General features: G+C 46.3%; 2 protein-coding genes across 2 annotated transcripts; one reads left to right on the forward strand and one right to left on the reverse strand.

Moving 5' to 3' along the window:
* Nucleotides 1-10,027: 10,027 nt before the first annotated feature.
* LOC144479291 (uncharacterized) lies at nt 10,028-12,295 on the forward strand. Its single transcript, XM_078197974.1, has 3 exons — nt 10,028-10,147; nt 10,243-10,356; nt 11,397-12,295. The coding sequence occupies exons 2-3, from the start codon at nt 10,253-10,255 to the stop codon at nt 11,803-11,805; spliced, it is 513 nt and encodes a 170-aa protein (XP_078054100.1). The 5' UTR covers nt 10,028-10,147; nt 10,243-10,252; the 3' UTR covers nt 11,806-12,295.
* Nucleotides 12,296-27,876: 15,581 nt separating this feature from the next.
* On the reverse strand, nt 27,877-38,228 carry LOC144479292 (cytolysin tenebrosin-B-like). Its single transcript, XM_078197975.1, has 3 exons — nt 38,111-38,228; nt 34,427-34,513; nt 27,877-29,067 (listed from the first exon to the last, which is right to left on the reverse strand). Exons 2-3 carry the CDS (start codon nt 34,510-34,512, stop codon nt 28,656-28,658), a joined length of 498 nt encoding a protein of 165 aa, XP_078054101.1. The 5' UTR covers nt 34,513; nt 38,111-38,228; the 3' UTR covers nt 27,877-28,655.
* Nucleotides 38,229-72,089: the final 33,861 nt, after the last annotated feature.

Genomic DNA, 72,089 nt, shown 5'->3' on the forward strand with positions numbered 1-72,089 from the left:
CCCGCCTCTACTATTACCTCTGGCAGCTTGTTCTAGACACTCACTACCCTCTGTGTGAAAAAATTGCCCCTCTGGACCCTTTTATATCTCTCCCCTCTCACCTTAAACCTATGTCCTCTAGTTTTAGACTCCCCTACCTTTGGGAAAAGATCTTGACTATGTAGCTCATCTATGCCCCTTATTATTTTATAGACGTCATAAGATCACCCCTAAGCATCCTTCGCTCCGGGGAAAAAAGTCCTAGTCTATCTAACCTCTCCTTATAACTCAAACCATCAAGTCCCAGTAGCACCCTAGTAAATCTTTTCTGCACTCTTTCTAGTTTAATAATATCCTTTCTATAATAGGGCAACCAGAACTGCATACAGTATTCCATGTGTGGCCTTACCCAATATCTTGTACTTCACCAAGACGTCCCAACTCCTGTATTCAATGTTCTGACCAATGAAACAAAGCATGCCAAATGCCTTCTTCACCACTTTTTCCAACTGTGACTCCACTTTCAAGGAGCTATCAACCTGTACCCCTCGATCTCTTTGTTCTGTAACTCTCCCCAATGCCCTACCATTAACTGAGTAAGTCCTGCCCTGGTTCGATCTACCAAACTCCATCACCTCGCATTTATCTAAATTAAACTCCATCTGCCATTCGTCAGCCCACTGGTCCAATTGATCAAGATCCCTTTGAAATCCTAGATAACTTTCTTCATTGTCCACTACGTCATCAATTGTAGACAACGTCAACTGCACTGCCCTCATCTACCTTCTTGGTTACCCCTTCAAAAAACTCAATCAAATTTGTGAGACATGATTTTCCTGGTCATGTTGCTGCTATCCCTTAAGGGCATACTACAACATTAGACTGGCCAGCAGCTCTCTGAGGCAGGATTACCACCTGAGTGAGGGATGGAAATCCTTTCACCAATTAGTTAAGGCTTCACAGAGCATTAGTGGCTGTGGGGGGAACCAACATTGGTGCCAATGCATCACCTAGTGACTTTTTGGTGGCAGGGTGAGACATCTGCTCGATGCTGCCCCCAGAATCTAAAGATTAAATTACAACGAGGGATCACACAAGTCAGGGTTGTACTCCCAGGCTTGAAATTGGGATGATCAAGAGATGAAGTTGCCAAGATATTTTGGGGAGTTGATAGGATAGATGGAGAACAATGATTTCCACTGAATACAACTTTAAAATTAGGGTACACAGTCAACAAATTAGAGCTAAGCCTTTAAGAAGCGAAATTTGGAAACATTTCTAAATGAAAATGGAATGGAAGCTTTGAACTCTCTACCACAAATGGCAATTAATTTTATGATGTGGAGATGCCGGCGTTGGACTGGGGTAAGCACAGTAAGAAGTCTCACAACACCAGGTTAAAGTCCAACAGGTTTATTTGGTAGCACTAGCTTTTGGAGTCTCAAGCTCCTTCATCAGGTGAGTGAGGACTTGTGTTCACAAACAGGGCATATAAAGACACAAACTCAATTTACAAGATAATGGTTGGATATAATGGTCCTGGCTGGAGACAATACACATCTCTTTAACCTGTGCTTGGCCCTCTCTCCACTCACATTGTCTGTACCTTTAAGACTTGATTACCTGTCAAGACTTGTATTCCAACCATTATCTTGTAAATTGAGTTTGTGTCTTTATATGCCCTGTTTGTGAACACAAGTCCTCACTCACCTGATGAAGGAGCTTGAGACTCTGAAAGTTAGTGCTGCCAAATAAACCTGTGGACTTTAACCTGGTGTTGTGAGACTTCTTACTGAAATTAATTCTACGTCAGTTGTTACATTTAAATCTGTGATTGATAGATTTTTGGTAACCAAACATATTGCAGGATCTGGGTGAAAGGTGGTTAATGGAGGTAGATCACAGCTCAGCAGTGATTCCATTGGATGGTGAAATAGAGACTGTGATAACCCCCAGCACTCACATGGGGAATCTCTAATTGATCTCCCTTTGGGACTCATGGAATACGAGTTCCCGTGGTAATAGGCACAGATGGAACTCCTATCCCGAGCCTTCGATAAGGCTGAGCGGGTCCAGTGATCTATTGTCCCGGCTGGGATTCATGTACAGGTACCACAGGCTTGTGGTTTAACTTTTGCTTTGATGAATAAACAGCGTTTCTTTACAGTTGACTTCTGAGTTATTGCAGAGACAAAATGGCCAACTACTGTTACTGTGTGACAATAATAAGTCAAATCAAATCAGATGTGTTTGTCTGGGAGCTGCTGTCTCCTCCCCACCCCCAAAGGCTCTGACAAATAATCAATTGAAAGTTTTAAATTGATTTAAGTTGGAATAATGCAGGAGGAGTGGAGAAGATTCTTTTATTTTCCCTGTCACAAGTTGTAGCTGGAAGACCTTTCATTTTCAACCTCTGCCTCTTAAATATAAACATCTGTGTGAATGTGTCAGAGCCCACAACCTTCAGGAAGCTTTGCCCTTTCCCCTTTTCATGTGAGAGTGTTAAGATTTCCGCTTCTCTGTGAAAATGCTATTTTTTTAAGATTGTACTCAATGTTTTTGCAATTGTTGTCACTACCTTGGTAAGGGAGGGGGAAATTGCAATGTTTTGTGTTGCCAATAACTAACAAAATGATGTCGGCAGTGCAAACACTTTTGTTAGAGTGGGGTGGGGAGGGTGGGAATGGCACAGAGGAGTGGGTCCAGATTCCAGCTTTGTCCGATGCAGCCAATTGCTTGATGATTCATTGTTTCTATCAAACCAATTTCTTTTTAAAGGCTACAGCAAATGCAAAACACATGGGCATTCATTAAACCCAGTCTGCCTCAGTACATGGGATGCCACATGATGGTCTTCCCCTTCATTTGTAAGTAATGATGGCATCAACAATCCATATATTCCCAATGCCACTTCCAGCAGAAAATCCTGGAAGGAGTGCCAAGTGGCGGAAAACAGCAGAATGACTCCTCACCCTTCCCAGGATGCGCTATTGTACCTTTCAAAGAAATTCAGCCTCAAAGTGTTTTAGAATCATAGAATCATACAGAACAGAAGAGGACCTTCAGCCCATCAGTCCTAGTTCCCCCATGCCGACACTATAGTTAAGAAAGCCCACCAATGCCTCTTCTTTCTCAGAAGACTAAGAAAATTTGGCATGCGACTCTCACCAACTTTTACAGATGCACCATAGAAAATATTCTTTCTGGTTATATCACAGCTTGGTATGGCTCCTGCTCTGCCCAAGACCGCAAGGAACTACAAAAGGTTGTGAATGTAGCCCAATCCATCACACAAACCAGCCTCCCATCCATCTGTCTACACTTCCCGCAGCCTCGGCAAAGCAGCCAGCACAATTAAGGACACCATGCACTCCGGACATTCTCTCTTCCACCTTCTTCCTTTGGGAAAAAGATACAAAAGTCTGAGGTCACGTACCAACCAACTCAAGAACAGCTTCTTGCCTGCTGCTGTCAGATTTTTGAATGGACTTACCTCGCATTAAGTTGATTTTTCTCTACACCCTAGCTATGACTGTAACGCTACATTCTGCACTCTCTCATTTCCTTCTCTATGAACAGTATGCTTTGTCTGTATAGCGTGCAAGAAATAATACTTTTCACTGTATGTTAATACATGTGACAATAATAAATCAAATCAAATTAAGTCTGCACCGATACACAAGAAACACCTGGGGCGGGATTTTCTGGTCGCATTCGCCCCAAAACCGGAAATTCCTGCTACAAGCCAAAGGACCTTTGCATAATCCACCCTTCCCCCGCCCGCTACGAGAACCATAGTGGGTGGAACGGGAAAATTCTGGTGCTGAACTCCCACCTAATCCCATTTACCAGCACTTGGCCCATAACGTTGACATTTATGATGTGCCAAGTGCTCACATTGCAAATTTAACAATGCAAAGATTACAAAGGTTACTTTTCCTTTACTCTCTTAGACACTTCTTGTTGAAAGTAGTGAGTACATGCAAGTTTCGGTTATCTTTTAAAAAGTATGGTACAATGAAATCTGAAATATATGCTTTTCCTTTCAAATCTGGCCCCCCAACCACAGGGGAGAAAGTCCGCCCTGAGTTAGTTGATTTGTACAATGATGTATGATTGGTAGATGAGTAATCAGGAAGTGGAGGGTAGTTTATTCCTGTTATTGTACAGCACATGTAGCTGGCAACAGGAAACAGGCCCTGAATGTATCACTGTAAATGCGCTGAGATTGTGGATTCTGCCTGGTAAGAATATATAGTGGGATGTTTTATAAGCAGGTGAAATCTTCTACTCTGTTTTCTGAGCTGAATCAAGAAATGATAATATTAGAAAACCCTACTCAAAGGGGTTTAAAGAAACAGGAGCTCAACTCCTGTTAGATTATGTCTGTTTCTGAGTATCAGATTGGCAGTTCAGATTTGGGTCTAAACCATCAGTGAATAATAATGAAGAAGTGGCAGGTTGGGCCGGGTACCTGTGGGTAAACAGTTCAGACCAGTACTCTTCAGACAGTTCAGACAGTTACCCACAGATCTGACCAAAGAACACACCTGCCAACTCAACAGACTGACCAAGACCTTTGATCCAAACCTTCAGAGCATCCTATGTGCTTTCATCCCACATAATCCCTGTGTTGGAGATCTCTACTGCCCTCCAAAGATATCCAAGGCCAACACACCCGGCAGTCCCACTGCATCAGGCAATGGGACCCTGTGTGAGAACCTCTCTGGCTATGTCGAGGGCATCCTGAAACCCATCATACCCCCACCTCCTGTCGTGACATTCCAGACTTCTTACAGAAACTTAGCACCCATGGACCAGTTGAACCAGGAACGCTCCTCGTCACAATGGACGTCTCAGCACGCTACACTGATGATGGCATTGCTGCAACAACCTCAGTACTCAACACCGACAATTGCCAATCTCCAGACACAATTCTATAACTCATCTGCTTCATCCTGAACCACAACATCTTCACCTTTGACAATCAGTTCTTCATCCAGACACATGGAACGGCCGTGAGACGAAATGCGCACCTCAATATGCCAACAGCTTCATGCACAAGTTCGAACAAGACCTCTTCACCACACAGGACCTTCAATTGACGCTATACACCAGATACATCAATGGCATTTTCTTTCTTTGGTCAAAGGCCTCCACTCATCTGATGAAGGAGCAGCGTTCCGAAAACTCGTGATTCCAAATAAAGGTGTTGGACTTTAACCTGGTGTTGTGAGACTTCTCACTGTTCCATTTTTAAATATACAAGACCAGTATTCTTATTTTCCCATTTCACTGGTGTGCCATTTTAAAGTATACAAAACTAGTTCAGACCAGTATTATCTCACGCAAAAACAGGAATTGCTGGAAAATCTCAGCAGGTCTGACAGCAGCTGTAGAGAGAGAATAGAGACAACGTTTCGAGTCTGGATGACCCTTCGTTAGAGCCCTTTTTTATGAGGGTGGGGGAGGGGGGCGCTGTAATTGGACAAAGGAAATGTAAATGGTGCTGATAAAGGTGCTAAAAGCATCCATTAAGTGATCGGAATGTGTGAATGGCAGAACAAAGGTTCAGATTGTTCGGGGACTACCCGAGGAACGTGACAGTTGGTTGGATGGGGGGATTGGAGGAGGGGGGTGGGATGGGGTGTGGAGACAAGATGGAGTGCGAGATTTCAGAAATGGAAAAGTAAAAATAAGAATAAAAAGTGATGAAATGGATAAACGAAATTAAAAGAAGAAATGAAATAAAATAAATGGAAATGGGGTGAAGGTGGAGGGGGGAGTGCATGTTCTGAACTTGTTGAGCTCAACGTTCAGTCCAGAAGTTTGTAAAGTGCCCAATCGGAAGATGAGGTGCTGTCCCTGCAGTCTGCGTTGGGGTTCACTGGAAAATTGCAAAAGGCCAAGGACGGACATGTGGATAGGAGAGCAAGGTGGTGTGTTGAAATGGCAAACGAATGCAAGGCCTGAGTCCTGCTTGCGGACGGACCAAAGGTGTTCTGCAAAGGAGCATTCTTAATCCCTGTTTTACTGGCGTTCCATTTTGAAGTATGCAAGACCAGTTCAGACCTGTTTTCTTATCTCCCCGTTTTACTATTTTTCCTTCTGTGCAGCATCTGGATTGCTGCAGAGTCTGTACCTTCCGGAAAGGGTGGGGTGGAGGGTGGGGATGTAGGGAAGAGAGAGTGATAGGAAAAGAAAAAAGGAATCACATTTTGAGTGAAATGTGGTTGCTCCATAATAACACATTGAGATCATTCTGTGACTAGGATATTTAATGATGAGGTGTATTTACTATGTTGTTAGTAACAGTTCTTCAAACTAAACAGTGCAATATGTTTCTTATTCCACCAACAGTCACATACCAATCGGTTAACCAGAATCAAAAATATCTATATTTAATTTGAAAGGACTTTCGCAGAGGAGGTTTGTAGGATTTATGTGATCCAAAAGAAGTACCGAGTCATGACGCATTTCTACCCAGCATCAACAATGCTTGTGGGGGGGGAGGGGGGGGGGGGGGGGGGAGGAGGGGGGGGGGGGGGGGTTGCCCCGATGTTTTTGGGGAGGGGTTCAACCCGATGCTTTGGAGGGGTTGCCCCAATGCTTGTGTGGAGCCAGGGGAAGGGGTGGGGGGGGGGGAGGTCCCCATGTCCATGGAGGGGTAGGGAGGGTTTATTTTTCTTGCAGATTGTGGTGTCCTTTTCAGATGGCACCTCGGTTTCTGTGAAGCTGGCCTTGCTGGCTCTATCAGGCCCCGCCCCATTCAAATGCTAAAGTGATGGCAGAAACCACGCCTCCAGTTTTGTTTCGCAGATTGTGCTTTAAAATTGGAGAGAAACCCCGGCTGAGCAGATAGAGAGCTGCACACTCGCCTCAGTCAGTACCCTGTGCACTGAGGGGTATATTCAGCCCAATATTCAAGATGTGAGGCAGAATCTTCTGAGAATTTGGCAGAATCAAACTGGTGTGAAACTCTCCACTTCCACTGGCCAGTTTTCTCTCCGGATCTTGTCACTTTAACTGCCAAAAAAAAAGTAGGCGCTGTTTGCACCATCGCTCGGGGACTCCTAAAACTAGGAACCAGGTGGCCCAATCACACAAAAATTAATACCACCCCCCCCCCCCCCCCCCACTCCACCATGGAGGAATCTGCGGCCTTCTATCCCCGCAACCCCTCCACTCTCTAGATTATCCCTGGCACCGCCTACATTCCCACCCACCCCCCCCATCATCCCCAGCATCCCCATCACTCTCTGTGTCTGCTCCCTCCCCACCAGAAATAGATTAGTCCCCGCATGCGAGGCTCCCCCTAGGGCCCGCCTCTGGTACAGGTTGGCACTGCCAGGTTGGCAATTCCTTTTCTGGCAGGGCCAACCTGTGCCAGGGACAGTGCCAGGGGGTCATTGCCAGGTGGTGGGGGAGGAGAGAAGAATATATCACATATCACCCCCACCTGCCTGCCGCAGATGTACCTGTCCATGACAGTATTGGAAGGAGAGCCCATTGCATGTTCATTATGAAAATGAAACTATTTCTTCACATGCTCCCCAGAATCACATCCCCATTCCCCCATTCACATGCTCCCCAGAATCACATCCCCATTCCCCCACTCACATGCTCCCCAGAATCACAGACCCCCAATCCCCCACTCACATGCTCCCCAGAATAACAGACTCCAATTCCCCCTCCCACATGCCCCCAGAATCACAGACCCCCATTCCCCCACCCACATGCTCCTGAGAATCACAGACCCCCATTACCCCACTCACACACTCCCCAGAATCACAGACACCCAAACCCTCACTCACATGCTCCACAGAATCACAGACCCCCATTGCCCCAGGCACATGCTCCCCAGAATCACAGATCTCCATTCCCCCACTCACATGTTCCATAGAATCACATACCCCCATTCCCCCACCCACATGCTTCCCAGAATCACAGACCCCCATTCCCCCACTCACATGCTCCACAGAATCACAGACCCTCATTCCCCCACTCACATGCTCCACAGAATCACAGACCCCCATTGCTCCAGCCACATGCTCCCCAGAATCACAGACCTCCCATTCCCCCACCCACATGCTCCCGAGAATCACAACTCCTTGAAAAGTTCTGAGGCTGCAGCAATGCAATTTGCAAGGGCTTTGTGCACATCCTTCAGCTGGAAGAGTGCTGAGTGCACTAGGACCCAGCAGCATCCTCAAGACCCAAGGTCAGCGCTGAGACCCAGGTCCATGCTTCAAATTGGACATCAGAGACCCTGATGAGCAACAGCCTCCCACCCCCATACACTCGCAGAGCCGCCACCGATCCGAGAAAGAAAATGGTCACAACGGAAAGGACACCCATAAGGAGCAGAGAGCCGTCATACGCTACGCACTTACCTCCCCACGAACATTCACTGATGGAGCGCCCGAATCGGACATTTTCGTGCCGATTCCGGATTGACGAATGTGATGGTAAAGGGGGAGGTGCCGGTAAAGCTGGCTGGGCAGCCCATTAAGTCTATTGAAATGCATGCAAATGTACTTAAATGCCGTCGTGCCCGTTCTGGGCGCCGTCCCGATCGTGGTCATTTCCGGGCCTTGGTAAAGGGGGAACCAAAGTGGAGGTGAGCAGGGATCGCGCTACTCACCACACGCCCGACTTTACCAAGTTTTCATGCACGAAAATGGGCGCAACGTGTGCAAATCACATATTTTTCTTTTTGTTTAAAACCCACAACCGCTCACATAGTTAGGACATTATAAATTTGTTTTTATAAGGCTGTTAGGCTATGTTTTTGCAAACCCTATCACAACAGACTTCCTTACTCATCTTTATCACTAATCTCCCTCCCCTCCTGAATGTTTGAAATCAAGCTAAGATGTGGTTAAAAAATCTCTCAACTTTGTAGTTCACATTCTTATTTTTACATTCCTTCCTGAAAATGTCCCCCCCACTCCACCCTCCCCCAGCTCTGTAGCCTCTTTGCAACCCTGGAACCCTTTTAAGTCTCTGCATGCCTCCAATTCTGATCCTATTTTAATTGCTGCACTATTGGAACTGTCTTCAGCTTCCAAGGCCCTAACCTCTGGAATTGCCTCCCTAAATCTCTCTGTCTCTAAAACCTACCTTTCCTCTGTTAACTTTTCCTTAAAACCTATCTCTTTGAGCAAGCTTTTAGTAACCTGTCCTCATATATCCGTCTGTGACTCAGGGCCCAGATTTCACGCTGTCTAAGTGAATGGGTTCTGAGTTAAAATTGGGCCCCAGTAATGCCCTTGTGAAGTACCCTGACACATTTTACTGCATGTTATATATTTAAAAGTGTTGCAGATTGCTTTATGAGCTGATCACATGATTTGATGGTGATGTCATTAGGGTATTTGCAGTGGCTGCTGTTTTTCTTTCCGTTTTGTACTTTTGCAGAGCAGAGAGCATCTCTTTCAATAAAACCTGTTGTATGTTACTTTGAATCTATGTGTGCAGACCACATCTTTTCTTTTTCTATTAAAACTCACAATCCTTAACATGATTAGGACATTACAATGCATTAAAGGCACTGTATAATTTCAACTTCTTATTGTTGTTCTATTGGCGATAGCCAATCTTCAACTTTTCACAGAAACATCTCACCGTGTTCTGTGCACAGATGTATAAATCAGGTAAAAAAGGAAATAGAAACTAAATATGAAGGTATTCGGAAAGACAGTGAAAACCCTGATCAAAGCAGTTGGTTTGAAGGAGTGCCTGAAGAATACAAGGAGGTGGAAAGATGGACAGACGTAGGGAGGGGATTCCAGATCTACAATAACTGGTAACCCAGAGACATTTAGGTACAAATTCAAGTTTTCAAGCCTCTTTGTATTCCCTAATTCACTTCATACATTTCTTAAAACTCTTTGCATGAGTTTAGAGAGGTTGGTGTTTGCAAACTGTTTCCTGATGTGGTTTGGAGGGGATTTCAAGCTGGAATTTGACATGCCAACTTTGGATACAGTTATAGCAAGCTGAAATTCTTTCTCCAGACTTGGAACTGATTCATCACAAGGGCGTTTCCTTGTTTTCAAGACGCCCAACTCCCTCCCTCCCCAACCCAGTCTCAAAGAGCAGGCAGATTCTGTGAAACGGTATAGAGAACAGAACTCTTTTCACAGGAATATTGGTGCAACACACGGTGAGTAAAGGAGCCTTGCCATTATTCCGGTTATTCGGTGAAACATAAACTTCCAGATTAAGAAGCTCTTTTGATGAGGGTTACTTTTTTTCAAGGTTAGACACAATGTCTGCATCAATTGAAAATATAATGGAATCCGTCGATTCCTCCAGATGTGTGGGGATTGAAATCTCCAACAAAAGCTCAAGCTATATTTTAACAGAAGCTGCGTAAGTACACCAACGTGTGTGTGTAATTGTTTATTTGAGAGTTGTGGATTACTTCAAAGTCATTTGCAGAGTTTAATGTAAATACTTGTTGCACATTATTGAGATTAGACCCAGTGTTGGCTTACTATTTCCTAGCACTATCAAAGCAGGAGATTTTGTGGAAAATGAAAAATACATTTGGTTACATTTTGACTCGATTGAAGCCAATTTGATACTAGTTACAGCACAATGCAAAAACAATTGCACAGTTAAAATGTTAAATGGTTCAATCAAGTTCAGATCAGAGACACCGAATCTTAAAGGGAAAGATAAGTATTCATTTTGAGGTGTAGACTAGTGCCAGGTTCTGACAAAGCTCTGGTTCTGATTTGACTGCCCTTTAGTTTTCCAATTCCATAAAGCTGATCTCATCCAAAACTCAAACCCTAACCCACGCCAAATCCAATTATCCTTGTACTTGCTGGCTCCAGATCTAACTTTGAAATGATTTTTATCAATCTGGTTAAGTTATGTTTGTACAATAATTATCAGGGCAAATTTCTTTTGTTTTTAATCACCTTTATTTCTTCTGCTTGTGAATATTGGAATAATACCATATCGTGTGTGATACTATAATCCTAAATTATGCTGGAGTGCGGTTAAGCAATGCCTTGATTTTAAAATGTTCAAACTTTGTGTCCTCAGACACCCCATTTCTGTAACCTCCTCCAACCCTGTCGACCCTCTGCACTCCTCCAATTCTCACATCTTGGGCAATCCCGGTTTTAATCATTCCTCAATTGGCAGCTATTTCATCAGCTGCCAACCCCTAAGTTCTGTCACTACCTTCCCAAATCTCTCTGTCTCTCCATCACTTTTACCCCCCTTGAGACACTCCTTAAAACCTACTTCTTTGACCAATCTTTTAGTCTTTATCCCTGGTATCTGTTAATGTTGTTTGATATTGATCCTATGTAAACATAAGTTGTTTTCATCTAAAGAAGGCTTGTGAGTATCACACCTTTTAAGACAATAATATGCCTACATTGTGTATCTTACAGGACCTACAGTGACAGTGGGCGTGTGAAAAACCCACCGCCACCCACCATTGACAGGGGGGAGAGCGGAGTCTGTGTGTTCATCAAGACCCCATTCACAGCATGTGGCTCTGTTGGAGTGTTGAGTTACAACTTTGGCAATACCCAGATCTCGCTGCTGGTTTCCAACCCTTATGACTATAGCAAGTACAGCATTGAATATGCTCTGTATATCCCTGACAGGCCCATTAAGACCGACAGTGCTTTGTACAATAAGATGTACTATGAGCTAACGGAATCGTCTTGCTTCACTAAGTCATCGCTGGGTAAAGGCAACCCATCTCTGAGCCTCAGAAGAGGAAATATGTCCGTTTCAGCTACCATGTCCAATGAGAAGAAAGCTATACTTAAAATAGATATTAGAGATATTTAACATTCTGGTAAATCTCTTAGAGAAACGGATACAAACCTCAGCACCAAGTGAGGCTATTATAGCTATTATAACTAATGCCATTTCCCTGTTCTTCCTATCATTAAATGTTATCTTTGAGTGTTTATCAAACTCGTTATGAATTAACTCCACTTCAATCACTAAAGGCCATTTTTTAAAACTAACTATTTGCTTGAAAAATGAATCTTTTAATCTCCTCTGCACAGGGGAAGCACTGGGAGTTCTCCAGTAACCTATTTGGCAGTTTTGTTTTACCATTTACAATTAAGCTTCCATCAATAATAAATCTATAATCTACTATCAGTACTACACAATTGTATGATTGTAAAGACCTTTGTGAAGTGATATTACAAAGAAATCAGTGTTGAAACCTTTTGATGTTAACAGCACCAGTATGAAAACATCTCTCTAATACACCGCTTCATCATTGGAATGTACTGAGACATGTTATAGAAATAAACAATTGACTAATTCATTGGGTTTTTTTTGCTTTTTGCATCATCTCTAAAGCAGCTACAACATTATACTTAAATATATGCATCTTGGAAAAACAAAAGCACTCTTTTTCTTTCCATTGTTAATTTCCCAAAATGTTGTCACATTCAAGTAACATCCTGAGACTGCTGAGATTGCGATGTGAGCCACAGGTTGTGCTACACATGCATTGGATGCAGTGATTTGTACAAATTGGAGATCGTGTCTCTTTACTCATTGTAAATGGTTTCTATTACAGTGATTAGAAGTGATAATGATGATTGGGGATTACGTGTATTTTGGCGACTGGAGATGGCACATCCTGTGGCAACTGGGGATCTGTTACATTAATTGGGAATGGTGCACCTGGAGAAAACACATGTTAGCAATGTCATATATTGTGATGATTAGCGACAGCCAAATTTTTTTCTATTCATTCATGGGACATGAGGTTTGTGCCTGACCAGCATTTATTGCCCATCCGTAGTTGCCCTTGAGAAGGTGGTGGTGAGCTGCCTTCTTGAAACGCTGCAGTCCATGTGCTGTGGGTTGACCCACAATGTCGTCAGGGAAGGAATGCCAGGATTTTGACCCAGTCACTGCGAAGGAATGGGGATATATTTCCAAGTCAGGATGGGAGTGACTTGGAGGGGAGCTTGCAGGTGGTGGTGTTCCCATGTATCTGCTGCCCTTGTCCTTCTAGATGAAAGTGGTTCTGGGTTTGGAAGTTGCTGTCTAAGGATCTTTGGTGAATTGCTTCAGTGCATCTTGTAGATAGTACACACTGCTGCTACTGAGCGTCGGTGGTGGAGGGAGTGGATGTTTATGGATGTGGTGCCAATCAAGCGGGCTGCTTTGTCCTGGATGGTGTCAAGTTCCTTGAGTGCTGTTGGAGATGCACCCATCCAGGCAAGTGGAGAGTATTCCATCACACTCCTGACTTGTACCTTGTAGATAGAAAGTTAGAAACATAGAAACCCTACAGTGCAGAAGGAGGCCATTCGGCCCATCGAGTCTGCACCGACCACAATCCCACCCAGGCCCTACCCCCACATATTTTACCCGCTAATCCCTCTAACCTACGCATCTCAGGATTCTAAGGGGCAATTTTTAACCTAGCCAATCAACCTAACCCGCACATCTTTGGACTGTGGGAGGAAACCGGAGCACCCGGAGGAAACCCACGCAGACACGAGGAGAATGTGCAAACTCCACACAGACGGTGACCCGAGCCGGGAATCGAACCTGGGACCCTGGAGCTGTGAAGCAGCAGTGCTAACCACTGTGCTACCGTGCCGCCCATGGTGGACAGGCTTTGGGGAGTCAGGAGGTAAGTTACTCGCCGCAATATTCCTAGCCTCTGACCTGCTCTTGTAGCCACTGTGTTTATGTGGTGAGTCCAGTTGAGTTTCTGGTCAATGATAACCCCCATGATGTTGACAGTGGGGGATTCAGTGATGGTTACACCATTGAATGTCAAGGGGTGGTGGTTAGAGTGTCTCTTATTGGTGATGGTCTTTGCCTGGCATTTGTGTGGCGTGAATATCCTGGAGTATGTAAGGATACTGTGTATTAAAAGGATCTGAGGATGTTTGGAGTTGTTAATCCTCCAATGTATGGAGTAAATGTGAGAACAGTTTGGGGAATGTGTCATTGTGGTTGAGCATTATATTATAGGGGATGACATAGTGGGTGGACCATTCCCATTCTGTTGCAAAGTGTGGTTTCAGGCGGGAAAAGCAGTGATTTGCCCATCAGCGGCAGGTTTCTCACTGTATTTGCAGCCAATTTGGCAAATATTTTGTAAAAGAGTCACGCTGCCTCCATGGCAGACAGCCTCTGATTCGCCCATCCCACCATTAGCTGAGAGCATTAATCCATGGGAACCTCCCCAGTTTCCCAGACATTGCTTCATGGACCAGTGATGAGAATGGCTGCTAACGTCTGCCCCAAGATTCAAGGAGTCATCTCTTGACAGACTGCTGAATGTCTGGAGAGGCCTGTACCCACGCACAGACAGGAGACTCTCGAGCAAGGTCACCAAACCCGCATGGGAGGTGGTGGCAGTGCTGGTCAGTGCCAGCTCCCTGTAGAGGAGGATGACCATCCAGGCAGGAAGAAGATGAATGATCTCCTCCATTCTGCCAGGGAAGTCACTCTTCTCATCACTCTCAACTCACACACCATCATCATCCACAGGGAGCTCACTCAAGTGACAACACCACTCCCTCTCCCACATCTTTCCTCATCTCCTCATTGCCTCCCTGCTCCCATTCATCAACCACACAGCCTGGCATCCTTAGCATCTGCCCTGGCACGCATCCTGCATACACTCTCTCCATCGGATTTTATGCAGGACAAGCTGGCACATAATAAACAGGCAAGGCCCCAGGCGGGCGGAGGAATGCTCGAGTTTCAAGCCCTCTCCCAGCTTGAGGAATGAACTCTCCAGCTGGCCGGGGAGGAAGATATCCACTCCTGGACTGAGGGTGTGGTGGGCACCAAAATATCAAGTGAGGACCCAGAACACCATCATTCAGCATGTCAATGTGAGTCCTGTCTCTTCTATCTGAATGCCCCTGCAATGCACTAATACAATCTCCCTTCTCTAACCCAGGGCCTCCACCAGCCAGGCACTAGAATCCATCCCAGTGACCAGTGAGGATGAATTCTCAGACTTTGAGATTGAAGAGATGTCACAGTTTTTACCCAAACCCCCAACCAGCGCAGAGACATTCATCTCAGTGGGACTTGGTATTAGAGAGGCCTCTGGTGAGCAGCTCATGCTTTCTGATCCACTGCAAGCAGAGACAGGGATGGCCCAGGGAGCCAGCACTCAGAGAACTGCTGGAGGCCTTGACTCTACTGAGACCCAGCCAGTTGCCTTGCCCCTGGGCCTAATCATGCCTCAGTTTCTGGAGCTCCAAAGGCAAAGTCAGGAACTTCAGGAAGGGATGTCAGATATTCTCCTTGGATTGAAAGGCCAAATGGAGGAGTCCTAATGCCTTTGTCCAAGGAGATCATGCCTGCACTCTGAGGCAGCCAGATCAACACTGTGAGGGTGGCGGCCTCAGTGGAGACATTGGCGCAAGAGTTCCGTCCTGTACAGGTGTAGGACATCAACTCCATGGTTAATGATGTGCACTCCATGTGCAGGGCATGAACTCCATGATTCAGGCACTTCTACTTGCCTTCACGGAGAATGGTGCAGGGAAACCATGACACTCACAGAATGGGGAGATCAGCGTGCAAAGGGTTAACTGCTGAGCGGTAATCAGTGGAACTCACACACAACAGTGGTGAGTGAGTAGGAACAATTGACTTAGCTGTCAGACTGAAGGAACATTATTAGACTATTTGTTATTGTTGTCATGCCTCTCTAATAGATTTGACATGCTGAGCCAGGAAATCACAGGCTATCCCTCTCCCTCTTGGTGAATCCTTCAGGTTGTGTCAACTGGACACCCACCCAACCCTTCCCAATGTCAAGGCCCATCAAGAAGGCAGAGGCCCAGCAGCTGGAGATTGCAGCCTCAGGATGGATCAGGTTTAAAACTGGTTTTCTTCCCCTTTTGATGATAAGTCCTTCCCTTCCTTCAGGGGCCAACAATTTCTCCCTTCTTTCAATGAAATCATTGTCCTTTTTCCCGCCACTGCCTATGGCCCCTCCCCCCCACTCCACCCCCTTCCCACCCGCCTGCTCTTCCCCCTCCCCAAGTGAACAGCCCTGCCAGTTCAACTTCTCACAGTGCATCACCAACAACCTGTCCTGGTTCCCCCATGCCGACACAATAGTTAAGAAAGCCCACCAATGCCTCTACTTTCTCAGAAGACTAAGGAAATTTGGCATGTCAGCTATGACTCTCACCAACCTTGACAGATGCACCATAGAAAGCATTCTTTCTGGTTGTATCACAGCTTGGTATGGCTCCTGCTCTGCCCAAGACCGTAACGAACTACAAAATGTCATGAATGTGCCCAACTCCATCCCTCCATTTGCCCAACTCCATCCCTTGACCTTGCGTGAATAACTGGTTAACCGCCACCCCAATGCTCCAGCCCTTGCAAGCATAGTTGGTTGCTCCCCTTGAATCTGAGGCCCAATACCCCTTCCTCCTGACTCCCCCAAATTCCGCACCCTAAATTCTGATCTACCCCAATCCCCACACTGAAACCCGAGCCCCATAGCTGGCTCCTTCCAGACCTTTCAAGTGCCCTCTCTCCCCGTAGACTCAGCAGTGGCCCGTGATGAAAAGTGCGCTCACATAAGAACATGAGAAATAGGAGGAGTAGGCCATCTAGCCCCTCGGGCCTACCCCGCCATTCAACAAGATCATGGCTGATCTGAGGCGAATCAGTTCCACTTACCTGCCTGATCCCCATATCCCTTAATTCCCTTATCGATCAGAAATCTATCTACCTGTGATTTAAACATATTCAACGAGGTAGCCTCCACCACTTCAATGGGCAGAGAATTCCAGAGATTCACTACCCTCTGAGAGAAGAAGCTCCCCCTCACCTCAGAACTCTCCTCAGCAGTACGGTTGCCAGGATCCCATTTTTAAAAACTTGCTGTAAATGGTGCCAATGTGATGTCATGCCACCATGGGCAGCCTCGCCAGCATGGACGGGGGGGTAGCAGGATTGCTGAGGGGAGGCCTGATAATGAAATAACAGTGAATGCAAATGGGGTTCCCGATACTACATGGCAGGAATCCCATTATGTCATTGGCGGGTGGAGGGATGTGGTTCAGAGACAATCTCTCTGGGAAATCTGCACATCTTTGGACTCCCATCGCCATTTACGCCCACTATGAACAGGGGCATGACATCCTGACCAGTGATTGGGAATGAGTCATATTGTTGTGGCTAGGGTGGGACATGTTACGACTGGGATGATGAAAGGCGATACTGCCTTTCAGTGACTGAGGTTTACACTAATCTGTTGTTTGCTACCTCAAAAGGAGTGAGCCCCAAGCAGGGCACTGCTCTTTTTACTAAGCCCCTCACACGCACATGTGGATTAAGCAGCTGGAAATAAGTAAGTCTTGTAGGTAGACAATGGACATATAAAACATCAAGGTAGCAGACAGATTGCAACTTATTCTGCGTTGGTCCTTGCAGGACACTGAGGACAGACACTTGATCCGGAATTTTATCTGTAAGTGAGTAGTCCAGTCTCGGGACGGGAAATGCTGTTCGAATATTGTGTCTCACTGATATGGATGTGTCTCAGTGAAGAGACCATGAGACTTGTTTATTTAAACATGAACCCTTCAATGGGAGTTTTAAAATATTTACAATGTGGGTGGTCATGAATGGAGCATGGGGAGGTGATGGCCAAGTGGTATTATCGCTGGACTATTAATCCAGAAACTCAGCTAACGTTCTGGGGACCCAGGTTCAACAGCAGATCGTGGAATTTGAATTCAATAAAGGATATCTGGAATTAAGAATCTACTGGTGGCCATGAAACCATTGTCAGAAAAACCCACCTGGTTCACTAATAAAGTTTCTTTATTAGTCACAAGTAGGCTTACATTCACATTGTAATAATCCCCTAGCGCCACACTCCGGCGCCTGTTCGGGTACACTGAGGGAGAATTTAACATGGCCGAAGCATCTAACCTGCACATCTTTGGACTGTGGGGGGAAACCGGAGCACCTGGAGGAATCCCACGCAGACACAGGGAGAATGTGTAAACTCCATACAGACAGTGACCCAAGCTGGGAATCGAACCCAGGTCCCTGGCGCTGAGGCAGCAGTGCTAAAGGAAATCTGCAGTCCTCACCTGATCCGGCTTACATGTGACTCCAGAGCCACAGCAATGTGGTTGACTCTTAACTGCCTTCAGCTAACTAGGGATGGCCAATAAACGCTGGCCAGCCAGCGACGCCCATGTCCCATGAATGGATTAAAAAAACATGTTTTGTGCATTTTACTTAAGGCTGCCTACTTGGGACAGACAGGATCAAGGGCCCCGTGAACCACTGTAGAGGGGAATTTTGGCTGGGGAAAACAGAAGTCATCAGAATCATTAAAAGGTGGAATAGATGATGTGGATAGATGAGACAGGGATGGAGAAATGAGAACATGGAATGGAGTCCTTCGAGGAAGTGGAGTGTCAGGAAGTGTTATCAAGGGATTTGTTGGAGTCAGTGCAACTTTGTCGAATTTTATTTTTTCATTTTCATTCAGTGAATATTAAACACCAGGCTCTTCCCAGAAATAAAGGGCAGAATTTAACATTTTTTCAGATGAAGTACGATGGTGGGCGGGATGGTCGTTGCGTTTTGCGCGGGTCACACCCAATCTTCTTCTTAAAGACTCATTGGTTATGCATCAGCAAGCTGCTCACCGAAGCACGTGGCTGATTGGGCACTGATTCGCCTGTCCACTGTTACCTCATGGGGTCAAAGTTCCAGACGCCATATTTAAGTAGCGCTCAAACACACATGCACTTGCTGCAGCCCAGCTGCGTGGTGTAGCCAAACAAAATATCCACCAGGAGAAGCAAGCCCTGTGCACCACGATTTAGCCATTGCTCCCCGGTGACTCTTCTCCAGACCACCAGCAAATTCCAACATGTCCTTCTCCCGGCGATGGCAGCAGGAGAGTGACCATCCTGAGTCGTCAGCCTAGGAGGAGGCCACCAGTGCTCATTGCACATAAAAAAAGAAACCCTCTGTTGTGCAGAAAAAAAAGAATGATCTCATCTGCTCAGCCAGGGTAAGTCAACCTTCTACTCACTCTGGACTCACACCTTGAAAAGGGCATCTGGCGCTCAGAGAGTTCCAACCTGCAAAGGTCTAACGCAATTTTAGCAATAGGAACATCTGCCCTGAATGTCTCACACACTTTAACATCATCAGTATTTCATGTACCATCCTGCACAAACAACATCTTCTGCCCTTACTGGGGAGGGACAGCACACACAACAGCCATCCTTGCTTTCTATTTTCTGTTCTATCTGTTCCCATCACATTCCACTCCCTCTGTCTTCATGCAGGTAAAGCCAGCCCAAAACAAGGCGAGATCCCAAACCCGTGAAAGAGCCTCCAAGGTCCAGGAGCTAACTCCCTTCAAGGAGAAGGCAGCTGAATTGGTGGGGGGAGGACAGGGATGGCTCCTATGAGGTGGAGATGCCGGCGTTGGACTGGGGTGGGCACAGTAAGAAGTCTCTCAACACCAGGTTAAAGTCCAACAGGTTTATTTGGAATCATTAGCTTTCGGAGTGCTGCTCCTTTATCAGGTGAGTGATGCAGTGCTCCAAAGCTCGTGATACCAAATAAACCTGTTGGACTTTAACCTGGTGTTGTGAGACTTCGTACTATAGTAGAGGCGAAATTGACCTGCTCCACTAAACCAGCACAGATTAACCCTCTATTAGTTGGACACATTATGATCTTCACAGTCAGCTAAATGTAATGTTGGATTCTGCCTACTCAGGGATCGATTCAATCTTCTCTCTCTTCTGGGCACCAGCAGGAGCAGGCAGAGACACACCTCCGGCCAGCACCCTCAGCCCCAGTCCCTAGTCCACCTTGGACGATGACACTGAAGACCCACTAGATGTTGAGCCTGCATCCTGCCCCTGGATAGAGGCACATGTCTTGGTGGATCCTAGATCTAGAATAGGCTGGGGTTCGCCATCTGGAGTTTACCTCACCGACAGCAGTCGGAGGCAGTGACAGCCCAGGTCTCTGGCACTCACGGGACTGCTGGAGAACAGCTGCCAGTTGAGTCCGAGTCAGGTGATAAGCCCCCGCACTCAGCCATTTCACACATGATGGAGATGCAAAGACAGGCAGGGGAATATCAGGCAGGATTTTCAGAGGAAGTCACCGGACTGGAATGAAGAATGGAGGAGTCTGTCCACTTTCTCTCTGTTGTCATGGCTCTGGCATGCAAGTGTCTCGATGTCTCTATGGGACGAGTGATGGTTGTCAGCAGTTTACAGCTGACTTGCTCAAGTCCCGCACTCCATTGCTGTCAGCATATGTGGGATCCATCAGTGCCTGGGCAAGAGGGTGTAGAGCATCTTGACCTCCCTCCATGTGCCCCTTCTCCTCAAGGAGTCAGGGAGGGACCCTCAGGCACCCAAAGGAAGAAGGAGCATCAAGCGGACATCCTGGGGCCATCCACCCAGGAGTCTTCAAGGGTATTCAGATGTTCCCAATCCCCTCTGCCTGTGACCCCATCAGCTTCGGCTGCTTAGGCCGAAGAGGATGCCCCTGCCCCACAGCGGGATACCCAAAGGAGGCTGAGGCCTAGGGCTTTCAGAGGACACCTGCCAGAGTCATCTCAGACAATAGGGCATGGCAATCAGCAGGCTGCCTCCACCTGTGCTGTGGATCTGAGGGTTGCAGCCAGGCGTAACGATTGAGTGTGTTAAGATAAGAAATTATGAATGTGCATTGATGCTCATTCTTTGTAGATATAACTCACCTTTGTAAATGAAACTATATTTTATGATTCAACATATCATGTTGTAAATAGTTCGTGCATCAGATGATATGTGATATCTTATTTCAAGGGAGACCTAAACTCCCACTCCTCCATTGTGACCTTCAAATTCATGCTCTGTTTAGCAAAGTCATGTTAGTCACTTATCCCTTGTGTTATGTAAGGGAGATGTGCCAAATCAGTGCCTGACAGAGCATGTAGATACAGAAGTATTCTTTTAAATCTTGTAACACATGATTGAATTATGTGTGCTCCTGTCTGTTAGAGGGTGACAGTTAACATTGCAGCGTTAGCTCTGAGCTGTGTTCCTTGTGAGTGTGAAAGCACATGAACCGGGTGCACTATGTTTTCTGTAACAAGGTCTAATTCTCAATGGCCAAGTGTTGTGTGCTGGTGGCAAGGACTGCACAATGTGCAGTAAACTCAGGCTGAGCATTGCTGCGCTGCCTTTCACATTGCACAGACGCTACATACCAGCATTGGGAACTGACCTTCCCAACACTGATCCCTTCATTATCCTTGAGTGTTAATGGTCCCAAGCTGAATGATGGGTTTGCTTGATATGTTAATGATTGGAAAAGTCTTCCGAATCATTTCCATGCTTCTAAGGGACAGAAACAATGCACACTTGTCACCTTGTGTGGACTTTGCTCCTGCCGGAAGCTTAACGGCAGTCATTGTGTCACGGGCATGTCCTCCGCTCCATGTCACTGCAATGGCATCCTTCCATGGAACACTGCCATCAAGTTCCGGCCCTTTTAAGTCAAGGAGATTTCTGCCTCTTTCGTGACTCCCTTGGGCAAGTGATAGAATCATAGAATCCCTAGAGTGCAGAGGGAGGCCATTCGCCCCTTCGAGTCTGCACCGACAACAATCCCACTCAGGCCCTATCCCTGTAACCTCACATATTCACCAGGTTCACCAGGCTGATACCAGAGATGAGGGGTGTTGATTATGAGGAGAGACTGAGCAGATTGGGTTTGTACTCGTTGGAATTTGGAAGGCTGAGGGGGGATCTTATAGAGACCTATAAGATAATGAAGGGGCTGGATAGGGTAGAGGTGGAGAGATTCTTTCCACTTAGAAAGGAAGCTAGAACTAGAGGGCACAGCCTCAAAATAAAGGGGGGTCAGTTTAGGACAGAGTTGAGGAGGAACTTCTTCTCTCAGAGGGTGGTGAATCTCTGGAATTCTCTGCCCACTGAAGTGGTGGAGGCTACCTCGTTGAATATGTTTAAATCACGGATAGATGGATTCCTGATCGGTAAGGGAATTAGGGGTTATAGGGATCAGGCGGGTAAGTGGAACTGATCCACTTCAGATCAGCCATGATCTTATTGAATGGCGGGGCAGGCTCGAGGGGCTAGATGGCCTACTCCTGCTCCTATTTCTTATGTTCTTATTTTCTTATATTTACCTTGCTAATCCCCCTGCCACTAAGGGGCAATTTAGCATGGCCAATCCACCTAAACTGCACATCTTTGGAGTGTAGGAGGAAACCGGAGCACTCAAAGGAAACCCACGCACACAGGGAGAATGTGCAAACTCCACACAGTCACCTGAGGCTGGAATTAAACCCGGGTCCCTGGCACTGTGAGGCAGAAGTGCTAACTACTGTGCCACCGTGCTGCCCATGATCTCCCCTTTGAAGAATCAGATTGTGCAGTGCACAGCTGGCCACTCTCTATGGAGACAACTATAGAGCCCCATCTTAATGGTCCAAGCATTGGAAGCACATCTTCAGGATGTCAATGGTTTGCTGTCTGATGGGCCTTGTCACAGGTTGCACTGTGTTGTACCTCTCCTCCAAGACACTTTGAGGACATCACACGGGTGTCATAAGACAAGTCTTCTGTGGGTAAACTCTATCTCCTAACAGTAAACACTGCAAGTGCCGTGGGCCCCTAAAGATTTGTGGTACCTGGGAATGTGTCAGGATGGAAGAACCATCAGAATGCCCAAGGAACCTGGCACAAACGTGCATGATCTGCTTCTGATGGTCACAGATCAGCTGCATGTTGAGTGAGTGGAACCGTTTGCTGTTGATGAAGATGGGTGCTCTGCCAGGAAGCTCCTAAAGCTCTATGACAACCATCATGGGCAGTCAGATCTAGAATCATAGAATCCCTACAGGGAAGAAAGAGGCCACTCAGCCTATTGAACCTGCACTGACAACAATCCAATCCAGCCCCTATCCCCGTAGCCCAAGGAATTTATCCTGCCAACCTCCCAGACACTAAGGGGCAATTTAACATGGTCAATCCACCAAACCTGCACATCTTTGGGGTGTGGGAGGAAACCGGAGCACCCAGAGGAAACCCACGTAGGCACGGGGAAAATGTGCAAACTCCACACAGACAGTGACCCAAGGTCGGAATCAAATCCAGGTCCCTGGCGCTGAGAGGCAGCAGTGCTAACCACTGTGCCACCATGCCACCCTGGGATCACAGCAATTCCCAGAAATCTAGCAGCCCGGCTTCCTTTATCAAGTGTGAATTGGATGTAGTGATGTGCCTTACTGTGAAGGGCATCTGTTTCTTCCCTTATACATTTTAGATTTCTGGGACTTACTGCAATCTCTGGCTTCCCACAGGTGTGGGCTGCCATAGATTGAACAAAAATATAGTTCCCCAAAGAACTGCTGGAATGAGCCGCTTAGAAATAAATAGAGTTCGGTAGTCACTTCTACAGCTACTGGCAAGGAATGCTGTCAATGGACTATTAATCACAGTGTATGGAAATTATTTTGTTGAGGGAATTGTTAGTTAAACATGTGATATCCATTGTCCTATAAATAAAGCCAGCTTGGAACACTTTGTGGGGAGAGTTTATTGTAGGAAGTCTCTTACAATAAACTGGCTTGAGCATATAACTCCAGTCTGGAGTGATTCTTCCACTGCAGCCACTTGTTGGGAGTAACAATGGCCTCCCAGTCTATGTGCTGTCAGATCCTCAGATAAGAATGCGGCAGATTGAGCAACTGCATCCCTTGACAACTGAAGGTATCTGTGGCACTCTCTCGCTCATCTCTAGATATGAGAGCCATCTCCATTAGACCCTTAGGGTCCGATTTTACCATTGCGTTGCGCCCGATTTTGGGTTTGAAAGCTTGGTAAAGTCGGGCGTGAGGTGAGTAGTGTGATCCGCGCCCGCCTCCGCGCCAGTTCCCCCTTTACCAAGGCCCGAAAATGACCAAGATTGGGCCCACGCCCGAAACAGGCTCGATGGCCATTTAAATGCATTTGCATGCACTTAAATTGACTCAATGGGCTGCACGCCCAACCTTACCGGCACCTCCCTCTTTACCACCATGTTCGCCCATCCAGAATCAGCGCGAAACAGACATGGTGTACAAAAGTCCGATTCGGGCACTCCAGTTAGTGAGGAGGTAAGTGCCAAGCATCCGATGGCTCTCTGCTTGAGACTGATGGTGGTTTGGGGGGTCGGGGGGGCGGTGGGGAAGGAGAGATCCGCTGCCACTCTGTCTCTGATCAGTGGGGGGAAGGGGGGGGTTCGCTGCCACTCTGCCTGTGATCAGTGGGGGGGAGGGACCCGTGGCCGGTCTGGGTGGCATGGGGGATGGCGGGATAAGTGGATCAGTAATGTTGTGGGGGTGAGACAATGTCTGTGGGGGCCAGGGGGAGGCATTATCCGGCCCAAGGGCGATGTGGCAGGCGAGCCGCATTCTATCATTTTTTTTCTGCGCATGCGCAGTTGGAGGCGCCAATCGGAGCTGCAGGGTTTCGGGCGCGTTAAGCCCCGCCCACAGGCTTGTGCAGCGTGATTTGGACTCGCTGATATTTTTTCAGGCAGAGTGCGTAATGGGGAGCCTGAGAACGGGTCTAAAAGTCGGATCTGAAATACTCCCAGTTTCAAGTCCGCCCAGCACTTAGAATCAAAATGGTAAAATAGGGCCCTTAGTTGGGCAAAATCCAAGTGAATATGACTGACAGGGGAGCTTAGCAAAATGGATAACATTGCTGTCACATGATCCCAGATTAAGGAGGCAGTATTTAATTTGATTGGCAGATTGAAATCCCAGACACACAGAGCTGAGAAGAGACAAAGGAATAGTCTTTGTTTGTCTCATGGTGGAAGCAATCTAGATAGAGAGGAAACGTACTCTGCATTGACAAAGGGGTGGGGGGGGGGGGGGTGGTTTGAGAGATTCTTGACAAAGTTATGGATATATGTGGATTAAAATAGAAAAGCTGGGCTCCAATTAATTAATTAAGGGATAAATTGCATGAGTTTAGCTCCTTTAACATGGGCAGAGTTGTATGTTTTGTGTCTCAGGGCAGGCACTAGGAGTGGTCAGAAATGAGACACCTCTCATTAGAAACCTGGATTCATAGAATTATGGAATCACACAGCACAGGTGGCGATTTGGCCCATCACACCTGTGCTAGCTTTTTGGGTGAGTTATCTAATTAGTCCTACTCCCCTGCTCTTTGTCCACAGTCCTTTGGAGACATGGGTTCAAATCCCCCCACAGCAACTGGTGGCATTTGAATTCAATCAATGAATCTGGAATATAAAGCTGGTCTCAATGATGGTTATCATGAAACTATCATAGATTGTTGTAAAAAGCTAATGTCTTTTGAGGAAGGAAATCTGCCATCCTTACCTGATCTGATCTACATGTGACTCCAGAACACAGCAATGTGGTTAACTCTTAACTTTCTCTGTAATAGTCAAGTCAATCATTCAAGGGTAATCAGCAAAGGGCAACAAATGCTGGCCTTTACAGCAATGCACACACCACATCGAAGAATTTTTAAAAATCCAATTACTGGAATGGCCGGTGTTATTGTGCACCTGATGTAATGGTGTAATAGATAGTTAAGGCGGCACGGTGGCACAGTGGTCAGCACTGCTGCCTCACAGCTCCAGGGACCTGGGTTCGATTCCCGGCTTGGGTCACTGTCTGTGTGGAGTTTGCACATTCTCCCCATGTTGGCGTGGGTTTCCTCCCGGTATTCCGCTTTCCTCCCGCAGTCCAAAGATGTGCGGAATAGGTTGATTGGCCATGCTAAATTGCCCCTTAGTGTCCAGGGATGCGCAGGTTAGAGGGATTAGCAGGATCAATATGTGGGGTTACGGGGATAGGGCCAGGGTGGGATTGTGGTTGGTGCAGAATCGATGGGCCAAATGGCTTCCTTCTGCACTGTACGGAAATCTATGAATTGAAAATTTGGACTGAGGGTTATGCCCACTCCGAGTGGCCTCAATGACTGGCAGCAGAGCTGGAGACAGCACCACCTCAGCCATCGATAATCCATTCGTACCATCGGGGCTGCTGCTGTCCCCAGGAGCTCCCGGCCAATTGGAGGGAAACGGTGAGCACTGCACCTGGAAGAAGAAAACATCTCTGCAAGCTCTTCCAACCAGGCAAACGGAGTCAGGGGAATCAGGGCAGTCAGACCGGCCACAGCAAGGGGAGGGGAGGGGAGGGAGGGGAGGGGAGGGTTGGTGGAGACAGATGGCACCATTGTCAAAGGATACCTTCACAAAGTCAGGCGTTTCATCTCATGGCAGATTAAATGATGGAGGACCCACCCATTGCTCGTAAAGGCCAGTGACAGTGACAAGAAAACCTTAAATGGCTCAGTCGTCCTGGGGATAGGAGAGCCTTCTCCACCTTCCTCTCTGCTAACAAGATAGCATGATGGTGGGAAGATAAACCGCCCACCGTCTCTCAGTCTGTCCCCAAAGCTCTGGTAAAATCAAACTGATCTGTTGCTATTGGAGACAGCCTAGAGACTCGTGCTAATGGTGACACACAAGTTCCTAAAGATAATGCAGTATTTGGCAGGCAGCCTTTAGATACTTGGCCACAATGCAGGTCCTTTGTTGTGATGTAGGACCAGTCATCTTGCAGAAATTTGAGTATGTTTAAAAGCAAAGACTTTACAATGGATTCATGAAATGGATAGAACATTACCAGTTCCAACTGCTTGTGTGTTCTTGTGGCCATTCTTTCTCGGGAGTGAGTGAGGAGGCGGGGGGGTTACTATCTAGAATGGAGAGCAGCTGGTTCAGAAATACGAACACCAGAAGTAATTTGTGTAGTAGGATTTTTCTACACCGTGTTCATGGTAAGAAAAACGTTGAGAGATTCACTAGGATATGTTCAAAAATTTATTTGTCCTCTTTTCTCTAGCAGCCAGCTGCTGCTGGGGTAAATGATCATACAGCAGCGTCAGTGTGAAACCCAACAACACATGGAAATACTGAGAGCTTTAAAACACACGAGCTAGCAGAGTCAGATCGACATTCCAGCAAAATGAATACAGCGTTCACACAATCAGTGAAACTGTTTCAATGATCCAAAGACCTCCTTCCCTACCTTCTAATCTGAATAACTTTCATCTCCACAAACTCCATGGGGGTGATTCTCCCATTCCGACCTGCTAATTGTTTGGCGGGTTCGGTTGGGAGATGCGTGCGTGCGCTGATTCGCGGGATTCGCCCATGCATTGCTGACGCATGCACGTCTCCCACCTCCGGAAATCAGGAGCAGTTGGGACCACGCAGGAAAATGGCGGGAAGACCGGGTAAGTACTTTAAATCTAATTTAAATGTTACTTGCATGTGATTATCGGGCCCGGGACTGAAGTCTCCGGACGCGATAGCATCTCTCCCCCCGCCAGTGCAGTTTCAGTCTGGCAGGGTTTAGAGTAGTACCCCACTTTCGGAGCACTAGTGGGAGCCCCCACTGGAGTGAAGGGGAGGGCAATCGGGCCTCCCCGGGGACAGACGGTGGGGGTGGTGGTGCCCCTTTTGCATGGGCACCCTGGCAGTGCCAGTCTCTGCCCTGTGATACTGCCCAAGGGGCAAAGTGCCCATGCCTGGGGGGCATCTTGGCACAGCCCGCAGGGCATGGGACAGGGCATATGGGCAGGGCCTAGGGGCGGGGCCTAGGGGCATTCAATGGGGGTGGGGGGCTCCCGCTGCCAATCTGTCATTTAGATCCGGTCAGGACAGGAGGGAGGCCAGTGATCGGGATGGGCTGGTGGTCGTCTGCCGAGGGGAAGTTTGCCTCTCGTGGGGGTGGGGAGGGGGGGGGGGGGTGGGGTTTGCCAGGGTGGGGGGAGGCCTGCCTCCCGGGGAGGGGGTGGATGGGGTCTGCCAGGGTGCAGAGATGGGGGGGATTGTCACTGGGGTGTGGGGTGTTGGAGATCTGGGCGCTCCGGGGTGGGAGGGGAATGGTCGTGGGGGCCGCGATCGGGCCCTGTTGGGGGTGGATGGGCAGCACTGATGGGGTCCCGGGCTGGCCAGCGATCGGGCTGGCCAGCAGGCTGACAGTTCGGGGCCACTGCGCATGTGCAGTGTTCCGGGACTGTCAGACTCCGGTGTGAATAGGCCCCCCCCCACCCCCGAGGTTTTAATAATATTCACGATTGTGACCTCTGCATTGCACAGAATGTGGGAGATTCGAGCCTGAACTCCCACTGAAAAAACAATCGTGATTTACATCATCTTTCCCACGAATTCAGCACTTCGAATTTTTTTGTAAGAATCGCCCCCATCGGGTTCACACAAATGTTTCAATCAGAAGATAAATGAAAATTGACTGGCTTTATGCTGAAGTTTCTTAGTGATGCTTTTCCAGGAGCTAAATATATTCTAATGCCAGACAATTGGTGAGGTTTTCCAGCTGTGCTCGCGCAAGACTGGAAAATCCTGCCCGAGGCCAACGGACCTTTGCATAGTCTGTCTTCACCCACTACGATTCCTGTGGCAGGCAGGATGGGAAAATTCTGCCCAATATTTGTCAGATCTATTAAAAAGGTATGAATTGTAAATAGGTATGTGGAACTCCATCACTGCTAGAGGAGATAGATTGCGACAAACAAATTGCTGAAGGATCCAGTTCAGTCTTGATCAACTCAATAAGCATCTCTGATAGCCAGGCTGATGGAGCTGTTGCCCGATGCTTTTGCTGTGGCCGCAATAACTACATTCCCTCCACTGACAAAAATTTCTCCCGATCCCGAGGCCAATGATATTTTAGAAAAGAATTCTGATGGTGCAAGTTCATAATACATCTTGTAGTAGAGATTTTCATCTGTCAGCTCAGGTACAATAGGGATGTATAAGGCCCAAAACGTGGAGTACAAGTTGTAATCGTAGGGATTGGAGAACAGCAGCGAGAATTGGTGACGGTCGAACGTGTAGGTCAGCACCCCAACACTGCCCCGAGCGGTTCCCGAGGTCCTAACAAACAGAGCATCTCCTTTCCGCCCAGGGTTGATCAGGGGTGTTGGTAAACTGTATGTATAACCGCTGTAAATGTAAGTCCTGTATAAAAAATACATGTCGAGTATTAAGGAAGGATTTATCCAACGTCCTGAAATCACACCCTTAGAATTCTAGCTCGAGGAGGATTCATTTCTAAAGAACACCTGACTAGGAAGTCAATGGTACATCAAAAATAACCAAAACTATCGATAAAAACCAGCCAGCAAATGATGTTGTACAATATTAACCTCAGTGCACTCAGATCAAATAGTCAGTCTTGTTTATCTGAAACAATAATTTTGTTAATTTAATTTACAGAGTCAAGTATTTCATTTTTGAGAATGTTTTTATTCTTTCACGGAAAGTGGGCGTTGCTGGTTCAGCCAGCATTTATTGTCCGTCCCTAGTTGCCCTTGAGAAGGTGGTGGTGAGCTGCATTCTTGAATCGCTGCAGTCCATGTGCTGTGGGTTGACAGACAATGCTGTTAGGAAGGGAGTTCCAGGATTTTGACCCAGAGACAGTAAAGGAACGGTGATATATTTCCAAGTCCGACTGGTGAGTGGTTTGGAGGGGTGGTGTTCCCATGTATCTGCTGTCCTTGTCTTCTATGTGGTAGAGGTCACAGGTTTGGAAGGTGCTATCAGAAAAGCTTTGGTGATTTGTTGCAGTACATCTTGTAGATGATACACACTGCTGCCACTGTGCGTTGACAGCGGAGGGAGTGGATGTTGAAAGGGGTAGATGAGGTGCTAATGAAACGGGTTGCTTTGTCCTGGATAGTGTCAAGTATCTTGAGTGTTGTTGGAGCTACACACATCCGAACAAGTGGAGAATATTCCATCACACTCCTGATGTATGTCTTGTACATGATGGACAGGTTTTGGGGTGACATGAGGTGAGTTACTCTCAATAGAATTTCCAACTTCTGACCCGCTCTTGTAGCCATTGCAGTAATATGGCTCATCCAGTTCTGTTTCTAGTGAATAGTAACCCTAGGATGTTGATAGTGGGGAGTTCAGGTCATGCTGCATATGGGCATGGACTGCTTCAATATCTGAGGAGTCGCGAATGGTGCTGAACATTGTGCAGTCATCAGCAAACATCCCCACTTCTGATCTTATGATGGAAGGAAGCTCACTGATGAAGCAGTTGAAGATGGTTGGGCCTAGGATATTATCCCAAGGAACTCCTGCAGTGATATCCCAATACTGAGATGACTAACCTCCAACCACCACACCCATCCTTCGTTCTGCCAAATATGATTCTAACCAGTGGAGAGATTTTCACCCTGATTCCCATTGACTCCAGTTTTGCTCCTTGATGCCACTCTTGGTCAAATAAGGCCTTGATGCCAAGGGCAGTCACTCTCACCTCACATCTTGAGTTCAGCTCATTTGTTCATATGTGATCCAAGGCTGTAATGAGGTCAGGAGCTGAGTGGCCATGGCAGAACCCAAACTGAGTGTCACAGTTATTTATGCTGCTTGATAGCACTGTTGATGACCCCTTCTACCACTTTATTGATTGTCAAGACTAAAAGCTTGGAGAGAGCGGTGGAAAATTCTAGAGCTCAGGCCCAGATGGCTGAAGGCTCGGTCACCAATGCCAGGTCGAAGGGAATGAATAGACTGATGGGGCAGTAATTGGCTGGGTTGGATTTGTCCTGCTTTTGTATACAGGACGTATCTGGGCAATTTTCCGCATTGCCAGGTAGACGTCAGTGTTGTCACTGTACTGGGACAGCTCGGCTAGGATGTGGCTAGTTCTGGAGCACAAGTCTTCAATACTATGTTGGAACGTTGTCATTGTCCATAGCCTTTGCAACGTTAATGATTTGTTAATGATTCTTGATGCAGTGCTGTGCTGCAAACTCACCATTCTCAACATGAAGAGGCTGGACAGACTGTCGTTGTGAGTCTCACTCAACCACACACTAAGCTGATAGCCCCAGACTTCCAGAGAGAAGCTACAGGGATATAATGATGACTCATTCCCTTCAACCTGGCATTGGTGACCGAGCCTTCAGCCATCTGGGCCTGAGCTCTAGAATTTTCCACCGCTCTCTCCAAGCTTTTAGTCATCTCCTCCTGGTATTTCCACTCTGTGCCAATTTGCGCCTGATTCCACACCTGTGAAGTTGCTCGGTATGATTTCCAATGTTCAAAGCAACTCACAGAAAATTTATAGGATAGACTACGTTTGCAAAGCACTCACCAGGATGAAGATCTAAAATGATGTTGTAACATATATGTGTGGATTGTGAAAGCCTGGATGCACTTAAGAGGAATATAGTTAAACACATTAGGAAGAAACGAGTAGAAAGTTGCGCTGCTGTGTTAGGGTATAATGTGGATAAATATGAGGTTATCTACTTTGGTAGCAAAAAACAGGAAAACAGATTATTATCTGAATGGCTATAGATTGAACGAGGGGAGTGTGCAATGAGAATCAGGTGTACTTGTACACCAGTCACTCAAAGTAAGCAAGCAGGTTCAGCAGGCAATAAAGAAGACAATAGTATGTTGGCCTTCAAAGCGAGAGGATTTGAGTACAGGAACAGGAATGTGTTGCTGCAATTCCTCCCTGGAGCATCGAAAGCAGAGATCAGCAGTGGAAGGGTACTTTTCTAACTGGAGGTCTATGACAAGTGGTGTTCCACAAGGATCAGTACTGGGGCCTCTGTTGTTTGTAATATATATAAATGATCTGGAGGGAAATGTAGGTGGTCTGATCAGTAAACTTGCAGATGATACGAAAATTGGGGGAGTAGTGGATAGTGAGGAGGATTGTCAGAGGATACAGCAAGGTATAAATCGGCTGGAGACCTGGGCTGAAAGATGGCAGATGGAATTTAACACGGACAAATGTGAGGTGATGCGAATTGGAAGTTCGAGTGCAGAAGGAAAGTATACAGTAAATGGTAGAGCCCATAGAAATATTAACATACAGAGGGATCTAGGCGTGCAGATCCGCAGTTTCCTGAAGGTGGCAACTCAGGTGGACAAGGTAGTCAAGAAGGTGTCTGGCATGCTGGCCTTCACCTGTGGACCTTCATCAGTGAGTATAGGAATTGGAAAATCATGTTGCAGCTGTATAAAACTTTGGTTAGGCTACATTTGGAGTATTGTGTACAATTCTGGTCATCACACCACTGGGAGGATTTTGATGCATTGGAAAGGTTGCAGAAGAGATTTACCAGGATGTTGCCTGGACTATGAAGAAAGGTTGAACAAACTTGGATTGTTTTCATTGGAGCATCGGAGGATGAGGGGGGACCTAATAGAGGTTTACAAGATTATGACAGGCTTGGGTAGAGTGGATAGTCAGAGTCCTTTTCCCAGGGTTGAAGTGTCAAATACTTGGAGGCATAGGTTGAAAGTAAGAGGGGGAAGGTTTAAAAGAGATCTAAGCAGCAAGTTTTTGCATAGAGGGTCATGAATGCCTGGAATGCGTTGCCAGAGGAAGCAGATTCTATAACAATGTTCAAGAGGCATCTGGATAGATATATGAATAGACAGGGAATAGAGGGATATGGACCACGTAGAGACAAGAAAATATTAGATTAGAGAGGCATCTGTGTCGGCACAGACTCGGTGGGCCGAAGGGCCAGTTCCTGTGCTGTACTGTTCTTTGTAATTATGCAAGGTCCTTGTGAGGCCACACCAGGAATATTGTGTACAGTTTTGGTCTCCTTATCTGTGGAAGGATGTCCTTGTTATAGAGGGAGTGCAGCAAAGGTTTATCAGGCTGATCCCTGGGATGGTGGGACTGATGTTTGAGGAGAGATTGAAAGAGTCAGGATTATATTTGCTGGAGTTTAGAAGAATGAGGGGTATCTCATAGAAACTAATAAAATTCCAATAGGATCAGACAGGGTAGATACAAGAAGGGTGTTTCCGATGGTAGGGGAATCAGAACTAGGGGTCACAGTCTCAGGATACGGGATAGACCATTTAGGACAGAGATGAGGAGAAATTTCTTCACCCAGAGAGTGGTGAGCCTGTGGAATTCATTATCACAGAAAGTTGTGAAGGCCAAAAATTGTTTATTTTCGAGAAGGATTTAGAAATAGCTCTTGGAGTTAAAGAGGCCAAAAGATATGGGGAGAGTGGGAACAGATTACTGAGTTGGATGATCAGCCATGATCATAATGAATAGCAGAGCAGGCTCGAAGGGCTGAATGGCCTACTCCTGCTTCTATTTTCTAGGTTGCTATGGAGAGTGATGAGAAGAGGCCTTTGTGGCACTCAAACACCAATAGATGTTGCCGGGACTTGAGAAGCTGAGTTACAGAGAGAGATTGAATAGGTTGAGACTTTATTCCCTGGAGCGTAGAAGATTGAGGGGAGATTTGATAGAGGTGTATAAGATTTTGATGGGTATAGATAGAGTGAATGCAAGCAGGCCTTTTCCGTTGAGGCTAGGGGAGAAAAAAACCAGAGGGCATGGGTTAAGGGTAAAAGGAGAAAAGTTTAAAGGGAATATTAGGGGGGGGCTTCTTCACGCAGAGAGTGGTGGGAGTGTGGAATGCGCTGCCGGATAAAGTGGTAAATGCGGGGTCACTTTTAACATTTAAGAAAAACTTGGACGGGTTCATGGATGAGAGGGGTGTGGAGGGATATGGTCCAAGTGCAGGTCAGTGGGACTCGGCAAAAAATGGTTCGGCACAGACAAGAAGGGCCAAAAGGCCTGTTTCTGAGCTGTAATTTTCTATGGTTCTATGGTTCTATGAACCAAATGGGCAGATTAAACCTGTTTCCATGCTGTGGATTGTATGGAGTATGTAATTCTATAAAAGAAAAAGATTTTTTCACAACTTGCGGATAATTTTTCACCAATGGAATATTTCTGAAGTTGGTGTTTTAATGTAAGAAATGAAGCAGCCAATTTCCCCAACAGCAAACAGGTGAGAATATATCACCAGGGTACAGGGTGTGTCTATTAGCAAAGCCATCAAGAAAGCTCCGGCTTAAAGTTCTGCTGCAACTTCTTAAACTGTTTTCCCCATTCTGACACAGCTTTCCAAATGTGCCTCAAAATTATGAATTAGAGTTGATGTTGTCGAGAGTCAATTTTCTCCCTAAACTTTACTCCTTTCCATCCTGGTAGTCTGGACATTTTTTCAAGTCTACCTTCTTTGGTACCTGATTTTGGTGACCCTTTCTTTCATGTGAGTGTCGGCAGGGTACTCTATCATCACTTGGCACATTTGACCCCATCACATTCACACTCCAGCACAACACCACCGCAGTGCTGGGCATGACTTCAATTACAAAAATTAGTTTGGACGTTTGGGACGTTGATTCCCCAGTTTGATCTTCCAAACACACAGCAGTGTCTTCAGGGAAGGGATGGGTTGAAAAGTCATGGGCCTCTCTCATTTTCCTGAAACACATGGTCACATCTTTGAATACTTACTCAGGGGAGGTGAAGAATCTGTTCTCCGTGTTGTTATCGATTTCAACAAGAACACTTCTGTTAAATTCATCTGAAAGTTCAGCCATTCTGTAAGATCAGGTCAAAAGAAACTCATACGACAGAACAAATTCACAAATGCAAACACAGCTTTAGCCGTTAATAAATGGCAATGTTTCACTGACATTCTCATTAAGTTCCGATGGCAAGTTTACAAGCTTCAATGTGTTTTGATGCTGATTACACACACAGCTCTATTTGATAACATTCCCAGTCATCCACAGTGAGGGTCTTGCAACAATTCACTTACTGAGAAGTAACAGCAACTCTCTGGTATGGCCAGTTAGAATTGGCAAGAAGGATGGATTAGGGGCTTGTTATTACAGGCAGTGGAGAGAGAATGGGCATGTGTTACTGATCTCAATGCGGATTGACCATTTCAAGGTGGAAGCGGATCATGGAGACACTTTGCGAGCTATGTATGGTATGATTTGTATGGATATCACACAAAACAATACTTTTCACTGTATCTCGGTACATGTGACAATAGTAAATAAAATTAAATCAAATCAAAGGCATGATTTGTGCATTTGCAAGTTTTGGCACAGTGTTATAGACAATGGATTCAGAACCAACCAACTTAATTTAGCTTGATCTTGGTTTCAGATAAAGCTCGGCACCACATCGTGGGCCGAAGGGCCTGTTCTGTGCTGTACTGTTCTATGTTCTATGTTAATTCAATTCAGTAAGGGAGGGAACCTGCAGAAAGGTAGCTGTGTATGTTTTCTCCATCAATAATGGAAGTAGAGTTGGTATTTGAGAAAGACCTTTTACAAAACATTCCAGGGATATGGGTGGTGCTGTTGAAGCCTCCATTTCTTGCCAATCCCTGGTTACCCTGGAGAAGGTGGGAGTGAGTTGTCTTTCTTAACCCTGAAGACCAAATGGGCCAAAGCATCTTCATTTGAATGGACCTCCCAGTATTTAAATTGTGAATGCATGAGTATTTCTCATTGTGCCTAGAAAGAGAAAATGCAAAAGGATAAGCTGGGGGGTTTTCTGGTTTAGAAATTCTTCTCAGATGTAGAAGTACTAAAGGAGTGCTGCACTGTCCAAGGTGCTGTCTTTTGGTTGAGGTTTTAAGCCAAAGCCCCTCTCAGGTGGGCATAAAGAAAACCATGGCATGATTCAAAAATGGACAGGGCAGTTCTCCCTGATAACCTGGACCATGGAGATGCCAACCTTCCTGGAGAGGCCAGGAATCTACCGGAATCTGCATCTATCTCCAGGTGTCCGTTGAAAGCAATCTGGGAGGTTTTAGTAGGATATAGAATCATAGAATCCCTACAGTGGAGAAAGAGGCCATTTGGCCCATCAAGCTTGCACCGACAACCCACCCAGACCCTATCCCCGTCACCCCATGTATTTACCCTGCTAATCTCCCTGACACTAAGCGGCAATTTATCATGGCCAATCAACCTAACCTGCACATCTTTGGAGTGTGGGAGGAAACCGGAGCACCCGGAGGAAACCCATGCAGACACGAGGAGAATGTGCGAACTCCACACAGACAGTGACTCAAGCCGGGAACCGAACCCAGGTCCCTGGCGCTGTGAAGCAGCAGTGCTAACCACTGTGCCACCGTGCCGCTCGTACAATATGTGAAATGTTAATGGATCTAGAGTGAGTGAGTGGGTGGGATTGGCAGACAGCTGGAATTTTTGTCTGTGGGGTGGACACAGGGTAGGGGAGGGGGGGTGCGTGGGCTGATGGCAGCTGGACATTTGCAGGGCCCCTGTTCTGTTTCCGGTAAAGCTGGAGTACCCCAGAGCCGGGTTGAGATCGCTGCTATCACTTTGGACCCTGGAGATTGTTTTGGGTCTCCTTGCCAGCAACAGCTAGAACACCCCATTGTGGGGTTCATTTTTGTTTCATTCATGGGACATGCATGCTGGCTGGCCAGCATTTATTGCCCATCCCTCGTTGCCCAAGGGCAGTTGAGAGTCAACCACATTACTGTGGCTCTGGAGTCACATGAAGGCCAGACCAGGTAAGAATGGCAGATTTCCTTCCCTAAAGGACATTTGTGAACTAGATGGGTTTTTCCGACAATTGACAATGGTTTCATGGTCATCAGCAAATAATTCCAGATATTTGCTGAAAGGTTGCCTGTTGAGAAGTAGGGTTCCATGAAGATGCACATGTTGGCTGACCAATAGCAGTAATCTGGGGGAGGGGCAGTTGAAGACAGGAGGTCATGTGATGATATCTCCTGGAATATGTCCAGCCAGAGTTGGTAACCCAACCGGCCAATATTTATCCCTCAACCAACTTCACTAAAAACTGACTATTTGATCATAATCTAATTGTTGTTTGAGGTCTCTCACTGTGCTCACATTGGCTCCCATTTTATCTACATTACAGCAGCAACCACACTCCAGAAGTATTTAATTGACTGTGAATTGCTTTTTAGAATCATAGAATCCCCACAGTGCAGAAGGAGACCATTTTGCCCATCAAGTCCACACTGACTCTCCAACAGAGCATCCCCCCAGGCCCTATCCCCGTATTTCCCTTGCTAATCCCCCTATCCTACACATCTTGGGATGCTAAGGGAGCACAGTGGGCAGCACGGTAGCACAGTGGTTAGCACTGCTGCTTCACAGCTCCAGGGACCTGGGTTCGAATCCCGGCTCGGGTCACTGTCTGTGTGGAGTTTGCACATTCTCCCTGTGTCTGCGTGGGTTTCCTCCGGGTGCTCCGGTTTCCTCCCACAGTCCAAAGATGTGTGGCTAGGTTGATTGGCCATTCTAAATTGCCCCTTAGTGTCCTGGGATGCATCGGTTATAGGGGTTAGTGGGGAAATATGTAGGGATATGTGGATAGGGCCCGGGTGGGATTGTGGTTGGTGCAGACTCGATGGGCTGAATGGCCTCTTTCTGCACTGTAGGATTCTATGATTCTATGACAATGTAGCATTGCCAATCCACCTAACCGGCATATCTTTGGACTGTGGGAAGAAACCGGAGCACCCGAAGGAAACCCACGCAGACACGGGGAGAATGTGCAAACTCCACAGTCACCCGATGCCAGAATTGAATGCGGGTCCCTGATACTGTGAGGCAGCAGTGCTAACCACTGTGCCATTGTGCCGCCCTTAGGCTGTAAAGGGAGCCACGTGAACACAAGTTAATTTTTTCTTTTAACCGGGGTAATAATGAGGGTCAGATTCAATATCCAGGCACATTTCACATTGTAAAAGGGGCCCTGAATATCAAACACGCAGCATCAAAGCACTGTATAAAACACAGTCTAATTAGAAAAATAACTTTCAAGTTTGCCACGGTACTCTGCTTGTAACATGAAGGGCAGTTTGTCAGGATTTGACACTTGACCAAAGCACAACCAGGCTGCTGTCTGTCCTGGGTGTCAGAAAGCTCCACCTTCCATTCACTCCCTCGTCACAGGCTCAGTTTCTGGCAGAGAGTTACTATTTCCTTCTGGACTGAGCCAGCTTTGCAAGGCAGCCCTCTCTCGTGAGAGAGTGGATGTGCAGGAAAAGCAAAGACAAAGCTGCATTGTGAAACGGTGATGGAAACAAGCTAGAAAAGATCCACAGGAGAAAAGGGCTGCACTGATTGTTTAGAAGAAAAAACAGAGGACAATAATAAAGAAAAACAGACTCACTTTAGCCTGACAGGCAGATCTGGTTGAAGGCAGACTGCTAAGTCGCTGTAATATTACAAAGCTCCAAAATTCTCAAGTCCTAAGATGGCTGCTTCCACACTCCGATTGCATTTGCTGAGACCCCCCCTATTGCAGGCAACACGCCCCCTTGGAATTTTCACAACATTCTAGAAAGTGAAACTGATCAATTGAGACAATTCACAGAACATTGCACCAAGTTTACATAAAACATGCTCAACCTGGGCGAAGATTTGTTGAGCCAACATTTTACTAAAAGGGCACAAAACTATTAACACACTGTTGACCAATTCTTTCAGAACCATGGAGGACTTTCAGGGGAAGTTAGATAAATGCGTGAAAGAGGAAGTAGAAGGGCAGAAAGCTCATGGGGACCATAAATACAAACATAGTGGAGTCAAATGGCCAGTTTCTTAGCTGTAAGATTCGGCAAATCTGTCTAATGCCTCAACAATTTGGTCTTATCTTCATTTTCAAACCAATCAGGCTACCGTTCCTGAGCAATAGCCGACGTGTTCAAAATGTACCTTGGACAATGTGTACAGGGAAGGCGATGGCTCAGTGGTATTATTGCTGGAATATTAATCTTGAAACTCAGCTAATGTTCTGGGGACCCGGGTTCGAATCCCGCCACGGCAGATGATGGAATTTGAATTCAATAAAAAAGAAAATATCTGGAATTAAGAATCTACTGATGATCATGAAACGATTATCATTTGTTGAAAAACCCATCCGGTTCACTAATGTCCTTTAGGGAAGAAAATCTGCCGTCCTTACCTGGTTTGGCCTACATGTGACTCCAGAACCACAGCAATGTGGTTGGCTCTCAACTACCCTCAGGCAACGAGGGATGGGGAATAAATGCTGGCCCAGCCAGCGATGCCCATGTCCCAGGAATAAAAAAAACGTAATGGATGAGCCTCTTAAAAAGTGTTGACTTTTCACCCCCAATTCTGCCCAAGTGCTTTGTGATTAACGAGGCTCCATTTCTCCATCTGTTTCTGCCTCTTTGGGAATCCTTGGCCAGCCTGCCCTGTGCGGAAGTCTGAGAGCTTCTTGTCAATTTGACACTGTTTACTTGTCAGTAAGAATCAACAGACAGTTAATGGAGCATGCCACGGGGCAAAAGACAAGCAATAGATATGTTGAAATGTGACCACAAATAAGGTAGTCGAATGTATTGTTTAAAGAATAATTTTCTTTACATGAATAAATAACAAAGTTTAACAACAGTAAATCAGCGGAACAGTAATAGCAGTAATAACTATGAAAACAGGAGCACTAGTAAAACAGGTTTTGCTTGTAGAACACTCTCTCGCAGACTGAAAAGCCTCTAAAACCTGCACATGCTCAGAACCCTCAACAGATGCCTGAAACTGTTACATAGGACAAAACGTGCTTGGATAGCTACTCTGGAGTTAGAAGTGATTTTCTTTCCTCCTAACTCATTAAGAGTGACTATCAGACTAAAACTGACAGAACCATCAAAAGTTAGTGATTTAAATCGCTTCTGTCGGATGGTTTCCAGTGCAATTGTCCAGAGGAGGTTAGCGTTTCTGGACAATTGCCAGGTAAACCCTTACGTGGGAACTTCCTAGAGGGATTCCCTGGTGCATCATTGGCATATCTCTCCAAATGCTACACTGGGGAAACAGGAGGTTATGGGCCTTTGGGCAGAATTTTACGAGAATGATTCTAAGTGTCCAGCAAGCATGAAAATGGGAGAGTTGCAGATCCGTATTTTCAGCAAGTTTTCACTCGGTGAAATGGTCCGGACCATTTCTAGCTGCTGCAGGCAGTACGCAGGGCCAGCCAGCCTGCAGAGGGAGCTAATGTGCACACACAGACCTCTGCACTTGCACATGCACAATAGCAACTGCAGAGGGATCTATGGCAGAGCGCGATGTCCAAACTCTGAGACATCGCAAACCCCCACAACGATCGCAATGCAGAGCAGTCCCCTCCTTCCCTCCCACCCGATCACCTGCAGAGTGGCAGCGGGCCCTCCAATCCCTCCCGAACAGGTAACATTCCAGAAGGGATAGAGGTTCAAGAACAGCTTCAACCCTGCTGCCATCAGACTTTTGATTTGGACTTATCGGGCAGGATTTTCTGGCCGAGCTCGTCCCAAGACCGGAAAATCCAGCCCGAGGTCAACAGACCTTTACATGGTCTGTGTCCCGCCCGCTACAGGAAAATTCCGCCCATTATATATTAAGTTGATCTCTCTCTGCACCTTAACTGTGACTGTAACACGATATTCCGCATCCCTTCCTTTCCTTCTCTGTTATGTACTTTACGAATGGTAGGTTTTGTTTGTATAGCTCTCAAGAAACAATACTTTTCACTGGTATCCCAGTGAAACAGTAATAAATTAGGAGTTCATCTCTGGGAATAAATATCACCTCCAGACAGGAGGGGGGCACCAAAGTTTACTCTTGGCTGAGTCGAGTATTCGTTGATTCTTTTCCTACTGGCCAATGGGGGTAAGTTTTACTGGGCCGTGGGCCAATGGGCTTGGGGAATTTCTGGCTCTGGCTGGGCTGGAGAGGCAGGTTACAAACTGGGCCTGAGCTCCGCTAATAAAAGCACATAACCATAGGTTTAGTAACATTAATACAACATTGACTTGAGAGTGAATGATCTTGGAATTGCTGGCAAGGGCAGCAGCTATAGAAGACAGTTGTATATGAATAAGGGTATTTTTCATTTAAAAACATATATCATGCAAGATGCAGCAAATCCATCATTGGTTGAACTCCACAGGATACACAGACATTATATTAAACCTGATATAACATGACCAATTTCAAGTGGAACAACAGGCATTTTAAATGTCTAGCATCTCCTGAGGCAACAGGAGGAGTGTACATCTGTAATTTATAACCAATGAAATCCCATGAGGTCAAGATGTGTATTGCTATTGGCTGGAGTTAATGAGTTACTGATTTATATAAATGTTTATTGGGCAATATGATCTGGTAAATGTATAATTGCATTCACGGGGGCATTGTTCTTCAGAGTGACCTTGGGCTGCCCGAATTCTATACCTTGAGTACTGGGCTTCCTTATATCATTCTCCCATTCGATCGTTTGGTTAAATAAAGTCACGTCTTCAATCAGTCCACTGCATTTCATGAGTCTCTGTATTAGCTTAAGTTCAGCAATACACAGCCTCGAGAGGAAACCCCGTCTACAATTTGGCGCTGCTGAGCAGAGTGATGTCACTGGCTTCAGGCGGCAGGACAAGATTCCGAAGTGGGGGTGAGCATGTTTTTATATTGAGCACCCCAATTAGTTAGAGGAGCCCCTGTCAGGACCATAGGTTGACTTAAGGGGGGAGGGGGGGGGCAGGTGGTGGTGAACATACACACAGCAGCTGCCCAGCCCAGAGAGGTGCACGGTCGGTGAAGACGTGAAGAGTTTCGGACGCTTAATACGGAGGGTCGGGGGTGGAAAAGACCCTGGATCGCTCCACCCAGCAGAGTCGGAGAAAGAGCTGCGCCGAGGAAAGCACCCGAGAAAAGTGAGAGAGCCACACCGTCAGGTGACGGAGGTGATTGGCGCAACGGTGAGGTTGTGCTAAGGGGTGCTGAAAAATAACAGAGAAGAGAAGAGGTCCCCAAGGAGTGGGGGGGGGGGGGGGGGGGGGGAGGCGGGGGGGGGGGGCGGGGGGGGGAGGAGGCGGGGGGGGGGGGGGGAGGCGGGGGGGGGGGGCGGTGGGGGCGGGGGCGGTGGGGGGGGGGGGCGGTGGGGGCGGGGGCGGGGGCGGTGGGGGCGGGGGCAGTGGGGGGGGGCGGGGGCGGTGGGGGGGGGCGGTGGGGGGGGGGGGGGGCGGTGGGGGGGGGGGGCGGTGGGGGCGGGGGCGGGGGCGGTGGGGGGGGGGGGGGGGCGGTGGGGGGGGGCGGCGAGAGAGTACTGAGTCCCGGGTGGGCTTAGAGCGGGACTCAAGAGGTTAAAATACAGAGAGAGAGAGAGAACAGCATTTGAACAGGCTGAGAGATCCATTCTGTCTGTAATCTTGCTGGCTGTTCTGTCTGGAGACAATACACATCTCTTTAACCTGCGTTTAATGTTCCCTCCACCCACATTTTACCTTTAAGACCTGGCTGGCTGTAGAGATTTGCATTCTAATCAGTATTCTGTAACTTGATTTCTGTGTCTCTGTGCACTGTTGGAGAACAGATTTTCACGCCATCTGACGAAGGGGCAGCGCTCCGAAAGCTTATGGTATTTGCTACCAAATAAAGCTGTTGGACTTTAACCTGGTGTTGTGAGACTTCTTACTGTGCTTACCCCAGTCCAACGCCGGCATCTCCACATCATGGCCAAATCTGTACTGCAGGGGAGGGAGAGCTAGAGCGCCATCCTCTGGTGCCAAGCGTATACTGCAGGGGAGAGGGAGCTCGAGCGCCCTCCTCTGATATCAAGCCTGTTCACAAACAGGGCATATAAATACACTAACTCAATTTACAAAATAATGATTGGAATGCGAATCTTTGCAGGTAATCAAGTCTTAAAGGTACAGACAATGTGAGTGGAGAGTGTGACATGAACCCAAGATCCCGGTTTAGACCGTCCTCATGTGTGCGGAACTTGGCTATCAGTCTCTGTTCAGCGACTCTGCGCCGTCGTGTGTCGTGAAGGCCGCCTTGGAGAATGCTTACCCGAATATCAGAGGTCGAATGCCCGTGACCGCTGACTTTTTTCTCTGGAGCGCAGATGGCTGAGGGGTGATCTTACGGAGGTCCATAAAATAATGAGGGGCATAGATCAGCTAGACAGTCAATATCTTTTCCCAAAGGTAGGGGAGTCTAAAACTAGAGGGCATAGATTTAAGTTGAGAGGTTAGAGATATAAGTGTCCAGAGGGGCATTTTTTTCACATAGAGGGTGGTGAATGTCTGGAAGAAGCTGCCAGAGGTAGTAGTAGAGGCGGGTATAATTTTGTCTTTTAAAAAGCATTTGGGCAGTTACAGGGGTAAGATGGGTATAGAGGGTAATGTGAGTGGAGAGAGCGTTAAGCACAGGTTAAAGAGATGTGTATTGTCTCCAGACAGAACAGCTAGTGAGATTCTGCAAGTCCAGGGGGCAAGCTGTGGGCGTTACTGATAATGTGACATAAATCCAACATCCCGGTTTAGGCCGTCCTCATGTGTGCGGAACTTGGCTATCAGTTTCTGCTCAGCGACTCTGCGCTGTCGTGAAGGCCGCCTTGGAGAACGCTTACCTGAAGATCCAAGGCTGAATGCCCGTGACTGCTGAAGTGCTCCCCCACAGGAAGAGAACAGTCTTGCCTGGTGATTGTCGAGCAGTCTTCATTCATCCATTGTTGTAGCGTCGGCATGGTTTCCCCAATGTACCATGCCTCGGGACATCCTTTCCTGCAGCGTATCAGGTAGACAATGTTGGCCGAGTTGCAAGAGTAGGTACCGTGTACCTGGTAGATGGTGTTCTCACGTGAGATGATGGCATCCGTGTCGATGATCCGGCACGTCTTGCAGAGTTGCTGTGGCAGGGTTGTGTGGTGTCGTGGTCACTGTTCTCCTGAAGGCTGGGTAGTTTGCTGCGGACAATGGTCTGTTTGAGGTTGCGTGGTTTTATTATTTACTGTGACCATTGGGGAGTGTGTCAGTATTTACAGTGATCACTGGGGATTGTGTCAGTATTTATAATGATCATTGGGGATTGTGTCAGTATTTATAATGATCACTGGGGATTGTGCCAGTACTTATAATGATCATTGGGGAGTGTGTCAGTATTTACAGTGATCATTGGGGAGTGTGTCAGTGTTTACAGTGATCATTCGGGAGTGTGTCTGTATTTACAGTGATCATTGGGGAGTGTGTCAGTGTTTACAGTGATCATTCGGGAGTGTGTCTGTATTTACAGTGATCATTGGGGAGTGTGTCAGTATTTACAGTGATCATTGGGGAGTGTGTCAGTACTTATAATGATCATTGGGGTCTGTCTCAGTATTTACAGTGATCCTTGGGGAGTGTGTCAGTATTTACAGTGATCATTGGGGAGTGTGTCAGTATTTACAGTGTTCATTGGGGAGTGTGTCAGTATTTACAGTGATCCTTGGGGAGTGCGTCCGTATTTACAGTGATCATTGGGGAGTGTGTCAGTACTTATAATGATCATTGGGGTCTGTGTCTGTATTTACAGTGATCATTAGGGAGTGTGTCAGTATTTACAGTGTTCATTGGGGGGTGTGTCAATATTTACAGTGATCATTGGGGAGTGTGTCAGTATTTACAGTGTTCATTGGGGTCTGTGTCTGTATTTACAGTGATCATTGTGGAGTGTGTCAGTATTTACAGTGATCCTTGGGGAGTGCGTCAGTATTTACAGTGATCATTGGAGAGTGTGTCTGTATTTACAGTGATCATTAGGGAGTGTGTCAGTATTTACAGTGTTCATTGGGGAGTGTGTCTGTATTTACAGTGTTCATTGGGGGGTGTGTCAGTATTTACAGTGATCATTGGGGTCTGTGACTGTATTTACAGTGATCCTTGGGGAGTGTGTCAGTATTTACAGTGATCATTGGGGTCTGTGACTGTATTTACAGTGATCATTGGGGAGTGTGTCAGTATTTACAGTGTTCATTGGGGGGTGTGTCAGTATTTACAGTGATCATTGGGGAGTGTGTCAGTATTTACAGTGTTCATTGGGGAGTGTGTCAGTATTTACAGTGATCCTTGGGGAGTGCGTCAGTATTTACAGTGATCATTGGGGAGTGTGTCAGTACTTATAATGATCATTGGGGTCTGTGTCTGTATTTACAGTGATCATTAGGGAGTGTGTCAGTATTTACAGTGTTCATTGGGGGGTGTGTCAATATTTACAGTGATCATTGGGGAGTGTGTCAGTATTTACAGTGTTCATTGGGGTCTGTGTCTGTATTTACAGTGATCATTGGGGAGTGTGTCAGTATTTACAGTGATCCTTGGGGAGTGCGTCAGTATTTACAGTGATCATTGGAGAGTGTGTCTGTATTTACAGTGATCATTAGGGAGTGTGTCAGTATTTACAGTGTTCATTGGGGAGTGTGTCTGTATTTACAGTGTTCATTGGGGGGTGTGTCAGTATTTACAGTGATCATTGGGGTCTGTGACTATTTACAGTGATCCTTGGGGAGTGTGTCAGTATTTACAGTGATCATTGGGGTCTGTGACTGTATTTACAGTGATCATTGGGGAGTGTGTCAGTATTTACAGTGTTCATTGGGGGGTGTGTCAGTATTTACAGTGATCATTGGGGAGTGTGTCAGTATTTACAGTGTTCATTGGGGTCTGTGACTGTATTTACAGTGATCATTGGGGAGTGTGTCAGTTTTTACAGTGAACATTGGGGTGTGTATCACTGTTCACAGTGACCAATAGGGAGTGTGTCAGTATTTGCAGTGATCATCGGGGAGTGTGTCAGTATTTCTTCTCTCCGTCAACCCATCCATATCACTCTCCGTCACCCCATCGTTCTCTCTCTTGCCTCCCCTCCTATGTGCTTCCCTTTGTCTCTCCCTATCTCTCTCTCACTTGCCCACCTGATCTCCACTCTCTCGCCCTCTCTGTCTTCTACTCCCTACCACGAGTTTAGTATCTCCCACATTCTCCCTTTTGCAGTTTCTCGTTTTTCTTTCTCTCCCTCAACATCTTGCACACTCTCCACATCAAGTACCATCTCTCAGGACATCTGTCTCTCACCCAATCACAAATTATTACAAGCTGTCTGTTTCACCTCAAACCATCTGTCCCAGACCTCTCCATTTCCACACATTGTGCAGGACAGCGAAAAGAGTGAAGCTCTATCTGTCCGACTGTCTTCAGAAACTCTCCCAGGGCAGGAACCACATCTTGTTTGGAAAAGAATAAAGCAAGCACTTTATTATCCACTTCAAACAGCGGAAGGAGAGTTACGGCACGGAGTTAGATATTGAGAAAGTTCCCTCTCCTCTGTCCCCATACTTCTTCCATACTTTGTGATCTATTTTTGACAATTTTGCCACTCACACAATTTGCCTTCAGACTCGTTTCCGGCAGCACTCTGTGAGAGTGAGCACGTGTGCGTGATTGTGATTTCATGCATATTTTTTCTGTGCGTGGATGATGTCAACCTCTAACAAGGGCTTCTCTTCCTTGCCTTCTGTCCTATATTCACCTGGACATTCAGAGCGTGACTCTTTTAAAAGCTTGAATCATTAATACAGGACTATATTCACGTGTTTCTCAGTGCGGAAATGTGCAAAAATCACAGACCATTAGCAGGTGTATTCAGGCAGTACAAACTCCAAAGTACAGTATATTTTGGAACGCTACAATAGAGTTTCATTCGGTACACTGCGTGCTTTAATGCTGCAAAAAGATTTTACAATATCTCTTCTGATCACATTTGCAACATTTCACTGGGTCAATGTTCCCAAGTTTCTAAAACTTTCCACAAAGCAATCTCGCAGTTTCAACATGAGTTTCCTCGTTTGTTTCTCCCTGGTCTATGTGGATTCTCTAATAGATTCCTCTTGCTTATCATCCACATGAGCAGGTTGGCACTTCCCATGTCCCTGTCCTGCTGCCAAACACGGCATCCCATTACAATAATGCAAGTGAAACAGGAGCGTATCAGTGACTGCAGATGGTGAGTTCTGATCCTGACTCAGCTGTGTCAGTGTGCTGGGTAATCCCAACCCTCCAGTGACAGTTCAGACAGGACTTCATTTGGTAGAAATCAACATATTAATCAGTGATAGAAATTAAAATGTTATTCAGTCACTCTCTCTGCCTCTGTCACCATTTTGTGTGCCCAGGTTTGCGTCTTTGCTATATCTGTGTGTCTCTGTCCAAGTAAATGGCATGATATGGAAATGCCAGCGTTGGACTGGGGTAGGTGTGGAGATGCCGGCGTTGGACTGGGGTAGGTGTGGAGATGCCGGCGTTGGACTGGGGTAGGTGTGGAGATGCCAACATCGGACTGGGCTAAATGCCTGTGTGTGCCCGTGTGTGTGTGTTTGTTGAAGTGTCAATTTTCAATAATGTCACGACATAATGTAATCATTTATGAATCTCAAACTGCCTGTGGCCGATTGCAAATCCACAATCATTTTTAAATTGGCTAATCTTTCCCCCGTCTCTCTGCGCGTCTGTCTCCGGTACACTCTTGTTCAATTTGTCCATCTCCTTCTCTCTCACATGCAGAACTCTCGCTCCAACAAACACAGCAGGAGAGGAGAAGGTGCTTCAACCAGAAGGTCGTGAATGTGAGGAATTCATAACCACAGAAAGTAACTGAGGCCCCATGTTGTGTGATTTCAAGAAGAAATTAAATATCGCTCTTGGGGCAAAAGCGATATTTGTCCAATCCCAACATCCCGCCTCTCCCTCCCCCGCCACTTCACTGCCTCCCTCACCGCGTCTCTCCCTCCCTATTCCCATCTCTGCCCCCTCACCCCATCCCTCCTCCTTCGCCTCATCTCTCCCTCCCCCACCCCATCTCTCCAGCATCACCCCGTCTCTCTCTCACTTATCCATCTCTCTGAAGTCACGGGCATTCAGCCTTGGATCTTCAGGTAAGCGTTCTCCAAGGCGGCCTTCACGACACACGACAGCGCAGAGTCGCTGAGCAGAAACTGATAGCCAAGTTCCACACACATGAGGACGGCCTAAACTGGGATGTTGGATTTATGTCACATTATCAGTAACCCCCACAGCTTGCCTCCTTGGCTTGCAGAATTTCACTGGCTGTTTTGTCTGGAGACAATACACATCTCTTTAACCTGTGTTGAATGCTCCCTCCACCCACATTGTCTGTACATTTAAGACCTGGCTGGCTGTAGAGATTTGCATTCTAATCAGTATTCTGTAATTTGATTTCCGTGTCTGTTTGCACTGTTTGAGAACAGATAACCACTCCATCTGACGAAGGGGCAGCGCTCCGAAAGCTTATGGTGTTTGCTACCAAATAAACCTGTTGGACTTTAACCTGGTGTTGTGAGACTTCTTACTGTGCTTACCCCAGTCCAACGCCGGCATCTCCACATTGTAACTCTAGGGCTCACTGATCAATGGAGTTATTGTATTTAGCGGAATATTGTGTATTGTTAGATTGGATTTCAGTTTCAGTGATGTCTCTGAAATAATGTTTAGTAGCAGTAAGAATAAAATCAAACTTTCTTTGTGGATCACTAACCAGAGTGGAGTATCTGACAACAATGAACAAGTATTGCAGGATGTATTTGACAGGTTAGACTTGTACTCATCGTGTTTTTTGTTTCACCAGGTTCAAATATATAACCTAATCACCCATCTACATCTGGCACTATCTGTCCGTGTAGAAATTCATTGCGTTTTGGAAAATAACAGAATGCAAGATATATATATATGTATATGTATATGTATATATGTGTGTGTGTTGAATTGGTGAGTGAGGTCTCCATTCCATGGAACAGTCGCTGCCTCGTAACTTAGGAATAGCTTGAAAACGGGTAGAGCTTGGCTTTGTTTTATTGAGGTTTGGTGGTCAGTGTATGATGTGAAATTGCTCAGTAAATCGGGTATGTATTGAAAAGAAACAGGTGTCAGCAATTTACTGATAGATAAACAACCCAACAACAAACGTGCAGTGTTCTGTGATTTATTTTCAAGCATTTATGATTTCTTCAGACACCCATTAATCCAGAAATTAACTCCAATATTTTTTTTCCGATTGTTATGTTTCTGTTTAAACTGCCTGTGTGGAATCAGCACATTCTCCCAGTGTCTGATTAGAGTTTTTCTCCGGGTGCTCCTGTTTCCGACCACAGCCAGAAAGACGCGCTGGTTCTGTGCATTGGCCATGCTAAATTCACCGACAGTGGACTCGAACAGGTGGCGGAGTACAAAGAACAAAGAACAATACAGCACAGGAACAGGCCCTTCGGCCCTCCAAGCCCACCCCGCTCCCTGGTCCCAACTAGACCATTCTTTTGTATCCCTCCATTCCCACTCCGTTCATGTGGCTATCTAGATAAGTCTTAAACGTTCCCAGTGTGTCTGCCTCCACCACCTTGCCCGGCAGCGCATTCCAGGCCCCCACCACCCTCTGTGTAAAATGTGTCCTTCTGATATCCGTGTTAAACCTCCCCCCCCCTCCCTCACCTTGAACCTATGACCCCTCGTGAACGTCACCACCGACCTGGGAAAAAGCTTCCCACCGTTCACCCTATCTATGCCTTTCATAATTTTATACACCTCTATTAGGTCACCCCTCATCCTCCGTCTTTCCAGTGAGAACAACCCCAGTTTACCCAGTGTGGCGACTAGAGGATTTTCACCGTAACTTCATTGCAGTGTTAATGTAAGCCTACTTGTGACAAGAATACATAAACTTTAAACTTTGTTGCTGCTTCAAGCGAATTGTGAATCTGATCACCTGAACCTTTAAAATCCTTTCAAGCATCCAGATACTTGATTTCTCTGCAGTGATTTGGGCACTTATTGTAATGATCAAAATGCAGCATCTGAAACTGAGCTGTCGTGAAATTAACTTCCAATTCAAATACCCAATTTGCAAGTTTATAATGTACTATTTATGTGCTTTGTATTCACTTGTATTCTTCCATTCTGGTCATTCTCATTCTCAGTTTGGGTTGGTTTGTAAATGATAAAATTATCGTTTTGCTTCCCGATTCCATATTGTTGATGCAAATGGTGATGAACAGTGATCCCAATGCTGATCCTAGTGGAAAAGCACTTCCCACCTTCCACCAATCAGAGTAAATTCCTGTAAATACTGCCCCTGTGTTGTGTCTTTGTAGCCAGCTTCAATCCATTCTGTTGTGTGTCTTCTAACTCCACTTGCTCTGAGATTAGTTATGAATCGGTGAAGTGTGAACTAACTGAAGGCATCTAGAAACTCAAGGTGTTCGCATCGATCATATTAATCTCCTCTATCATTGCTGATAATTGCCAAAATAAATCAATGAAATCTGTCATGAATGATCTTAATTTTGGAATATGTGCTGATTGCTCTTTATCATAGACTGTAGTACTTGATTTTTTTCTCTTATAGTTTTGGTTAATATATGTATTTTCATGTTGTTTTGACTTGGAGTTCTTTGGCGCAGAGAACACTGAGCGTGGATGTCATTGAAGTGTACAAAGATATGAGGGACATACATAGGATAGTTTAAAAGAAGCATTTTCCCCTTAGCAGAGGGATTAATATCCAGGGTGAATAGATTTAGAGTCAGGAGCAGGGGCTTTCTAGGGGATTTGAAGAAAAAAAAAATCCGTGTTCATTGAAGAATGGCTACTGGCCACCCTGCACAGCAGGATCCCACACACATAAACAACAATGTGATAACAACCAGATTGAAAACAAAATTGCAGATGTAAATTTTTCACAGAATAATCGAATCATGCAATCATAAAATCAAAAAATCACAGAATCATAGAGTTCCTTCGGCCTATAGAGTCCGCACTGACCCCTTAGAAGCACCTGAACTCCCGCCTAATCGCAGCTACTTACACTTGGCCCAGAGCCATGAATGTTATGATCTGCAAAGTCATTCCATGATTCTATATCTCTCCCTGCTTGCTGTCCTCAATTTCTCCCACTCTGTCCTTCCCTCCATTTTTTTCCAATCAGGCAAAAACATTGAAATGGAGAAAGAGAGAGAACCGCAAGGAGAATCTTCTAAAACGGAATTGAAATTCCAGCCCAGCCTTCCCTGCCCATGCAGTAGCCCCCTGTCAGTTTCCAGAAGCTGCTCAACTCCCCTTTCAGTTTCGGAAGGGGCTACTGATTCCTTCGGTGCACAATTGAAAATCACCCTCCCAGGATTTTCTCCGCATGTCAGACTATCTGAGAGGGTGAGATTGGAGCAGCAGCCAGTGACAACGCACTGGAGACCCTCACATCCAGTCACACTGCCTCACATCCTCTCCCTCCATTGCCACTTCTGTCTTGACCTCCCACTGCCTTCAGCTTCCCCTGTCTCTGTTGCACACTTTCATTCCCTTTCCTCCTTCTGCCCCTGTCACTCTCACGTATTATTAAGATGGATGTTCTTATCTAGCTCTTTGTCGCTGTACCCAATCCCCTCCACCTCTTACCCCATCCCTGATTCTAATTTCATCTTCCTGTCCATATCTCTTGTTTTTCCCCCCTTCTCTCTCATGTGTTCTGTATTAGAAGCGTGGAATCTTACAGTGAAGGAGACCATTCGGCCCATCGTGTCTGCACCGAACACAATCCCAGCCAGTCCACACCCCCATGACCCCATGCATTTATCCTGGCAATCTCCCTGACACTAAGAGGCGGCACAGTGGCACAGTGTTTAGCACTGCTGCCTCACAGCACCAGGGATCCTGATTTGATTTCCAGCCTGGGTCACTGTCTGTATGGAGTTTGTACGTTCTCCCCCTGTTTGCATGGGTTTCCTTCGGGTGCTCTGGTTTCCTCCCACAGTCTGAAAAACGTGCTGGTTAGGTGCATTGACCCGAACAGGCGCCGGAATGTGGCAGGTAGGGGAATTTCACAGTAACTTCATTGCAATGTTAATGTAAATCTTACTTGTGACTAATAAATAAACATTACATTACTTTCATTTTACAATTCAGCATTGCCAATCCAGCTAACCCACACATCCTTGGACTGTGGGAGAAAACTGAATCACCCAGAGGAAATGCACATTGAAATGAGTGATGCAAAATTTCTGACCCGATCACCAATAACCACAAATCACATTGCTAGGAGGGGCTGGGAAGAGACACGGTATCTGGCGATGTTTAGTTTGGGGTCAGTGCCCAGCTCCCAGTCTCTGGAGAAAAGTTGCAGTCACAGTCCTTTGGGATTCCTGATTTATAGAAATCAATCAATGTATAAATGCGTATAGAAATGAATAAATACTGGGAGATTCATTTTTAAGAAGCCTACCAAATTATTTGACACAGTTGTTGTCACGTTAAAGAGGAGTGTTTATCTCTTACTGTCACTGGAGGAATACGTATCCAAATTCAGAAGACATATGGTGCTCAGGGGCTGGGGGGAATATTGCACCAGTTGTGAGGCTCGCAGAATGAATTGCCCCCACTCCATCCTCTCCGAAATGCTCTCATTGTTGTCCATTGTATCCTGCTGTAGTTAACACCCGCACATAGAAAGTAGGAGAGAGAGAGAGGGAGAGATGCTGCTGGGAGAAAAAACAGAAATTTGGGGAAAGCAAGTAAGAAAGACAGATTTGGGGAGAAAACGAGAGATAGAGAGAAATGTTGGAGAGTGATAGCGAGATATAGGGGAAGACAGCGAGAGTGAGGGAGATGCTGGAGTGTGTTGGACCAATATGAGGAGAAAGAGAGGGAAAGAGGGAGTGAGATGCTGGAAATCGATGTGGGGAGAAAGCAACAGAGAGCGCGGCATGTTGGAGAGATTTCTACAAATAAGGGGAGAAAGCTGGAATGTGAGTGTGGAATGGAAATAGACAGAATGGAAGAAATACCGAGAGGTCGGGGAAGTAAATTGCAAAGCGATTGGAAGAGGGTGGCGAGAGATCAATAAGGGAAGAAAAGTGGAGATATCGAGAGAGGGATAGAAACATGGAAACGGAGACAGGCTGAGGAAGGAATCTGGAAAATAGAAACAGAAAAGCAAGGGGGAGATGTGGGATGGGAACGAAATTTGGAAAAGGGAAGATAAATAGAATAATCCTGAATTGACATCCAACTCCATCAGCTGTCCAGTCCAGGGACGTGTCCAGTCCGGGGTGGCTCTGATAATTGGGTGCAGGGAAGGATGGCAGACTCTATTGTCAATCTCCGGTATATTTTGTCGAGATTGGATCTAATTGGGAAACACGTCCAGTCTGAGTTAATCCTTTGAAGCAGATCAGACCAGAAATCCATTCCCTCAGAAACATTTGAATGATTATAATTTGCAGACTGCCTCTATCAAAGTGAGAGATGTGTAATTCATAGCTTCCAGTTCCCCCAGCCCCTGCTTTACCTGCGTTGTTATGTTCGCTGCTTTCCAGTATGCAATGTTTACCTCAAAATAACTCTTCCAACAGCACCGCCACCCCAGGAACTTCTGTCTATTGGATTGATGCTGAAATCCTCTACTTACTATTGGTTCAGACATAGAGAATCATTACTCACTAACTTTCCGGCTCTTATCCCTTTTTATCTGACAGTTAATTTACTGGGGATTGTGATCCTGAGTCGAGGAACGTGTGGCCTTTCCAATTGCACCACTCGCTATCTGGTGGCCATGGCAGTGGCGGATCGACTGTTCATCATCACTCAACCCATTCTCCGCAACATCAATGAATATTATTTTCCCCCTTTGAATTTTCTGAGGCTCACCCCTGTGTGTAGTGTTATGTCTGCCCTACTGTATGCAGCCAGAGACTGTTCAGTCTGGTTCACCGTCACTTTCTCCATTGATCGATTTGTGGCCATTTGCTGCCAGAAACTGAAAACTAAATATTGCACAGGGAAAACTGCGGCTGTTGTTCTGGCCACAACCGCTATCCTGCTATCTGTGAAAAACATTCCCTTGTACTTCACATACGAACCTATGGCGATAATAAGCAATGTCCAGTGGTTCTGTGTTACAATGCCAACTTATTGGACTGATCTCGGATGGTTTGCATTTGCCTCGTTTGATCAGGTTTTAACCCCATTCCTCCCATTTGGTTTAATCCTGTTGATTAACGCTCTGACAGTCAGACACATTTTAGTAACCAGCCGAGTCCGGAAGGGACTGAGGGCTCAGAGTAAGGGGGAGAATAGCAGAGACCCCGAGATGGAGAGCAGAAGGAAGTCAATGATTTTACTCTTCAGCATATCCGGAGCTTTCATTCTCCTCTGGTCAGTGTCTGTCTTATTTTTTCTCTATACAAAAGGGAAAGGAATAACATCTATCACTGCTCCTGAATTTACGTTTCAACAGGTCGGATTTCTGCTGCAGGATATAAATTGCTGCACAAACACATTTATTTACATGGTGACTCAATCCAAATTCAGGGAGCAGATCAGAATCGCGGTTAAATACCCAGTTACATCAATTATTCAGTTAATGAGGAAACAAAATTGACTGATAGCCAATCAGAGACAGGGATCACTAAATTGCCACCTCAGCCAAACAGAGACCGGGATCACTAACAGGCTGCCTCAGCCAATCAGAGACATATTGCTAACTCACCGCCTCAGCCAATCAGGGCCTGGATTGCTAATTGGCTGCCTCAGCCAATCAGTGACTGGATTGCTAACTCACTGCCTCAGCCAATCAGAGACTGGATTGCTAACTGACTGCCGCAGCCAATCAGACTGGACTGCTAAGTGACTGCATCAGCGGATCAGAGACTGGATCACTAATTGACCACCTCAGCCAATCAGAGACTTGATTGCTAACTGACCGCCTTCGGCAATCATAGACTGGTTTGGTCACCGACACTAATTGGATGACCTGTGTGAGATAAAGAAGAATCAAATGAGACAGAATTGGAGAGACAAGTGGAGACACCGGAAGAAATCTGGGCAGAGAGAGGAAGGGGCTGCCTGCAGATAGATAAGCGAGTTGAAATGGATTTCAGCAAAGTCTTTGACAAGATCCTACATGGGAGACTTCGAAAGAAGATCAATTCACATGGGATGGAGGGCAATTTGTTAAAGTGGATTCAATATTTGCTCAGCTGTAGGAGACAGAATGCGAGGACAGAAGGCAGATTTAGTGACTGGAGGCAAATGTCCAGTGGCGTAACACAGGGATTTGTGTTGGCCAACCTATTATTCATTATTTATAAATGACATTGAACACTACATAGGGGGTAGGATTGGTAAGTTTATGAAATGGCACAAAGATTGGACGGGTGGTTAACAGTGAGGCGGAATTTCTTGCGCTCGAAAATATAGATGGAATGGTCAAATGGGCAGATGAGTGGCAGATGGAACTTCACCTTGAAAAGTATGAGGTGATACGCTTTGGAAGGAGTAATTTGACAAGGAGGAAATCACTAGGAAGTTCTGTGGAACATAGGGACCTTTATGTGTTTGTCCACAGATCTTTGAAAGTGGAAGGGAATGTTAGTACGGTGGTGAAAAGTCATATGAGAAACTTACATTCATCAATCAAGGCTTGGATTATAAACTACACCACTACACTTGGATTATAATCTACACCAGCATCCCCCATGACGATGGCATTGCTGCAACGGCCTCAGTGCTCAGCGCCAACAACTGCCAGTTTCCAGATGCAATTTTACATCTCATCCGCTTCATCCTGGACCACAATATCTTCACCTTCAACAACCAGTTCTTCATCCAGACACACGGAACAGCCATGGGGACCAAATTTGCACCTCAATATGCCAACATCTTCATGCACAGGTTCGAACAAGACTTCTTCACCGCACGGGACCTTCAACCGATGCTATACACTAGATACACCGATGACATTTTCTTCCTTTGGACTCATGGTGAACAATCACTGAAACAACTCTATGATGACATCAACAAGTTCCATCCCACCATCAGGCTCACCATAGACTACTCTCCGGAATCGGTTGCATTCTTGGACACGCGCATCTCCATTAAGGACGGTCACCTCAGCACCTCACTGTACCGCAAGCCCACGGATAACCTCACGATGCTCCACTTCTCCAGCTTCCACCCTAAACACGTTAAAGAAGCCATCCCCTACGGACAAGCCCTCCGAATACACAGGATCTGCTCGGATGAGGAGGATCGCAACAGACACCTCCAGACGCTGAAAGATGCCCTCATAAGAACAGGATATGGCGCTAGACTAATTGATCAACAGTTCCAACGCGCCACAGCGAAAAACCGCACCGACCTCCTCAGAAGACAAACACGGGACACAGTGGACAGAGTACCCTTCGTTGTCCAGTACTTCCCCGGAGCGGAGAAGCTACGGCATCTCCTCCGGAGCCTTCAACATGTCATTGATGAAGACGAACATCTCGCCAAGGCCATCCCCACACCCCCACTTCTTGCCTTCAAACAACCGCACAACCTCAAACAGACCATTGTCCGCAGCAAACTACCCAGCCTTCAGGAGAACAGTGACCAAGACACCACACAACCCTGCCACAGCAACCTCTGCAAGACGTGCCGGGTCATCGACACAGATGCCATCATCTCACGTGAGAACACCATCCACCAGGTACACGGTACATACTCTTGCAACTCGGCCAACGTTGTCTACCTGATACGCTGCAAGAAAGGATGTCCCGAGGCATGGTACATTGGGGAAACTATGCAGACGCTGCGACAACGGATGAATGAACACCGCTCGACAATCACCAGGCAAGACTGTTCTCTTCCTGTTGGGGAGCACTTCAGCGGTCACGGGCATTCGGCCTCTGATATTCGGGTAAGCGTTCTCCAAGGCGGCCTTCGCGACACACGACAGCGCAGAGTCGCTGAGCAGAAACTGATAGCCAAGTTCCGCACACACGCGGACGGCTTCAACCGGGATATTGGGTTCATGTCACACTATCTGTAACGCCCACAGTTGCGTGGACCTGCAGAGTTTCACTGGCTGTCTTGTCTGGAGACAATACACATCTTTTTAGCCTGTCTTGATGCTCTCTCCACTCCCATTGTTTTGTTTCTTAAAGACTTGATTAGTTGTAAGTATTCGCATTCCAACCATTATTCATGTAAATTGAGTCTGTGTCTTTATAAACTCTGTTTGTGAACAGAATTCCCACTCACCTGAAGAAGGGGCTTAGAGCTTCGAAAGCTTGTGTGGCTTTTGCTACCAAATAAACCTGTTGGACTTTAACCTGGTGTTGTTAAACTTCTTATTGGATTATAAAAACAGGGAAGTCAAGTTGGAGTGAATAGAACTTTGGTGAAGCCACAGCGAGAGTACTGTGTGCAGTTTTGTTTGTCACATTATTGGAAGGATGTGATTGTACGAGAGGGTGTGCAGAGGAGATTCACCAGGATGCTGCCTGATGGAACATTTCAGTTATGAAGAGAGGTTGGTTGGATTTAGATTGTTTTTGTTGGAGCAAAGAAGACTGCAGGGCGACCTGATCGAGGTGTGCATGATTATGGGGGCCATGGACAGAGTGGATAAGGAGAAACTGTGCCCCTTAGTCGAAGGTCAGTCACCTAGGGACACAGGTTCAAGGTGAGAGGCAGGAGGTTTAGTGGGGATGTGCGGAAAAACTTCTTTACCCCGAGGGTGGTGATAGTTTGGAATCCGCTGCCTGGGATAGTGGTAGAGACGGGCTGCTTCACACCATTTAATAAGTATCTGGATGAGAAACATTCATAGCTGTGTGCCAAGTGCTGCAGATGGGATTAAGTGGGAGTTGAGGTGTTTCTAATGTGTCAGTGCGGACTCGATGGGCCGAAGGGCCTCTCCTGCACTGTTTGATTCTATGACCATCTCTGCCAATCAGTAACGCCGCCCGCTGACTGACAGCATTGTCCACAAATCAATGACCTCCGAACTTTAACTAACAGCAAACCACCCAATCAGGTTGGGTTTTCTGACTGAAAACCGTCTCAGCCAATCGGGACACCAGCAGCTAACGGACCGCCCACTGAACCAATCCGGGAACTCAGCTTGCTGACTGACAGACGCATCGACCAATCAATGTTCTGATGACGCTGACAGACAACCGCTGCAGCAGATCAAACGCGGGGCTTTCAGGGCAACATGTGGGAGACAATCAGAGCGCTGCACTATACAATTCACTGCAATTCAAATATCTCCCACATCCCAGGCTCCACTGTGCCCCTGGGCCTTCACTCCTTCCATATCCCCTTCACCCCTCAATTCCACTGTGTCCCTGGGCCTTCATTCCTTCAATATCCCCTCCATCCCCCAACTCCACTGTGTCCCTGGGCCTTCATTCCTTCAATATCCCCTCCATCCCCCAACTCCACTGTGTACCTGGGCCTTCATTCCTTCAATATCCCCTCACCCCCAACTCCACTGTGTACCTGGGCCTTCATTCCTTCAATATCCCCCGATCTCCCAACTCCACTGTGTCCCTGGGCCTTCACCCCTTCGATATCCTCCAAATCCCCAACACTATTGTGTACCTGAGGCTTCACTCCTTCAATTTGCCTCTCATATCCAATTCTACTTTGTACCTGGGACTTCACTCCTTCAATATCCCCCTCACCACCCAACTCCACTGTGTACCAGGACCATCACTCTTTCAATATCCCCCTCACCCCCAACTCCACTGTGAACCTGGGCCTTCACTCCTTCAATATTCCCCTCACCCCCAACTCCACTGTGAACCTGGGACTTCACTTCTGAAATATTTCCCTCATTCCCCGAGCTCCACTGTTCAGCTGGGCCATAATTTCTTGTGAACAGCAAACAAATGAGAGTGCCGGTGTATACAACAGCCACAAGTCGATTGTCTATGTATAAGAAATGAATGAAAACGGCACATTGACTTTTATTAATAGTTTTATAATAATATCCCAGCCGTCTGGCGAGGGCGTGGGGGACTGCTTGTCTCCTCAGGCTGGCCAGTGAATAAATAGTGGAGCCCCTCCCATCCATTGTCAGAGCCTGTGAATCTCACTCAGCGTATAACGCATCACCTCTACTTTCTTTTCCAACTCATTATGAAAATCACACCACACTGATAAGCTCCCTCTGCCCCACCCTCCCATTCACTGCTCACTCTGTCCAACCGGTCCACCTGCTTACTCCAGGATTGGTTGAGTTTTCACGTTCATTGTCACCAATTAGGCTTACACTGTCACCTCTCGCCACTCTGCATCTTTCGCTATCCCCCAGATCTATATCTGTCCAATACCCCATCCTGTCTCTCCTGCTCTCGATAATGTGTCCTGTTCTCTGCGCTGTTTATCTCAGGGTGAACGGCATTGAAATGCACTCCGTGATCATTTTCTGTCTGACCGTTCAAAGTAACAATGCGTTGCGGGCCATGTTTCTTAGTTGACAATCGTAAGAGAAAGAATGGGGGAGAGAGAGCCGGGAAATCTACAATCCCATCCTGCTGCACATTTTATTGCACCAATGGATTCAGACACTTAAGACCTGTTCAGCAATTAAACAGACGCAAAATTGTTCCTGAGATTAGGTCCTGAATTGAGGCTCGTCACGGGGGCTGCTTGAAACCTTTGGGACAAAGAACAAGTTTCCTGCCCGAGTTAAACAGAACCATCCTCTCAATCCACATTTCTAAATCCCACAGCCATGTCTAAAAACAGGAATAAAACTGTGGGATTGACAACAGTCTTTAGCCAGGCTCAGGAATTTTTAATGATTCCCTACCCCATCTCCCTCCCAAGTGCTTTGCAGTGCTGTACAAACCACACCGACTGCAATAATCTCCCTCTGTCTCACTCTGGCGCTCACTGTTCTCCCTGTGCACCCACTCTGCCTGCTCGCTCCCGGATTGGTGCCGTGCGGACATTCAGCATCAACAATGAAGCTCCCAATGCTATCAGTCCACTCTCCCCACCCCAACTCTCTGTTCCTCCCCCTGTTCTCTCTCTCTCTCTCTCTGTCTTCCTATACAGCTCCTCGCGCAGTAATTATCCAGTCATCCATCTCTGCTTTTCAATCGCTCCGGATCTTGGTAATCTGTCATTATCTCTGCTGCATTCCTGTTCCGGTGTGAATCTGGATTGAAATTCTCTCTCTGGTAAGTTTCTGCCTGTCCATTTGAAATAATGGTGTGCTGTGTGCTCTTATAATCATCAGCCTTTTACATCCAAACCTCAGAAACGCTTGGAAGTCAATGTATTCATGTTGCAACAATTTCACTGCATAGCAAGATCCCAAAGGCTGTTCCATGAGGGGTGTGGTCACACGGAGAACACTCCAGAACCTTTGACTCTCTTAATAAGTCAAAACACATTCATGTTTCCCTCATAATCTCATCATTTCCACCTTTCGCACTGAACGTGCAGAGCCAAAGAGAGAGAGAGGAAAGTCCACATTCAGCCCCACCATAAACTGCATCCAAAATGCTTCCTTCACATTCCTCTCAACCTCTCAATTCGCCGCAGTGGAAAAAACTATCAGCGTTATCAGAAAATACAGATTGAACGGAACAACTTTCAATTGGCTGGGTGATTAAGAGTGAGGCTGAGTGCCTTGGACAACAGGAAGATACAGACAGAATGGGCAAATGGGCAGATAAGTTGCAGATGGAAGTCAGCCATGAAAAGTGTGAGGTGATACACTTTGCAATGAGTAATTTTACAAGGAGGTTTCAATGAATGGTCAGACACCAGGAAGTTCCGTGGAAAAAAGGGACCTTGGCGTGTTTGTCATGTTGGAGTTGTAATAAAACTTTGATGAGGCCACAGCTGGAGTGCTGTGTACAGTCCTGGTCGCCACATTATCGGAAGGGTGTGATTGCACTGGAGGGGGTGTACAGGAGATTCACCAGGATGCTGCCTGACGTGAAACATTTACATTATAAAGAGAGATTGGATCAGCTTGGATTGGTTTCTTTGGGGCAGAGAAGACTGAGGGGCGGCCTAATCGTGATGTACAAGATTATGAGAGAAATGGACAAAGTGGATAAGGAGCAACAGTTCCCCTTATTCGAAGGGTCAGTCACGAGGAGGCAAAGGATTCAAGGTGAGGGGCATGAGGTTCAGGCGGGACTTGAGGAAGAGCTTTTTTTACACAGAGGGTGGTGACGGTCTGGAATGCTCTGCCTGGGAGGGTGATAGAGGCGGATTGCCTCACATCCTTTAAAAAGTACCTGGATGGGTGGCTGGTACATTATAACATTCAGGGCTATGGATCAAGTGCTGGCAGCTGGGATTAGGCAGGACGTCCGGAGTTTTTTTTCACGTGCTGCTGCCAAACGTGCCTGGTTTGCATAGTATTTTCTAAATGGGAGAATACTTGAAAGTCAGAAAGACAAACGGACTTGGGAGTCATTGTTCAAGATTCTCTTCAGGTTTACAAGCAGGTTCAGCAGGCAGTTCGGAAGGCAAATGTAATGTTAGCATTTATGTCGTGAGGGCGAGAATACAAGAGCAGGGATCTACTTCTGAGGCTGTATAAGGCTCTGGTCAGACCCCATTTGGAATATTGTGAGCAGTTTTGGGACCCATACGTAAGGAATGATGTGTGGGGCTTGGAAAGGGTCCAGAGGAGGTTCACAAGAATGACCCCTGGAATTAAGAACTTTTCGTATGAGGGATGGTTGAAGACTCTGGGTCTGTAATCGTTGGAGTTTAGAGGGCTAAGGGGGGATCTTATTGAAACGTAAATGATACTGCGAGGCCTGGATAGAGTGGATGTGGAGGGGATGTTTCCACTCGTAGGAAAAACTAGAACCAGAGAACCTGCCCTGGTCCCCCAATATCGTCACTATAGTTAAGTAAGCTCACCAACGCCTCTACTTTCTCAGAAGATTAAGGAAATTTGGCATGTCAGCTACGACTCTCATCAACTTTTACAGATGCACCATAAAAAACATTCTTTCTTGTTGTATCACAGCTTGGTATGGCTCCTGCTCTGCCGAAGACCTCAAGGAACTACAAAAGGTCATGAATGTAGCATAATCCATCACACAAACCAGCCTCCCATTCATTGACTCCCATTCAATTCCCGCTGCCTCGGCCAAACAGACAGCATAATTAAGGACCCCGCACACCCTAGACATTCTCTCTTCCACCTTCTTCCATCGGGAAAAAGATACAAAAGTCTGAGGCCACCAACCGATTCAAGGACAGCTACTTCCCTGCTGCTGTGAGATTTTGAATGGACTTACCTTGCATTAAGTCGATTTTTCTCTATATCCTAGCTATGACTGTAACACTACATTCTGCACTCCCTCATTTCCTTCTCTATGAACGGTATGTTTTGTCTGTATAGTGCGCAAGAAACAATACTTTTCAATGTATGTTAATACATGTGACAGTAATAAATCAAATCAAATCAAAATCAAACAATCTCAAGCTAAAGGGATGATCCTTTAAAACAGAGATGTGGAGGAATTTCTTCAGCCAGAGAGTGGTGAAATTGTGGAACTCTTGGCGCAGAAGGCTGTGGAGGCCAGGTCATTGAGTGTCTTCAAGACAGAGATAGGTAGGTTCTTGATTAATAAATTGATCAGGAGTTATGGGGAAAAGGCAAGAGAATGGGGATTTATACACTCACCGGTCACTAGGCTCCACCCTCCAGACTAGGCCCGAATTCACACCGCGCTGGATTTTATACGCTCACCAGTCACTAGGCTCCACCCTCCAGACTAGGCCCGAATTCACACCGCGCTGGATTTGATACACTCACCAGTCACTAGGCTCCACCCTCCAGACTAGGCCTGAATTCACACCGTGCTGGATTTGATACACTCACCAGTCACTAGGCTCCACCCTCCAGACTAGGCCCGAATTCACACCGTGCTGGATTTGATACACTCACCGGTAACTCGGCTCCGCCCTCCAGACTAGGCCCGAATTCACACCGTGCTAAATTTTATACCCTCACCAGTCACTAGGCTCCACCCTCCAGACTAGGCACGAATTCACACTGCTCTGGATTTTATACACTCACCGGTCACTGGGCTCCACCCTCCAGCAGAGGCCCGAATTGACACCATGCTGAGTTTTATACACTCGCTGATCACTAGGCTCCGCTCGCCAGATGCTTCTCCCATGATTCCCTGGCTGCTCCTGCGGGCTCCAGTTCCCGGGAGACTAGGCCCGAATTCACACCGCACTGGATTTAATACACTCACCGTTCACTTGGGTCCACCCTCCGGATGCTTCTCCCGCCATTCCTTGGCTGCTCCTGGGGCCTCGAGGTCCCAAGAGGGACTCGGCCCAACTCCACTGCCCATGCCGTGCAGGCCTCACCCTTGACATACTTTCTGGCTCCATCCACCTACAGATTAATCACTCCTTCTGTCACTTCCACTATACTTTTAAGTCCCATTCTTTGCACTGGTAATCCTCCTGCAGGATTCTTTCTTCCATCCCTGCTGCTTTGCATATTTCTCTTCCTGGCAGAAGATTTGCCTCCGATTTTGAACGCCTTCCATTTTAACTCCCTTTAACTTCCCTGCTTCTAAAAGTTGCACAGTTATGTGTGAGATTTGGAAAATTAGCCCGTTTCTCTTTCTCATCCCATTCTACTCTCGACTGCAAATACTTCTCACTGGGAAGGGGTAAGACAAATATTCTTTGCCTGAATGCTAGGTTTTCAAATCTTTTGAAAGTCTGACATCAGAAGAAGGTTTTCCCAGTGCTGCTGAACATGCTCGGCTCCACCTTCCAGACGCTTCTCCAGTGATTCCCTGGCTGCTCGAGTTCCCGAGAGAGACTAGGCCCGAATTCACACCGCGCTGGATTTTATACACTCACTAGGCTCCACCCTCTGCTTTAAGCTAATAATTTTATGATATTTAAAAGCTACTACAAAATCTTAAAACACAAAGTTCAATTCTGTCTGGGACAGAATGGGTTAGTTCTCTACTTGTTTCAAAAGAGGGCATTTGCGATTAATCCCTATCTTTTCATTGTTAAGATTAATCCAAAACTAAAAAATATTAATCACTTTTAAATATCCCATTTCTCAGCCATACCTGCTAAAGACTATCACAGTCCCTTCACCTTCTTACAGCTTTTCAGATGCAACATTTTGCCATTTTTAGATTAATGCAGACACAAAGAGCCCAAATTTCTGTCAAATTCTTATCTTTTTTTAAAGAATGACCTTGGCCATTGATCATTCCCCAAAATTTGAGGAATTCAAGACCTCATCTGATTTTAAGGGTGTTGTTTTAGCCTACATTTCTCACTGGGTTTTCTCCCTATTAGCTCAAAATTTCACAATTCTCTCGCCCTCTATTTTTTTTGGTTGTATTACAGCTTGGCACGGCTCCTGCCCAATTCTCAGACCGCAAGAAGCTACAAATCAAATGTTTGCATCATAATTGCCTGTTTCACCACAAGAGACCACAGGAGGGCGCTGTTTCTCCCACTCTGCAGAATCGCTCTTCCGAGCAGAGGAGGGCGCTCTAACTCTCCTTCGCCTGCAGTACAAGATTGGCACCAGAGGAGGGCGCTCTAGCTCCCTCTCCCCAGTACAGACTTCGCGATGTGGAGATGCGGGCGTTGGACTGGGGTTGGCAATAAGAAGTCTCACAACACCAGGTTAAAGTCCAACAGGTTTATTTGGCAGCACAAGCTTTCGGAGTCTCAGGCTCCTTCTTCAGGAGCTGTTTTCAATCCCCATTTCCTTGGGATGAAAAGAGTGATATGGAGATGCCGGCGTTGGACTGGGGTAAACACAGTAAGAAGTTTAACAACACCAGGTTAAAGTCCAACAGGTTTATTTGGTAGCAAAAGCCACACAAGCTTTCGGAGCTCTTAGCCCCTTCTTCAGGTGAGTGGGAATTCTGTTCACAAACAGAGCATATGAAGACACAAACTCAATTTACATGAATAATGGTTGGAATGCGAATACTTACAACTAATCAAGTCTTTAAGAAACAAAACAATGGGAGTGGAGAGAGCATCACGACAGGCTAAAAAGATGTGTATTGTCTCCAGACAAGACAGCCAGTGAAACTCTGCAGGTCTAGGCAACTGTGGGGGTTACAAATAGTGTGACATGAACCCAATATCCTGGTTGAGGCCGTCCTCGTGTGTGCGGAACTTGGCTATCAGTTTCTGCTCAGCGACTCTGCGCTGTCATGTGTCGCGAAGGCCGCCTTGGAGAACGCTTACCCGAATATCAGAGGCCGAATGCCCGTGACCGCTGAAGGGTAACAAAGAGTGCCAGAGGACATTGTCAGGGGCCGGGTGGGGGCGGGGGGGGGGGGGCGTAGGGGGAAGGGGGAGGTCCAGGAGGGTTTGGTTGATTTCAGCGCAGTTGGGAATCCATGCATATACCTATATCTGCATTTGATAGAATCTTTCTAGTAGTAGCACTCTGAACCTTTGACACAACCTAATAAGCATTATGGCAACTGAAGTTAGTTCCAATTAACGCCATACAGCTATTGTTGTGGATCCTGGATGATCTCAAGAAGGCAGTAGCTTATTTTAACATTTAAAATATATAACTCAATCTGAAACAATTTGGCACTATCTATAATTTCAACAGCAACAAGACTGTGGCAAGGACCCGAATAAATCCCAAGATTCAATGAAATTAGTTTATGGCGATAGTGTAAAATGGGTGATCAGAGTTCACCACCAGTTACACCTCTCTCCTGACTTTCTGAGAGGGATGGAAAATGAGCAGCAAATCCAAAACCACTCATTTCAGGCAAATGGCAAAAGTCAAATTGCTCCCAATCTTTCAATATTGATCATCAAAAGGAAAGAAAATGACTGCCTGAAATATTTGTACTTACCATGTTATCACATTTGTCTGCAGTTCCTGGTGTTATTTCATGTTAGTTATTATTTATGTACACCAGATATTTATTTCATTCTCTTAACTTTGGTCTCTTCCATTTAATTGATTTTATGCTTTTATATCTAATTTATTACTGTGATTATTTATTTTTGTATTTATGTTTGATGTTTAAGATTAGGATACAGTTCTGACCCCCATGGGGATCTGAATCGCCAATTTACTGAGCAGCGCCATCCCCCAAATGACTGCAGATTTTTTCTCACTGTAATCGTTAAAGCATGGTCTTTTCTGTAACAGTAGTTGTAAACATCTGTTCACACATGAAAAAGATAAAATTACATACATCAAATGCAAGAATTAAAGTAATCAGCAAAGTAAATTCGCAGCTGTATTAAATTACAATTTCATAAATCCTACAGAATTACTATTGTGAAAATAAAGACAGAATTCGCTGGCAGCTAGCGAATGGAAATTACATTCCAAATTAATACTGGGTACTGATAATGACACAGCAAAACTGAAGCTTCACAAGGTCAAGAAAATCAAAACAAGCAAAAAGCAAAAAATGCTATCCCAGGAAGAACATTACATAGCAAATTATACAAGTAAATTCTACAACATTTTAAGCAGCAGTAACATATTGACATTTATGGCTAAATTAAATGCCGGTGCATGGTATAGGAAGTTGTTGGGGATGGCACAGCTGAAGGTCTCTGGATACGGCCCCGGGATCAGTGTCCCTGGAGACCGCAGGTGAAAACAGTAAGAAGTTTAACAACACCAGGTTAAAGTCCAACAGGTTTATTTGGTAGCAAAAGCCACACAAGCTTTCGAAGCTCTAAGCCCCTTCTTCAGGTGAGTGGGAATTCTGTTCACAAACAGAGCTTATAAAGACACAGACTCAATTTACATGAATAATGGTTGGAATGCAAATACTTACAACTAATCAAGTCTTTAAGAAACAAAACAATGGGAGTGGAGAGAGCATCAAGACAGGCTAAAAAGATGTGTATTGTCTCCAGACAAGACAGCCAGTGAAACTCTGCAGGTCCACGCAACTGTGGGAGTTACAAATAGTGTGACATGAACCCAATATCCCGGTTGAGGCCGTCCGCGTGTGTGCGGAACTTGGCTATCAGTTTCTGCTCAGCGACTCTGCGCTGTCGTGTGTCGCGAAGGCCGCCTTGGAGAACGCTTACCCGAATATCAGAGGCCGAATGCCCATGACCGCTGAAGTGCTCCCCAACAGGAAGAGAACAGTCTTGCCTGGTGATTGTCGAGCGGTGTTCATTCATCCGTTGTCGCAGCGTCTGCATAGTTTTCCCAATGTACCATGCCTCGGGACATCCTTTCTTGCAGCGTATCAGGTAGACAACGTTGGCCGAGTTGCAAGAGTATGTACCGTGTACCTGGTGGATGGTGTTCTCACGTGAGACCGCAGGTGAAACAGGCTCTTGCGTCGCTGCCTGGGCGAGCTGAATTCCTTATCCCTAGCCCGTGTCCTCCACCTCTACCCCAACTGGCCGGTGTATAATACATTATCTGTAACCTTACTTCTCGATTTTGGCTTCTGGTACTGGAACGGGCATTCACAGTGCTGGAGGGCTCCAACAAGCTTGGGTAGGTCCTGTCTTCCCTCCCACCCAACACAAGTCATTGCAAACATTTTCATCAAATCAGGATGCAACCCCCGTACAAGAATATTTACAAGCGCTGACATTCCAGCGTTGTGAGATATATCCAAACAATTCATGAACACCGAGCGAAACCTCTCTACATAATACATCCTTATCAGGTTCCTGTACCGTGCTATGTATCCTATGCCAATGTACGTTTAGAGTCCAGACTATTAAAATACAGCCCATAGAAAAAAAAATCTAAGGGATCAATGTTCTTCCTGGGATAGCACTTTTTGCTTTGTGCTTGTTTTGATTTTCTTGACCTTGTGAAGCTTCAGTTTTGCTGTGTCATTATCAGTACCCAGTATTAATTTGGAATGTAATTTCCATTCGCTAGCTGCCAGCGAATTCTGTCTTTATTTTCACAATAGTAATTCTGTAGGATTTATGAAATTGTAATTTAATACAGCTGGGAAAGGCACGGAGGGGCAATTGTCACACCGGTGCGGGGGGGGGGGGGGGGGGCGGGGGTGCCTGGGATCTGGTTCGGGATGAGATGGGGGTTTTTGGAGATCCAGCTGCTACGAATCCTGAGGGGCCCGCGAGGGGGGAATCCCCACTGATAGTCCTGTCAGGAACAACGGCAGGGAGGGTCCACCCATATGGAGGGGGGAGATTTTGTGTGGTTTCAGCTGGACTCAACTGTGAGTTCGGTGAAGGAGGATACGGGGCGACCAACCTTCCTCCTCATCATCATCCTGTTCTGCAGAAAGTGATTTTTTGTTTGTTTGTGAGGAGCTGCACAACCGAGATCTTGGCTTTATCAGCTCCGTAACAATTCCTTAGTTCCTCAGATCTTCTAGCATTCTCTAAACCCCTTTTCCTGGACTCATCCAACCGCTTCTGCATCTCCATTCGCCAGTGGAAATTTGCAGACCACTCCACGTTTCTCTTACCTTTCTTTTCCTTTACTCTTAACCCCCATCCCAAAGTCTCAATGCAGTCTCTTTGAAGGAGGTTCGTATACCGACCCTAATGAATTTCCCATGATCAAAGAGGGGATCTGTTCTATCCTGCCGCCCGGCGTGAGAAACGGTTACACACAGACAAAAAACGAACACAGCCAAAACATTCAAGATGAATGAAAAAGGCTAACAAAGGGTTAAAACACTGACGAGCAGCGCGAGATCATCTGGCTCAGTGCCATCATGTGGCTGAAAAGGGTATAACAGCAAAAAGATCTGAATCAATTTGGAATTAATTAATCAATCAAATCAGGACCGCGGTTTTCCAGGGACTCGAACCCTGACAAAATGACTATACAGGGGGTCCAACCCCCAACATTTAGTTGTACCCTCAGGGGACTAGAACCCCCACCTCATGCCTACCTGGTAACGCCACACAGGACAACATGTGCATTCCCCTGGCCAAGTTGTCTCAATGCCCAAAAATCAGGCAGCCGTTGTCTCCGAGCCCTTGGTCAGCGAAGCACTATGTTTTCTTCCCATGTAGACACTCCAGGGGTTTGTAATCTCGGTGGAACCTCCAAAAACTGTTAGTTTTCTCTTGGGTAACAACAATCTAAAGGCTTGCAGTTGACTCAACACAAACAGCGCTGGACACCATGCATCCAATGTAAGGGCTTTAATTACTTGTGCACAAGAAGAACTCTCCACGGCCAAATCAGATTGACCGGAGTGGCTCTGAGGTTGCAGAGAAACAGCTCAGCAGTTATATTCAACTACAGCAAATTAGGAACAAGAGATTTTTCACATCTTTCATTGGCATCCATATCCACCAATCATAGCATAGCCCTTTTGCCCTTTCTTATCCAATAGATCCCGGCTCGGGTCACTGTCTGTGTGGAGTTTGCACATTCTCCTCGTGTCTGCGTGGGTTTCCTCCGGGTGCTCCGGTTTCCTCCCACAGTCCAAAGATGTGCGGGTTAGGTTGATTGGCCAGGTTAAAAAATTTCCCCTTAGAGTCCTGGGATGTGTAGGTTAGAGGGATTAGCGGGTAAAATATGTGGGGGTAGGGCCTGGGTGGGATTGTGGTCGGTGCAGACTCGATGGGCCAAATGGCCTCCTTCGGCACTGTAGGGTTTCTATGATTTCTATGATTTCTATGAAAACCAATCCTTTATTAGTGTAATATGTCCCCATATCTTGCTGTTTCGTAATTGCCATGGTAACTTGTTTTTTGTTTTAATCCTACTGTCCTGACCTGGAATGCAGTGTTTTTGGAACAAGATTTTAGACATACTCGCTTATCCTGCATACGTCAGTGTTGGCCTCACTGAAGGCCGTGTTTGGTTAATAATCATTTTCCATTACTTGACAGATTTTTTTACAATTATTGAACTTTAATTTTCCCAATTATTGTAACCTAACTTCCACAGCTGGTTAGCCTGACCTTGGTGATTCTAAAGATTTTAGAATCCATTATTATGGATGGGGTTTTGGAATACTTGGAAGTGCATGGTTACGTAGGGCAACGTCAGCATGGTTTCATCAAGGGAAGGTTATGCCTGACAAATGGCTTATAATTCTTTGAGAAGGTGTCAGGCAGGTTATACAAAGGAGAGCCAGTTGATGTTATCTGTTAGGTTTTCAAGAAGGCATTTGTCCAGGTGCTGCACAGGAGGCTGCTGAATAAGATAAGACCTGATGTTAGAGGCAACGTAAACGCACGCATAGCAGATTGGCTGACTGGCAGGAAGTAGAGTGTGGGGATAAAAGTGTTCTTATCTGGATGACAGCCAGTGACTGGCGGAGATCCACAGGGGGCAGTGTTGGGACCACAACTTTTCACTTGATATATCAATGATCTAGATGAAGGATGTGAGGTCATTGTAGGTAAGTTTTCAAATGATGCAAAGACTGGTGGAGTGCCAACTAGTATTAAGGAGGCATGGAGGCTGCTGAAGGACTTGGACAGGTTAGGAGAATGGGCATAAAAGTGGCAGATGTAATACGACAGAGGAAATGTGAAGCTATTCTCTTTAGTGGGGAGAATAGAGGTGCAGGGTATGTTCTATCTGGGGATAGAATTCAGAAATCAGAAGTGCAAAAGGACGTGGGATCCCAGGACAGGATTGTCTTAACATTAACGTGCAGGTTGAGTTGGTACTTAGGAAGGCAATCCAATGTTCTTCATTTTGAAAGGACTAGAATACAAAAACAGTGATGTGCTGCTGAGGCATTATAAGGCACTGGTGAGAGTATTTTTGGGCTCCGTATCTAAGCAAGGAAGTGCTGGCCCGAGAGAGTGTCCAGAGGAGGTTCACAAGAATGATCCCAGGAATTTATAATGTGACGTATGAGGAGTATTCTCAGACTCTGGGTCTGTACCCGATGGAGTTTAGAAGGCTGTGGGAGGCTTTGGGGGATGGGGGGGGGGGGGCGGGGGGGGGGAGCGGAGGGGGTGGGGGGGTCTCATTGAAACTTGCAGAGTACTAAACGGCATGGATAGAGTGGACGTGTGAATGAAGTTTTCATTGTAGGAGAGACAAGGATCGGAGAGCACAGCCTCATATTAAAGGGATGACACTTTAGAACCGAGATGAGCATGAATTTCTTCAGCCAGAGGATAGTGAATCTATGCAATTCATTGGCACAGAAGGTTGTGGAGACCAAATCATTGAGTGTGACAGGGATAGATAGGTTCTGGATTGGTAAGGGGATCAAAGGTTAGAGGGAGAAGTGGGTTGAGAAACTTTTTAGCCATGATTGAATAGCGGAGCTATCCATGGGCCGAATGGCCTAATTCTACTCCTATATTTTATGCCTTATTGAACACTTTACATTGGCTGTGGATGCCATGAAGCCTCGTGGGTACAGGCCAAAGATACAGGATATCAACTCCACAGGCACACAATGAATGAGCAATCTGTAACTCGCCAACGCATTTCAACATCAATTTGAGAGCCAACGATCTCCATTTCCTGGATAGGTACGGGTGGCAGATACTTGTGAAGGGCCATTGCATATTCCCTTCAACATCACTTCTTGATTTGAACTATATCACTATTCTTTCCATGTTGTTTGGTCAGAAGCTGCAGATATTTCACTATGAACGCTTCAATTTCACAGACTGCAAATTAGTTGCAAATTGTTCAACAACAAACATCAGCATATTTCATGACGCTTCAAAGGGAAAAGTGGAGAATCGTTATGTGTAAAGAGCACAGGTTGAAGAACTGGAAATTGGGAGCTCCTTGAAAGAGCCAACCGGGAGACGATCGGCCAAATGGCAGCCTACTCTGCAGAACGATCCTTACTGACAGCACGGTACGATTTCCTTTAAACATTTGCCGGATCAATGTTAACAGAGACAGGATTTCTGTAAATCACTAAAATAAATTAACTTTCAACAAACATTTGTTCTTTGATTCTCGTCATCCATTTTCTCAGTTTAAAGATAGCGAACTTAAAATACTTGTGTTGGAACATAAAGCATTTTTTGTTTGAGAACTTGTGAGACTACTAACTATGCCTTACTCTGCAACACAGTAAGAGTTTTAACAACACCAGGTTAAAGTCCAACAGGTTTATTTGGTAGCAAATGCCATTAGCTTTCAGAGAGCTGCTCCTTCGTCAGATAGAGTGGATATCTGCTCTCAAACAGGGCATACAGAGACACAAAATCAAGTTACAGAATACTGATTAGAATGCGAATCTCTACAACCAACCAGATCTTAAAGATACAGACAATGTAAGTGGAGGGAGCATTAAGCACAGGTCAAAAAGATGTGTATTGTCTCCAGACAGGACAGCCAGTGAGATTCTGCAAGTCCAGGAGGCAAGCTGTGGGGGTTACTGATAGTGTGACACAAAACCCAAGATCCCGGTTTAAGCCATCCTCATGTGTGCGGAACTTGGCTATCAGTTTCTGCTCAGTGACTCTGCGCTGTTGTATGTCGTGAAGGCCGCCTTGGAGAACGCCCATCCGAAGATCAGAGGCTGAATGCCCATGACCGCTCAAGTGCTCCCCCACAGGAAG

The sequence above is a fragment of the Mustelus asterias genome, chromosome 25 (genome assembly GCF_964213995.1).
Source record: "Mustelus asterias chromosome 25, sMusAst1.hap1.1, whole genome shotgun sequence".
In the NCBI taxonomy this organism is placed as follows: Eukaryota; Metazoa; Chordata; class Chondrichthyes; order Carcharhiniformes; family Triakidae; genus Mustelus; species Mustelus asterias.

Bases quoted from the DNA above. Each gene is read 5' to 3' on its own strand.
- LOC144479291 (XM_078197974.1), top strand. From the start codon at position 10,253: ATGTCTGCATCAATTGAAAATATAATGGAATCCGTCGATTCCTCCAGA. The intron at 10,357-11,396 runs GTAAGTACACCA...TGTATCTTACAG, and splicing joins TATATTTTAACAGAAGCTGC to GACCTACAGTGACAGTGGGC.
- LOC144479292 (XM_078197975.1), bottom strand. From the start codon at position 34,512: ATGGCTGAACTTTCAGATGAATTTAACAGAAGTGTTCTTGTTGAAATC. The intron at 29,068-34,426 runs GTAAGTATTCAA...TTTTTTATACAG, and splicing joins AGATTCTTCACCTCCCCTGA to GACTTACATTTACAGCGGTT.